General features: G+C 43.0%; 6 protein-coding genes across 8 annotated transcripts in view; 3 read left to right on the forward strand and 3 right to left on the reverse strand.

Annotated features, from left to right (window-relative positions):
- Positions 1–4243: 4243 nt before the first annotated feature.
- On the reverse strand, positions 4244–13961 carry prkg1l (protein kinase cGMP-dependent 1, like; the record flags this gene model as incomplete). The annotated part of the gene is made up of 19 exons (XM_080530507.1): positions 4244–4342; positions 4542–4608; positions 5820–5882; positions 5986–6108; positions 6225–6388; positions 6557–6698; positions 6898–6987; positions 7166–7302; positions 7505–7598; positions 7708–7782; positions 7989–8054; positions 8854–8948; positions 9167–9244; positions 9581–9644; positions 9794–9899; positions 11874–11987; positions 13035–13201; positions 13435–13558; positions 13772–13961. The coding sequence occupies 19 exons, from the start codon at positions 13959–13961 to the stop codon at positions 4244–4246; spliced, it is 2058 nt and encodes a 685-aa protein (XP_080386633.1).
- Positions 13962–17095: 3134 nt separating this feature from the next.
- Positions 17096–19036, forward strand: ubl4a (ubiquitin like 4A). The gene is made up of 4 exons (XM_080530938.1): positions 17096–17265; positions 17623–17728; positions 17925–18130; positions 18440–19036. Exons 1-4 carry the CDS (start codon positions 17218–17220, stop codon positions 18545–18547), a joined length of 468 nt encoding a protein of 155 aa, XP_080387064.1. The 5' UTR covers positions 17096–17217; the 3' UTR covers positions 18548–19036.
- A 94-nt stretch (positions 19037–19130) lies between these two features.
- rab7b (RAB7b, member RAS oncogene family) lies at positions 19131–22078 on the reverse strand. 3 transcript variants are annotated; one of them, XM_080531064.1, is made up of 6 exons: positions 22030–22078; positions 21465–21523; positions 21148–21274; positions 20745–20963; positions 20455–20583; positions 19131–20333 (listed from the first exon to the last, which is right to left on the reverse strand). In XM_080531064.1, the coding sequence occupies exons 2-6, from the start codon at positions 21515–21517 to the stop codon at positions 20244–20246; spliced, it is 618 nt and encodes a 205-aa protein (XP_080387190.1). In that variant the 5' UTR covers positions 21518–21523; positions 22030–22078; the 3' UTR covers positions 19131–20243. The 3 variants fall into 3 exon arrangements, with proteins under 3 accessions (XP_080387190.1, XP_080387191.1, XP_080387192.1); XM_080531065.1 differs by having other exon boundaries at positions 21877–22054; XM_080531066.1 differs by lacking the exon at positions 22030–22078 and adding an exon at positions 21662–21752.
- A 479-nt stretch (positions 22079–22557) lies between these two features.
- LOC308158814 (dynamin-1-like protein) lies at positions 22558–33069 on the forward strand. Its single transcript, XM_080532513.1, has 17 exons — positions 22558–22724; positions 23403–23517; positions 23672–23813; positions 24387–24433; positions 24562–24633; positions 24741–24827; positions 24988–25150; positions 25406–25526; positions 27592–27930; positions 28328–28448; positions 28603–28758; positions 30531–30620; positions 30891–30989; positions 31197–31316; positions 31446–31555; positions 31683–31842; positions 31998–33069. The coding sequence occupies exons 2-17, from the start codon at positions 23416–23418 to the stop codon at positions 32052–32054; spliced, it is 1986 nt and encodes a 661-aa protein (XP_080388639.1). The 5' UTR covers positions 22558–22724; positions 23403–23415; the 3' UTR covers positions 32055–33069.
- A 5787-nt stretch (positions 33070–38856) lies between these two features.
- Positions 38857–47966, forward strand: disp3 (dispatched RND transporter family member 3; the record flags this gene model as incomplete). Its single annotated transcript, XM_080531461.1, has 20 exons — positions 38857–39901; positions 40016–40235; positions 40416–40552; positions 41211–41345; positions 41436–41596; positions 41797–41936; positions 42076–42167; positions 42276–42440; positions 42635–42796; positions 44752–44892; positions 45002–45138; positions 45280–45449; positions 45565–45695; positions 45848–46017; positions 46126–46252; positions 46377–46522; positions 46625–46784; positions 46921–47034; positions 47227–47399; positions 47610–47966. 20 exons carry the CDS (start codon positions 38857–38859, stop codon positions 47964–47966), a joined length of 4083 nt encoding a protein of 1360 aa, XP_080387587.1.
- A 1990-nt stretch (positions 47967–49956) lies between these two features.
- The window catches only part of bmp1a (bone morphogenetic protein 1a), a 26000-nt gene continuing 5734 nt past the window's right edge, over positions 49957–70222 (reverse strand). The window contains exons 2-20 of the mRNA XM_080530976.1: positions 67148–67261; positions 66282–66425; positions 65855–65972; positions 64519–64697; positions 64192–64297; positions 58947–59071; positions 57159–57274; positions 56823–56925; positions 56465–56581; positions 55929–56074; positions 55570–55765; positions 55236–55361; positions 54025–54185; positions 53614–53794; positions 53376–53501; positions 52984–53111; positions 52409–52622; positions 52040–52290; positions 49957–51213 (exon numbers count right to left, since the gene is read on the reverse strand). Coding sequence (XP_080387102.1) covers positions 51079–51213; positions 52040–52290; positions 52409–52622; positions 52984–53111; positions 53376–53501; positions 53614–53794; positions 54025–54185; positions 55236–55361; positions 55570–55765; positions 55929–56074; positions 56465–56581; positions 56823–56925; positions 57159–57274; positions 58947–59071; positions 64192–64297; positions 64519–64697; positions 65855–65972; positions 66282–66425; positions 67148–67261 — 2786 coding nt within the window. The 3' untranslated portion in view covers positions 49957–51078. The remainder of the gene's footprint in view (positions 51214–52039; positions 52291–52408; positions 52623–52983; positions 53112–53375; positions 53502–53613; positions 53795–54024; positions 54186–55235; positions 55362–55569; positions 55766–55928; positions 56075–56464; positions 56582–56822; positions 56926–57158; positions 57275–58946; positions 59072–64191; positions 64298–64518; positions 64698–65854; positions 65973–66281; positions 66426–67147; positions 67262–70222) is intronic.

Here is a 70222-nt window from a genome sequence, read left to right on the forward strand (position 1 = left end):
TCTCACTATTGCCAGAATATAGGCATAATATTCTCCAACATAACATCCAATGGCAAAATGTAGATCACATTCTAGTTAGGGTACGGTTTATGGAACAAACAAACATGAAACTGACTGAAATCTTAACAGTGGAAAATTGATCAACAAAACTACACCACCAAACAGAGAGTCACCAAAATAAAAGTCTAAAAGTCCAGATGAGCCACACAAGCTGGGCAGAAAGAGAGAGAAGGAAGAGAGAAATGGAATGTCTGGGGTGTATAGAGAAGCTGGGAGAGAGACTCGGAAGTAATCATGATTGGCTAAACAGAAACAGGCGCTGAGGTTACTCTCAGTCATGCCAAAAGAGATGGAGCTTGAGAGGGGAGAGAGAAGAAAGAGAGGCTGAAAAAGAGTCTTGATGCGTACAGTAACAAGGTTTGGTGGCGAGATGGGGTGAGGGGGAGGGACAGTGTGATGGCCCATAGGTCCACCCTCATGTTCCCCTGCCAGAGAGTGGGTCTGTTCACAACCACACCAGAGTGTAAGAGGGAAAAAACATGGGAACTCAATTAGTTTAAACAGCCAAACAAACTCTTAAATCTCCTAAGCCTGTCATTCACACCCTCTCCTGTCTTCTGACGTCACCTCTGTCCTTCAAAACTATTAGTTTCCCTCTTAACTCTCACTCTTAATTCATTTGACCATATAAATCCCTCTCCCCCTCCCCCTCCCCCTCCTCCATACCCCTCAACCTCTCACCCACTTCTTTCCCCGCTTCTTCCAAAAGTAAAGGGGATAAAGAGTGATGTAACCCCCCTCTCCTGCAGTCTTTAAACCAAACCCACCATGCCTCCCCTGACCAAAGCACCATCATTCTTACCCTCTAAACCTTTTCCTAAACCTCTTCAAAACATTGACCAAATGTATTTCATTTACAGAATAATACTGTTAAAGCTAATATAATGTGTTTAGGTCTTTATTTCGTGGTCACATAATTCCAGTATATCTTTAATCACAATAAACACATGTGATTAGCACGCTGTCACTAGAAAGATAATAAATTAATAGCAAAACAATTGTGATAAATTACAAGTGATGCATTGCATTACAATAGAAGCTAACACCTGCTGAGCAGCAGAAGCAGTTTGAAAGGTCCCCATGGTTCCTTTGAGGTAAACAAAGAGGGGGAAAATGGGCTTTTGAGAGGTGGCATATTAAAAAATGATGGTTCACTGAGAAAAGAATATCCCCCTCTGTCTCCCCCTCTCTCTTTATCTAGACTGTAGTATTCTCCCTTCCTCCCTCACTCCCATTCATAATGGCTATTGTCGGAGCCAGACAGTGACTATTGTGCGTCCCTGGCACTCAGTCCCATGCACCGCTGAGACAAAGGGAATAATGGAGATGTGGAGAAAAAAACTAAACAGTTACTAAGCAAATCATCTACCTAAGACGGATTGCTTACACCTATATTGACAAATGTAACCTCTTTCAGACCATTTTGTTAAGGTAGTAAGGCGAATTTCAGTTTTGATTGTGTAAAATATTGTTGAAGAGCAGCTCTTTGAAGCAACAAAATTCACACAAATGCTAGCTTTATTGTTTCCCTTAGTTTAAAAATGTCAATCTGGAAATAATTTCCTACAAACTGCTTGGTAACGTATACCATAAAACACCAAAGGGAGGGAAGTGGCAGACACTTAACAGAAGCCCAGAGGCAGTTTGCATGTCTGTGCATATTCACTCCTGCTGACAAGCAAAGACACAGAGAGCTAAACACAAAATCAACACATAGGTCTACTCTAATAACAACCCAAGCACACTACATGTAACTCTCTTTGATGGGAAAACAACAACCTTTTGACTTGAATGTTGATGAGGATCTAAGCAATGTTGCATTGTACCCTTTTCACTATAATACCAGTAATATAAGGGCTTCTCTTCCTTCACATCTGTCCCATGGAGTACTTGTCCAAGAACAGAGGTAAATAGTGGAATATGATAGGTCTTCCTAATCAAGGATTCATTTCAGTCATTTCCTGTGATCAAAAGCAAACCACTACACTACACAAAGTTCTAAATTGTATTATGTGTGAGCAGCACATGGCATAGTGGCTTACAGGCCCTTATTGGTGAAAGAGAAATGGCAGGGGGAATGTTATTCTCTAACCCAGAAAACTACAGGAGGTGAGAGAGAGAGGGAGAGGTGGCTGCATTTCATAGCACCATACCAGCAAGTCCAGTAGCCTACATTTTGCACTGTTTCCATGTGGCCAGAGAAGTGAGGGGTCTGAAAAGAGATGGGAGAGCACAGGGGACACGTGAGGTTAGTGAGTGAGTGAGAGAGAAAGGGGGAGAGAATGAAATGCTCGGGTGTTTTCCGGCTGCAATTCCCAAATGAAGCGTGAAGAACACGAACACACAGAGCCACAATGAGGTATTGGGAAGGGGAAATGAGATGGAGAGGAAGAAAAGAGACAGGCTATGCGTCATGATGATGGGTTGAGAAGATTAACTGTCCAAGAGCAGAGCAGAGACCTTTCCTCACAGATTCAGAGAACATAGGATATCTTTCAGAGCCCCTCAGAAGAGAATCATTACTCTCATAGTATCAGTTAAAGATGGATTGGAATTTAACCAATCACCATCACTAATCACTCCTGTCAGCCCAATGTTTATCTTTTGACCCAACAAATTAACTATTTAACTATTTGAAATCCTCTCTATGTTCATCACAAAACTGTCTCCAAAACAACCTGCTCTCTATGAAATGAAACCTGCAGCTCTCTGGTGAATTGGCTAGTATATTTGTGTGCATGAATGGGCACACAAACGTTAGCTGTCTACACTACAGAATACCTTCAAAGTCTGACACTACTGAAATTGGGTAGCAATATGCCAACACAGTCCCTGCTCTGACTGAGACGGGTGCATTCCAGAAGCATGAACAACTTTAACATGTTGCCCATGATTTCTATAGACACACTCAGATATCAAGACACAATGCCCATGCAAAAACAAACTCAAAGCAGTAGGCTATATGAAATCATGCAGCCATAATACTGGTGACTACCAGTACAGCATGAACTGTAATTCAAAAGGAATTCCAAAGAAGCATAACTTCCTATACATTTTGTTTTTTTTCTCTCCAGATGGCCAACTGTTTCAAAGAATAGCAAAGAAGAAAGGAATAGAAAAAAGGAACCACCACATAATTGTGGTCAAGATTACTCCCAGTCACAAACTGGAATTTTAAACGCTCAAGTTACACTCAAGTTTCTTTTTCAAATATGCATGCCCTAAAAACAGTTAACAAGGCCTACTGTAAATGCAGGAGTCATACTATATAACCAAGAACAGTTTAAAATCCCCCGTCCCTACATTAGCTATGCAGTTATACTAGTTTGTCAAATGCTACAATGTTACAAAAAAAATATCGTGTGTTTAATATTAGTACTTTCATTGATCGATGCTAAATGATATGCGTCATATATTCATATCAAACTCACATCGCAATTGACAGATTAGTGCACAGAAACTTGTATATGTTCTCTATTGTACAGCAGCCTATATATAACTTTTGCAGTGTGCCGAAGTAGGCTGTAGTTTACTGCACTTATTGTATGCAAGATTGTAGCGGATAGAGCATTTTTTCAAGTGCAGTTTAGGAATTAGTTTAGTCAGCCAAAAAGCATCCGACTCTTACCTGTATAAAATATAGGTCATCCGATGTTCTTCAGATTGTGCTCCCGTACTTCACCAGGGAGAAGTCACTAGCAGCAAAGTCCCGACCTGCCACCACATGCCAAAAGCCACTCCATGCAATTCCGCCCAACCCATTTTCTTAGGCTGACGTCAGCTTGAATACACGATCATTAGAGAAAAAGCAATTGAGTAAGAAATGTGTCATATTTTTTGGAATGGTTGCGGTAATTGGTAATTAAAAACAAATGTAAAATCAAACACTATGTGCAATTAAACCACAATAGTTGTACACATATGATATGCCTGGCCTATAATGTTGAATTCACAATACAACGTCATGATAACACCATAACTTTTGTATACAATACATAATACACAGTAGAACAATTTGCCTATTCACATAAACAGCCACCAACATTCACTTCTTGAACACAGAATAAAAGAATCTCGAACACAATGTGGTTCTCGGTCTCAGTTTAATCAATTTCTTTGAAAATCAGAATATTCTGATCAATTCACTTGTGTTATTCTAACCAGATCAAATGGATCATTTCAATCAGAAGTCCTTGTCCCAGTCTGACTCCTCCACCGCAGATGATTTGTCAAGGTTGTCAGTGAAAGGGTCACATTTGCTGTCTTCCAAGTGACTGTTGAACTGTAAGATAATAGTGTTCAGGAAAATTGTAATGCCAAATTTACTCTGGCAAATGCAAATCTACATCAAACATATTATCCAACAACAACACACAGTCTGCAATGGCCTTATACCACAACTACAGCAGAGGACTATGCTGTCTTTTCAAGATTATTTCCCTGTCTCCCTCTCATATTGTAGGTACTAGCCTATATCTTACCTTGGGTATGATTGGTGGGGGCAAAGTGCCTTTGCAAAGTCCTTCCCAGTTGAATCCTTCAAACCATCTAAGAGAAATAGCAAAAGACCATACAATAACCATTAGTAGTGGCACAGTCTATAGACTGTAAAAAATGTTGTGCTTGCTCTGCAGAACTATTTGCATGAGCTTTTTAAGTATCACCAACAAGTCTGAGTTTTATGAATGATATACATACGTAGATGTTAGTGTAAAACCAACAGTTTCAAATAGTTGCCTCAATTTTCTTTTAGAAATATTGCTCTGTTACTCTGAGTTCTTCAAAGGGTGCCCCTCTTTAAATTAGAATATGACTTGATATACTTTGAATATGATTATTTAGATATTTAGCTTGAAAACGTTCTTAACTTTGGGGTGAAATGTCCACAGGGTGACTGTACTAACAGAAAGACAGGAGTTCAACATGTAATTAACAGTAAACATGTCTAGCCCCATCCCATGTGGACTGTTTCACCCCAAGATTAACAACGTTTTCAAGCTAAATACTTATAGTATTTTGTTTTGTCATTTAATAGTACTTGTATTTTGCTCAGTAGTTTGCCTGGTAAATATTACAGGTCATAATTATTGAACTCCATCATCGTTCCACCAGTCACTACTGCTTCACTCAGTATAACCTTTGCGGATTAACCTCTTAATTGTTTAGATCTTTCTATACCTCTCCTTTCTCATCTATCCATCCTCTCTTCCATTTATCCAGTCAACCAACATAACTCACTTTCTTTCAACTACCCAGAACCTCTTCATCTACCTTGATAAAAGCTTTCTTTTAAACTAGATATCTATCTGATATCTGTATCTAATAGATAATCTATCTAACATTCTATCTATGATCTTCTAACATACCATCTATCTAACATTCTCTCTTTCAAACCGTATATCTATCTATAGTATCTAACCTTTCAACTGCCTAGCTATCAGTCACTACTAGTCTCACAGTATAACCTATACAGATTAACCTCTTAATTGTTTTGACCTGTCCTCTCTTTCATCTATCCATTCATCCATGAAATCAACCAACCAAACCAACCTGTCACTTTTTTTCAACTACCCAGAACATATTCATCAACCTCAATAAATGCTTTCTGATACCTATTCAACCTTTTAAATTGTTCTAACAAAAGAAACTCATCCGGTTAATCAATCATCTATACCACTCTCATCCAACTCTCTACCCACTTCACTGAAGTATACATGGCTCATGTGTAGACATGTTTTCATCTCAGCCTTTCATCTTACTTGTGTTTCTGGATGTCCTTGGCCCCATTACTTTGATTACCCAGTCTCTCTGAGGGGTTGCTCCTGCGAGGCGAGGATAGAGAGATGAGTCTTCACACAACTGATAACTAAAGGAATGTGATTCTAAACATTAAATGTGAATTCAGTCTTGCGTACTATGTCCCACCTGCAGAGCTTCTTAATGAGGCTTGCAGCGCTCCTGCTGATGGTTTTAGGGAATTCAACATGGTCGATCCCACGGATGGTGTCAGTGAACGTCCTCATGGGGTCAGGGCCACAAAATGGGACACTGGAAAGATTGGGAGAAACATTAAAGAACATTGATCAAAATGATATGAAAACAACATGAAAAATGAAGCTCCGGAGAGAACATCTGTAATCAATCAATCAATGACATAATCTCACTTTCCGCTCAGCAGCTCAAACACAAAGACACCCAGAGACCAGAGATCTGCAGACACACTGTGGCCCTTGTTCAGGATAATCTCAGGGGCCATATATCCAGGTGTCCCACAAAACGTCCAGGTTTTCGTTCCCAAGCCTACCTTCTTAGCACAACCAAATCCCACCTACGAAGGGCAGAGGGCAGTAGAGTAATAAATAAGTACTAAACAGATGCCTTTGAGTAGGTAAATGAATCGACAGATCATGTTGTGTTGTGTATTCTATTCTCATCCATGAGAAACCATGCATCTTTGCTGTGCTGTTGAATGCAATGCATTCATTTGTAGTTGTACCACTTTGGCATAGCCACGCTTGTCCAGAACAACATTTTCAGGCTTGAGATCCCTGTAGGTGATACCGTGGCAGTGCAGGAAGATGAGAGCCTCAACAACACAAGCAGTGTAGAACCGTGTAGTGCTGTCATCAAACAAGCCTCTGAAACAGAGAAACAACAGTACACCAATGCAGTCAATAACCACTACATAATGAGGGACAGTGAGTTGCCAGTACTATTGTGCAAGCCATGCAGAAAGATGTTACATCATGAACAAAGACCATTAAAGAAGTATACAAGCATAATGCATAAACACATGAAATGTGTGCAGTAAAATATACAAACTTTTTTTATCAGTACCTGTCTGTTAGTAGAGTCCAGAGCTCACCCCCGAGACAGGCCTCAGTCAGCATGTACAGACACTTAGCGTCCCTGAAGGTATGATGTAGCCTGGGACAAAGGAGACACTATTTATCAGTTACACCACCTTTTCACTTTTAGAAGCATCAACATAATGAGAAACATGCCGTGCTGTCAAGCTGTTTTCATCCTTGAGCTAGAATGTGAAAGTCGGGTCATTGGCGCACCCGTCTGAGTTTGAGTTGATGATTGATTGGTGGGTGCACACCTGACAATAAATGGACAATGAATATCTGTGAGGATGTGTCTCTCCCTCAGGATGTGCTCCTGTTGACCAGAGCTCAGGATCTGACGCTTCCTTAGAACCCTCATGGCGAAGGGATACCTGATGTTCTTCAGCTGCACCTGGAGGAGGTGCACGTAGTTAACACATCTAGGTCAATCCAATTATTACAACATACAACTTAGAAAAGCACACTTCACTGGGAAGCTGTCCCCATTGATTGTGGTTAATTATAAGGGACACCAGGATGAGTAAACCATCACCCAGGGAGAGCATGGACACAGTACTATGTCTGACCTGCTGCTAGGTCCTACAGTAACTCACCAGCGCCACATGACCGATTTCCCCCACTCCTAGATGGCAGATGACTTGGAAATCACTAAGAGAAGTGTTGGAGAGGATAGCATCTTCCTCTGATCTGCTCATGTGTAAAAGGGGGGGTTAGTTCATGTTGCTTTATGTTCATGTACTGTGTGTATATTGCTCATAGTTATGATGCAAACAGTTAGAAATAAATGCCTACTTACTTGGCTTTGGGTTCGCTGCCCTGTTGCGCATCATGACTGTCATCCACCAAACCTCCAACTATATTTTTGAAAGACCTGAAAATGAGTGATATGGTCTTAGATGTCTGGAAAGATATTGTAACATTTGCGCCTCATGACCTTCTGACAATTAAATAATAAATACAAAATCAATATTATGTAAGCACATCTTTCTGCGGTGGGGCATTGTGTGCCTCAACTATTATAGGAGATGAGAGAACAACATTCTGAACAATAATTTGTAGTCCGAACAGATCACTTACTCTCTATCCATAGCCAAGCATGTGACACTACCAGCAGCAATCACATTTACTGTCCGCACATCTTCTCTGGAGACAGAAGAAAAAAAGGGCTGAAAGCTATAACAATAGCATGCAAAATTAAGCAACAAAATTGACACCACGCAGACACAAATTAGCTTCTCTCTTTTCCCTAAGGATTATTATTCTCAAACAAATGTGTAACTTGTGAAATGCTGTGTAGGATTGATTATTATAATTTTCTAAAAGCCATTGAGCTTGATATTTTCATTATGAATTTGCATAATGTATTGTATTTGTCACTAGCACCCACTGTCCAATTGATTGTGGTTGATTATGAGGCCATGATGAGTAAATACAATCACACAGTGAAAGCATATCTCACTCCCCTGAGGATGCTGTCAATCAAACATGGACAATGTTTGCACATCAACACACAAAATGTGTTGTTTCCCAGTTTCAGTAGTGTCAGACTTGAATAGACTGAAGGTATTCTGTAGTGTAGACAGCAAACGTTTGTGTGCCCATTCATGCACAAAAATATACTAGCCAATTCACCAGAGCGCTGCAGGTTTAATTTCATAGAGAGCAGGTTGTTTTGGAGAATATCCTTTGACAGTATTTATTAATATATACTGTATAATTTGTATAACCTCGGCCTGTTGCACCAACCAGGGCTACAACTTCTATAGTGGTTCAGGCAGATTTGTGATAACAGAATGAGTGGTTCTCCAATGTGGCATGTCTCAATAGATATTCTTCTAGTTATCAAACGATAAGTAGCCTCAATGACAAATGTGATGTTAATATGTGAATATATAAGTCTTGTATAACAGCATTTGAAAAGCAATTAATTTCACAGTCTCACCCCGTCAGTGCTTTCTCTCCAAACCAATGGCCCTCAGAGAGTGTAGACAGGAGTACAGCCTCTTCACTGGCTGACTTCTTTTCTGTCACCTTCACCTTGAGAGGTGCAGACGGGGTAAGTGTAAGAGTGTTTATCTTTCTTTCTCATGTCAGTCTCTTAGCAATGTAGCAGCGCTCTTAATAATTAGCACCATCTGTGCAGGTGCAATTGTAGCACTACCTAAATAACACATGCAGAAGCCTTTTTTTGTAAAATACTTTTTATAGCATGTTCATTGAGGTTTCACGTGAGACTCAGTTATCCTTATCCTCACCTGTCCCTTGCTGATGATGTAGAAGGTATCACCTGTGGCCCCTTGTCGGATGATGTAATCACCCTCAGTGTAGTGAGTCTGAAGGATAGACCAATAAGAGACAGTGGGGAGGGAGAGAATAATGTAAAATGGGGATGAGATGGGAGGGATATGGTCATTAAAGATAAGAGGGCAGGGGGAACAGGATGATTATAAAAAGGGATGCCGTCAGGTTTACACCATAAACTACTAAAAATAAGGATTCTGTCAGTGGGCCACCAATACAATGTAAATAGACCAGTAAACTGTATATAGATCATGTGTATTTGCTGATGTAAAATTGCCAGCTGGAATCTGTTTGGGGAATTATGCCTTGACTACACAATGTAACTGGAGTTAAAGAGAACATGTGTATAATAGACAAAAATTCTGTACCTCCTCCAGAACATCAGACACTTTCATGAGCACATCCTCTGGCAAAGACTGCAGGAAGGGTACCCTGCAGCCAGACAAACAGGACAGCATGATGGCAGGCACACGTGACACTTCATCCACTGTGGCTAAAAGAAAGTATCATTTTGTGCCAGTGCTACATGCATACAGTATGGCTGTTCCTTGTCAAGTCAATGCCATCAGGCTGGTGTTCACCTGCAGAAGAGCTCCATGGAACGGGAGAGGCTGCTAAAACCACTCTGCATCATGATAACCTGGAAGCTCTTACGGTCAATAACCCACAACTTGCTGTCTGCTAGTGCTGCCGAACGAGAGAGAGGGGGGGGGGATAGAGAGAGAGAGAGAGAGAGAGAGAGAGAGAGAGAGAGAGAGAGAGAGAGAGAGAGAGAGAGAGAGAGAGAGAGAGAGAGAGAGAAGAGAGAGAGAGAGCAAAGCAAAGGGAATGGTAAGGGAGGTTATGTAAATCCCGGGACAAAGAGAGATATACTGTACATTATAAATGTATTCTGCTCGGACATGTATGTGCTGAGTGTCAAACATAATAGTATATCCTATTTCCTTCTAGTCAATGTTGGCATAGGTTTTCTGTGTTGCGCTAAAGGAATTATGTGGCTCAGCAAAAGTATTTACATTTCAAAAGCTTTTCATTTCTGTGAGGAGATGGAACACCTGCCAAAGCAATCTTTGCAAACAAACATGCTCTCCATCCAATTTACGTCTACAAACAGTGTTAGATAACCTAGATGTTCTAGTCTTTTTTCTGAAAGTGTTCAAGATCACATTCCTCCATCTTAGCATGTCTTTGTCTGTTCTCCAGGAAGGATAATGGAACTCTGAGGGAGGCGTTGTAAATTAATAATGACCCAGATTAATGGATACAGTGGTGCTTCCTTCAAACCAATGTCTTGCATTGGCTGCACTACTCCACTAACCCGAGCCCACAACCCACCACCTGTTTCAATTCTGTACTGACTGTGCTGTATGACCAATCACTTGATTATAAGTTGTTGATTAACTCAAAATGTCAAATGAATGACCTCATATCATTGTTGCCAACATTTGTAACCAGGTTTGACACTAAATGTAAAAAACTGAAATGGAATGTATGATGTATTAGCATTGGTTGTCAAATGACAGCTCCAGCAAACATTGCTTAGATCTATGATATTAGCCTTGTATACCCTTTGCCATTCTCTTCTAAGAACATCCTGGGTGACCATGAATGTCGGCCTTGAGAGCCCTTATTTCACCTGAACCTTAGTCACAGTCTCCATGAGTCAGACCACATGAGAGAAAGCTTTATTGATGCTCTCTGACGGCAACAAAGAGAACGAATTGCAGGTCAGCAAGGAGACCAACCCAGAGAAAGGGTTGAGAGGGAGGGTATAGAAGTCAAGGAACCTAGGAACCTAAATTGAGAATTGTTGTTGAGCGAACTATCCATAGAGGAGGGAATTGGAGAGGGAGATAGACTGTGAGATACACACAAATTCTAAGAAACAGTAAACTTGCATTGCACTGAAAGAGAATAAGAAACGTAGTGAAATAGAGGACAGCAAGAGAACAAAGAAAACATTGTAAGAGGGACAGATTTTTCAATTTGCACTGAGGCAGTCCATTCCCTTAACCTATTTATTTGTGAATCCAGGTCAGATGTGAGTAGCAGTGGTTGGGATTCTCATTCAACAGCTGGGGTGGCAGACATTCTCCCAGTGGGCTTAGTCTAGACGCTGTAGGGGGGCGATAGCACACTTTCTATTTTCCATTGAGAATACCACTGAGAATGTCCTTTAGTCGGTCATGGAGTAATCATAAGAGGCATCTATGACCATGATGCACCACTTTACAAATGACATCTAACACAATCTTCGATATGGGAGTGGTAAAAAAAAAAAGGAGTGAGACAGAGGAGCTCAGAGCTGAGACAGGAGAGGAACGGCAGTGAAGCAATTCATGAGCCAAAAAAAGATGTGTTTTGTATTCCCCACATCTCAGAATGGAGTATTTGAAGCTGTGATGTTATGTAGGATTTGAAATTTTCCTTTGATTAAAAATTCTACTTAACTTCCCAATCTGACCAGATATATTGAGATGTGCATAGACTGGTCTGAGGAAATTTGCTGCTCTGTAGAGGAAGAATTATTTAGGTCAAGAACTTAAGAACTGCATCTGTATAGAATAGTATATGTGTTGCATCTTACATTGACTTCTGATGTTACCAGAATAGATCAACCACACAAGACAATGGCCCACACAGTCCACTATGCTCTGGTACCTGTTATGGTGTCAGGATGGATGCAGTTGAACAGGAGTGCCAATTCTCCAAACACTTTTCCTGGTTCAATTGTGTGTAGCTTCTTAGAATTCTTCGTCACTTCCATCTTCCCTTCTGTTAAAAACACATTAAAATACATTTACATCGAAGCAGCAAACACATCATGCAATATTGACAACTCATGTGTGTGTGTGTGTGTGTGTGTGTGTGTGTGTGTGTGTGTGTGTGTGTGTGTGTGTGTGTGTGTCTGCTACCCCGCTGTTGGATCTTCAGGAGAGCATGGAGGAGGAGGAGGAGGATGGTAGTCTAGAAGCCTCCTCCAAGACAACAGGGTAGCAGCTGAGGAGGTGTGACCACACATTAGCTCAGTACGGCCCAGCCCAGCCACACTCTACTCACAGCTGCAGGTGCTAACTGAGAGTGTGATTGACACACTATCAGATGAGCCCAGCTGCCTGCGATATCCCTATGACAGGTAGAGACACTCTCATCTCCAACTCCGCAGCAGAGACTGCCACATTCTGGTGCTCAGGTGACAAGAAAAGCTAAATTGGATAACCATACCCCAATGTCTGTCACATCAGATATGAGGGGAATAAGAGAGAAGCCTAACACCAACTAACACCAATGGCCATTATATATATTTCAAAACCAGGGACGAGTAGGCCTTGCTTGCCTTGTCCTTGACTGAAGTTTCACCACAAAACACTATGTTTGCCTCTTATCATGCGTACCACCGTCTCTCCCTCTCTCCTTCCAGAAACAGGTCATTCTAACATTTCCCCTCATTGCACCAGAAAGCACAGCCTGTGTTAGGCTTAGGAGCATACCAACCAGAGGGAGACGGAACAAAGGGAGATGCTGTGTTCTTGAGGAACATTTACTGGGCAGTGGACACATCTCTGGGCCAACTTAGAAGACCGATAAGCAGCAGCAGAACATACATTAAAGCTGATGAGCAGACTGCTCTTCAAGAATTAGTATCAAGTCAAGGGCCTCATGAACAATCAACAAAAAGCCAAGGCAATTACTATACATTCAGGGATTTGGGAATACCTATAGTATTTTTGAGAGTGGTACTATGCATGAAAACAACATTTCTGGAAGGGTCTGGAAGTGACTGAATACGATTTATAAAGCACTTAATGCATCTTGCCTTACCTTCTAAAACATAGGCAAGAGTTCCTTTGTCTCCCCCTTTAATGACGCAGCAGCCTTGATTAACTACAGTAGGCGACATACAGTCCATTACAGCCAGGAGTTGCATGCTTTCCATGTTCTTCAGGAAGTCATTTTCTGAAAAGGCTGTTTGAATCAGCTCCTGTGACCTGAGGGAGTGTGGAACAAGTGTGGAACAATCAATAACAAGTCTATGTCATAGTGCCTGGTATTTGACAACAACATGAGGTGTCATAAATGAATGAAACCCATTATTGACTTTCCAGTCTGTGCTGGAACCACTTGATCAGCCTTAAGGGCTTTAGAAGGTACATTTCTCAAGTGGAGCAGGTAAAAGGGAATGTTGCCAAGGCAAACAATTGTCCTTGGTGAATTCGCTCACTCCTGGCTTTTATTGCAGCCCTGCTGGTTGACGAGTGCAAGTTGCTGTGGGTCCAGAGTGATGGGCTCTGAAAATATGGTCTTTCTTTTGGCTCTCTGGGACTCCTCACACTGTGAAGCATGCCCTGAAATAGACAAAGAGGTCAATTGCACTCTGGTTACTTTATGAAGCAACATGCTGCAAAAGATTCACATTCATTTAATATTTAATACTTTTCTGACATTTGATACCTTCTCATCGTCACAGAAGCAAGTATAATCAATAGGATAGAGCAGAAAGGTAAAACCATTGCATGAGCTTTAGATGTATCTGTGTGTATATTTACAGGATGGCTTACCTGCATTAGCTGTAGATGATCCTGAGGGTGAGAAACTGGCCCGGTAGCGGTCCAGCTCTCCCTGCAGTCTCCGAATAAGGTCGTCCTTGGCATCCAACTCCAGCTCTAATTCATCAATGAGTGTGTCCCTCTGACGAAGCTCTTCAATCTTAAGCTGCAGGGCAAACTGGAGGTCTCGAAGTGTGCCCATTGCCTCTGGGGAGCAGAGGTGACAGGAGGGTGAATGGTATATCATGAAGTACAGCTTACAAATATTTGTTTTTAACAGCATCACTCTCTCTTTCAGTCTCACTCTCTCACTTTCTCTCACTCACACACTCTCTCTCTCTCTCTCTTTTATCTCGCCCTGTGTGTGTGTGTGTGTGTGTGTGTGTGTGTGTGTGTGTGTGTGTGTGTGTGTGTGTGTGTGTGTGTGTGTGTGTGTGTGTGTGTGCGTGCCTGCGTGCGTGCGTGCGTGCGTGCGTGCGTGTGTGTGTGTGTGTGTGTGTGTGTGTGTGTGCGCGCGCGCGTGTATTGCATGCACTTTAATTTGGATAATGAAACACTGTGTAAGATAATGAGATAAAAGGTATGTTAATAGGTTTTACTGAGGACCTAAAAAACATTTAATTCGGTTAATTTGTTGAATAACTAAATATCATAATTGGACTGTATTATTTATTTATTTTTATTCTAGGTAGCTAATTGAAAATTACGATAAGAAAAATAAATGTTAAAGTTGGGAGACAGCTTTTGGACGATCTACATCATGCAACATCATATCAAATAGCAGTGATGAGATCATGCATTTTGTACAATTCTGCATTACAGTTTTTATAAAAAAGAAAGAATAAAGTTAAATCACGCAGTACCTGTCTATTCCGAAGCGAAGCACAGAAAAACATGAGGCAGAAAAAAGTCCAGATGATCCAAATATGCCTAGTCTTCTCTGTCTCGGACTGAGATGTGCAAAACGGCTTCACTATGCCCTCGATATAAATACCTAGACAGGTGCTGGCATGGCACCTCCTCGCAATAACGTCTGGATTACTGAATGGTATGAATGCCGATTAGCAGCGATGACGACTGAGCGGTCCTCTGTGTCTTACCGTTTCAGGTTCTCTGTTCTCCCCGCTAGCTAAACGAATTCGCACTCTGTGTTGGCAATAGGCGCATACAGTAGGTACGTATGCAGGAAAATCGTTAAAAGTTTAATACAGACATGTGACCATGAATAGCATTGGATGGATGTCATCATCATTCATCAATTCATCAATTCATCATATTACTCCTCAATGCTCGAATGGATATGTGATCATTTTGATGAGCAATATTCAAAATGTGAAATCATGATGACTAAATAATGTAGCCTATCAGTACGAGTATGTTTTCATTGTTTGTGTATTATTGATTAATCTTCATTTATTTATGTGTATTTTCCAATAGGCTATAACAGTCAATGTCAATGATAACACCATTGCAGGTCGAATGTGACACACGCACACACACACACACACACACACACACACACACACACACACACACACACACACACACACACACACACACACACACACACACACACACACACACACACACAGTTTATCAGTGGGGTGCAAACATTTGGGCACATTTGAGTTTTTAAATGATAAAAAGGGAAAAGGGTCCTGTGCAAAAGTTTGGGAACCCTTTTGGATTATTCTTTGTTACCTTTTGAGAAGATGATTACTAAGGCCCAGAGTCAGGTGAATATAATTCCAGGGTTGAAATATATATTCTGAAGTAACTCCATGCCTTCTAAAGTATCCGACTGTGATGGCTGTTGTGTCTGGTGTTAAAAACCATGGGTTCCTCTAACAGTTGTCCAAAGATATCAGAATCAACTTACACCATCAAGGAGAAGGCTACAAAAAACTCTCGTAACGTTTCAAACTACCCATTTGCACTGTCAGAAACATCATCAGAAAATGGAAAATAAATGGAACAATTGAAGTCAAGGCAAGATCTGGAAGACCAAGAACATTTTCAGATAGAATGGCCCGAGATCTGGTGAGAAATACTCAGAAGAACCCACACATCACTGCAAAGGAGCTGCAAAAAAGAGTAGCAGACACCGGTATAGTTGTTCACAGGACAACAATACAGTGTACTTAAACAACAAAGACCACAGCAGAGTTTCCAGAAAGAAGCCTTTCCTACGACCTCAACACAAAATTAAGCGTCTGAAGTATGCAAAAGAAAACCTTGAGAAACATGAAGCCTATTGGAACAATGTGCTTTGGACTGACAAAACCAACATTTTACTTTTTGGCCACAACCAAAGAAGGTATGTTTGGAGAAAAAAGGGTGAAGCATTTGTAGAGAAGATCACCATGCCAACTGTTGAGCATGGAGGTGGATCCATTATGCTTTGGGGTTGTGTAGCAGCTGGGGGCACAGGAAATATTGTGCTGGTGGAAGGAAGAATGGATTCCACCAAATATCAAGACATTCTCAAGGCTAATGTTCGAAGGTCAGTCGAGAAATTGAAGTTGAAGAGAGGTTGGGTATTCCAGCAAGACAATGACCCGAAGCATACATGTACCTCAAAATCAACCAGGGAGTACCTCCAGGAAAGACGGATGAAGGTTTTGGAATGGCCATCACAGTCCACTTGATTATTAGTGAAAATCTGTGGAGAGATCTCAAACATGCCGTGCATGCAAGAAGGCCGATGAATATTTCTGAGCTAGAGGTGTTCTGCCAGGCAGAATGGTGAAAACTTCCAAAAACAAGAATCGAAAGAAGTGTTTGCAAGCTGTTATAGTTGCCTGAGGAGCAATAACAAAGTACAAGCTGACAGGGTTCCCAAACTTTTGCACAAGGCTTTTTTCCTTGTTTTATTATTTTGAAACTGTAAACAGTACAAAATAAATATATATATATATATATATATATATATATATATATATATCTTGCTTTAAAATGTGATGAAATATGTCATGTTTAACTCTGTACCATTTAGAGGTTGGGTTTGCTTCTTTTCACCTAGATATTAATTGTAAAAGGCATTTTGACTAGGAGTGCCCAAATGTTTGCACCCTACTGTATTATCTGTTCTTATAGTGATCAACTTCAGTTACGTAAAGACTCGAGTTACGAGAGTCAAATCTGCACTCTGCAGCACAGTGTCCCAAAGGTTCTTCCACCTACTAGTTAGGTGTATTATTGTGTAACTGGTCAGATTGACCTAATGAGATCAAGTTGTCAGACTCGGGAGGGTGCGCTTGACTATACATACTCCACACGGCAGGGGGCAGCCTGCGCGTGTTACACTAGGTAACCAACCAGTAGACAACCGAAGAAATAGGAAATGGATTGTTGATAAAGGCTCAGGCTGTTCGAATAAACCACAAACTCTTTGGTTTTTGGCCCGAAAAAGTCCTCCTCGCGTAATTGCGTCGTCAAGTAATTCGGTAGTCAGTAAAATGATTCTCACTGTAAAACCGCTTCAAGGAAAGGAGTGCAACGTACAGGTAAGCACCGACGGTTGGCCGGATAGCTAGTACCAGCTAGCGTGATGTAGCCTCATGCGCTGTCTCACTGTGCCAGCCCGATATGCGGTAGGTAGACAGCAGCTGTTAGTAGTTCTATTATAGAGCTAATTAACATAGCTACTTAGTTCTCACCTCAAGAGTCAAACATGTAAATTGGTCAAATGTTTAGCTAACTACAGAACAAAAAGCGGCCAAGATGAGACCTCGTCCCAGACATCTCGTAGCTAGATGCTGTAATAATATAATATAATAATATATTCTGGTGATCTGTCACTAACCAAGTGACACGACACGCCATGTCTTTAATCACATACAAATGTTTTCTTATCATTTCAGGTTACAGAAGATGAGAAGGTCTCCACAGTGAAAGAACTTGTGTCTGAATGTCTGAACATACCGGCAAATCAGCAGCGATTGCTTTATAAAGGCAAAGCACTGGCAGGTTAGCGCAGACCCAATCTCTGTCTTGCTACCCAACTAACCCAAGCTGCGTCATAAGATAACTTATCTTTTAAGAAATATGGACATATCAATGACGCGGCTTTTATCTTGTATAACTAAATAGTTCATGCGGTGTCCTACTTTTTTCTCACGACTGTACATTAGAATACATCTAACTCCCATCTATTTTCCTGCAGATGAACACAGACTGAGTGATTATTCCATTGGGCCAGAGGCCAAATTGAACTTGGTGGTTCGTCCAGCAGGGGAGAGGAGTGGAGCAGCTGGGATGGCCAGCAGCAGTAGTTGTCCTCTTGGTGGAGTGTGGCAAACTCTGTCCACTATCCTGGCCAAACATTTCAGCCCTGCCGATGCAGCCAAAGTGCAGGAACAGCTTATCAAGGTATTTAACTAACAATCGAGACACTTGATAGTCCTATCATAGTATCAAAAGCTCTGCTTTAAGTACACGTCATCCATGTCTGACCTCATGGTGAATGGGCTTCTCTCCACGTTTCTCACAATCAATTACTAGTACTGTACTCTTAGCTTTCACAAGACATTGTCAATTAGCAGTTTCCCATGATATTATTATTATTTTTTAGGAATATAGGCTGACATTTGTAATAGGTAATTAAATGCTCCTCTTGAGACTGAAGTTGGATTTCTTTTATCATTCTCAATCCATTAACATTGCATGCTCTTCCCCAAGGATTATGAACGATCACTTCGGCAACTCAGTCTCGATGACATTGAGCGCCTAGCCGGACGACTGCTTCACCCAGATAGTGAGGGCATGGACACTTCATACATGGACTAAGAACCTGCAAGGTCTGATGTTCTTTTGGTGATTCCCAGAAGAGTATTGGGTCCATTTTTTGAAGAGCATTCACTTGTTCATGCTGAGTCCTCAATACTAGCTTGACCATGGTTTTGGTGTATGTGGTTAAAAGTGAAGACTATAACCTAACAGCATAGCTTCCCGATTACAGCCTGGCCTTATGGTAATTTACCTTGTTTTCTTCTGGCATTCCAGAATTAATAGGATGTTTTACATTTAATCAAATCAGACTTAAACACAAGAAAATTAGCCAATCCCCTTTGACTGTTGGTCTTAAGTTATCTCAGGCTGCTATGTGTACGTTCCAAGTAGGACAGTGTCTAATGGAAGCTCTAATTTATAAGCGAGATGTTGATGATTGAGTGTTTTCTGTAAACCTTCTTTAAGATGAGTGATGCCTGTTTTATCTGGTTACTGTCGATCAAAGCAGTCATTGTATGATTTGTAAATATTGTGTTTATAAAGTATAAAAAAAATAAAACTCCAAACAACTTGAATGATGTTTTCTCCATAAAGGCAGATTTCAAACACAAATATAGAAAACAGAATTAATCTTTGTACCTTTTATTCAAAGTTGTCATGGACATTCAACTTCTACTTACATCTCATACAATATTTAGTATATATTGACATATAAAATGTATGAGTTTTTATAATAGGATATACATGTACATATATATATATAGAGAGGACAAAAAGAAACCAAAGAAAGTAGGTCAGGTTGTGTGTGACAGACATGCTGTCTATCTTACCACTGACAGCATTATGTGTTGATTAGGCTTGCAGTTTGTAATTGAATACCTCCCTTATAGCTACATGTATTCATGCCTAAATAATCCTTATCTCAAGAAAAAATGATATGCTGTGCAATGGGGAATATTATGTTCCAACATCCAACAACATTTCTACTCTGGCGTTAACCTCAATGACTTGAGTAGAGGTATTTGCCACATTGACTATCTTGAGGATCATTATATGTACTAGTAATGTCAGTGAGTGCCCCAGGTGTTCCCTCACCTCTGCAACGCCTACCACACACTCACATTTGTACAATTTACATCTTATGCCAATGATTTCTTGTCAATTGTTCATGCAAATATGTTGTGTTTGTCTTCACCTTCTTGAGGAAGAAATAATACAATAGCTGTGCTGATACATGAGTGGTGAAACTGTCAAATGTGACACCATGGTCATGACAAATAGCAAAAAGAGCACAGAGAACAATACACAGAGCAAGACAATGGAAGGCACATGACATGGGAGACATGAGGCACATGACATGGGAGACACGAGGGATCTGCATCAACATCCCCCAACAGAACACCACACATTATGGCATGATAGTATAAAAACAAGAAGTTTGACAAATACAAAGCTAATTGTCATGGTGAAAAGGTCAAGTACACTGACATTGACATTAACTGACTGACATTGTGACCAGCTAGTGACAGTTCTGTCATTTGAGAGACACACATTTTGTTTTAGTTCCTGACATATGGACAAGAGGAAAACATACATGGTTCTGCTGTTGCACTATTTACCTGGGATCTCACAAATGTAGGAGACAAGACAAGAAATAATAAGAATGTCGCTACATTCTTGTAATCCTGTCACCAATCAAATATCTGTGTATTGTTATCATATCTTTCCACTGTCAAGGTGTCATATCCGTTCCTCAGCAGCTGCAGCCATCACTGGAGGAGGCTGGTTTATCATCCCTCAATTTGATCTGATCTGGGAAATCGTAACTCTCCACTTCTGACTCCTAAAAAATGAGGACAATACCAAATGAGAACAAAGTTAACCCCTTCAAAGACACTTATGTAGAAACGTGTATCTACTACACTCTGCTATTCATCAAGTGATGAAGATCAGCATTTAAATACCTGTTTCAGAGCATTTCGGGCTATAGTCTGGAAGGCTTGATCGACATTGACAGCCTCCTTGGCACTGGTCTCAAAATATGGGACACTGTTCTTACTCTGGCACCACGCCTGGGCTCGCTTGGTTGTCACCTGGTCGGTTACATTCATATTAACAAATGACACTACCATTTCACACAGACAAACAGTGGTTCATTCTTTCTGAGCTAACTGCAGTCATGCCATCATGTGGACGTAAAGAAATTTGGATTTCACTCCAAACATTCAAAATGACCATATGTACATATACAGACCTGCCTATTCTCCAAATCTATCTTGTTGCCAAGCACAACAAAGGGGAAGTTCTCTGGGTCACGTGGGCTGGCTTGAATAAGGAACTCATCTCGCCAGCTGTCAAGAGTCTTGAAAGTGTTCGGAGCAGTAACATCGTACACAAGAACACAACAGTCTGCCCCACGATAGAAAGCAACACCCAGGGACTGGAATCTCTCCTGTCCAGCAGTGTCCCAGATCTGGTAGACAGCATGCAACAACATCATATAGTGAATCCAATCACTCCTGCTGTATTATAGATTGTATAAAGTCACTGCTGCCGTTGTAATATTGTGTATGGAGTCATTGCTGCTACTGTATTCATGTGTATTGCAGTGTTACTGTAGTAGAGCAAGCATTAAGGGAAGTAGATCACAAACAGACCTGCATTGTCACCATCCTGTCATCCACCATCACTTCTTTGGTAAGGAAGTCAGCACCAATTGTGGCTTTATACTGATTGCTGAACTTCTTATTCACATATTGGTTCATGAGAGAGGTCTTCCCAACACTGCCAGTGCCAGAGTGAAAAGAGGTGATACATTAAAAGAATATAAAGGAATATACAAACATAACTTCTTTTTTCTTTTTTACATTGCTTAGGGCTAGTTCTCTTCAAAAGGTTTCAAGCTTTGGACAACCTAGGCAAATGAAATAGAGCGAACCTATCCATCTAACTGAACTAGGAAAGCCCGACTCACCCTGAATCTCCCAGGATAATCACCTTGAGTAGCACCTTTTTCCGAGAGGCCATGCTGAGCTGTGGATGACAGGTTAAAGGTTGATGACAGGTTTAAAGCAGGCAGGGGAAGTTAGGAATGATGAGCAACAGTGCTTCCAAGAGAGACAATTAAGCGCAGGATCTGTAACTTGCTAAAGACGTGAGAAGATCAAATACCTATGTATAAGTATCTCTGCCCTGATGCGATATAGCCAACAATATAGCAGCATTAATAGTATCGGAATACATTGAAGAAAATACGCTGTTATGTGTTTTGACTGTCAAATCTAACAAACTAGCTTAGACAGTCAGTAGTAGCTATGCTATCCAGCAAGTCATGATCAGCTAGCGGGAAAGATGATGAGCATTTAGGATGAGATCAAACCGGTTACCGTTTACTACCGGCAGACACCGACGGAGGCGCAAAGTGAATAATGAAGAAAACAACTATCTCGAATAATTCTCATGAATGTATCTATTGTAAATAGTTTAAAGTATCTCAATTGTCGATCACAGTTGTTGTTATTCTCTGCGCGGTTGCGTACCGCTGTTTCAGCCTGGACCAGGTGCAGCTGATCTACGCACCGTCTGAGCTTCCTGAAGACGCCGGAGACACATTGGCCAAATGTGCGCAGCGTTTAGCTCCAGATGACTCTTGTGAACAAACACATTAGGTCCAATCACAAGGGGTTCACGTTTTTTGTTATGGTTTTTTCGTTTAATGTTTCTGTTGCGTTTGCAAGTAATCGTTATCCTAAGTAAGTAATCGCAAGTAATCGTTATCCTCCCAAATCTGTCCGAATCTGAAATTATTATTATTTTACATTGCCCCCCCCCCCCCTCATGATAATCCATCACCAAAGAATGTTTTAGAATTAGGAAATGATATTTAGCTCTGCAGCAAGTCATATTGACCATCAATCAGCAAAATTGTTTAGTTTTTTTGTTGACTATTTCATAAAAAGGGAAGAACCAAGGAGAACGAGAGAGGGGTGTAGGTAGGGGGTGACGTCACTGCATCTACACCAATCAGCTTCGTCAGACATTGATGCCAGACCCATCCCATCTTCATTGACAGCCTGGGACCAAACCGGTTGATGTTTCTCGCCTAAATCACAGATGGATTAAGGAGTACCGCATTTTAGCTATTGATAAACTTGCATATTTTTCTACAAAAGTATGAAGTAAAGAAGGTCTTGTTGGATTTGTACGGCAATCTTCACTAGTCTGTAGTTACCTGGTAAGGAAACAGCTGGTGTGTGTCCCTCTCCTCCTCGCTTCCTCATCAGACATCTTATCTTGGCCTGAGAGTGAAAGCTGTCATTTGATCTCAGCGGCATAACCTTTCTTCTGCTTGTCGCACGAAGAAAGCCTGATACCAAAGATGTGTATGTAGCGCGATGTTAATATCGTTAGCTTTCGTTATTGACGGCGAGTCGGATGGAGTGGCACCATTATGCTAGCTTGCTAGCTGGCTAACGTGTGTCCAGGCCCAGGCTCTATCTATCTATGTAATTATTTGGCAGAACATAATATTCTCTTGTGAGTTATTTTGACCTGTTGTCTGATAACACATTTTCCAGCTCCCTTTTTGTCTTACATTTTAGACGAGCTAGCTACCCCCTATCTTGATCTACCAATTGGACTCTCAACCCTAGATTATTCCAGTTTTGGTCACACACTGACTCATGACCACCCATTGACTCTTTTGATGTCATGTTATCACACGGGACAGGAGCTCAGCTAGTTGTACACAGAATCACAGTAACATCACAAACAGGCTGCTGTGTAGTCTGTATTGTTGCTTTCCCCTGTTTTTCTCCTGTAAACTGGTCTCATTGGTTGTTTGTGCATTTATGATGTTGGAGGTTCTACAATGTACCATTCATAATCTCTCTTTATTATTGTACTCATCCAGTGTCCAGTGAAGGATGGAGACTCTAATTCCCATCATAAACCGTCTCCAGGAGGTGTTCCTGACTGTGGGGGCAGAGGTCATACAGCTCCCTCAGATAGTGGTAGTTGGATCGCAGGTCAGTGTGGAGTAAAATAAATCAAGAGTTAGGCTAATCGTTACATTGATCCTAAACAGTTTGCCCATGGAGAGGGACGTTGCAGAAATATCATTGATGTGCAGCCTAAATGTCAATGCCTTTCTAGAATTGGTCTCATCTTTTCCAATCACAGAGCAGCGGGAAGAGTTCTGTGTTGGAGAGTCTGGTTGGACGGGATTTTCTGCCTCGGGGATCAGGAATAGTCACACGCAGACCCCTGGTGTTACAGCTGGTTAATGTACCCTCATTGGAAGAGAGAACGCAGCAAGAAAATGGTGCTTGACTCTGAAACCAGAAATATCATAGTAAAATCCCTCTAGCATGTGGCCTCTCATGCTGTTATACATTGACACTGAATGGACACACTGTCACAAATTGCTGTCGACATACACTCAATAAATGTTTTGCAGGGGGCATTTTCTCGCATGCATGTATTTTCAAATGCAAGTCAGTCTTTTGAGCCTTTGTCTCTCTTTCCTAACATGGGATTTACCTTCTTCTTCTTCATTGCTTTTCTCAGGGAATAGGGAAAAACAAAGCACCCAAAACAGCTACCCAGGTCTCTATTTCCATAGTTCATCTGCATGGACCTGCTGTCTTATCTTCTCTCATTTAGTCTGTCTATATGCACCCTCTCTCTCTCTCTCTCTCTCTCTCTCTCTCTCTCTCTCTCTCTCTCTCTCTCTCTCTCTCTCTCTCTCTCTCTCTCTCTCTATCTATCTCTCCCCCTCCTCCATATGTTGTCGTTCATACTAACTAGCTCCATCCAAGTCTGCCTTTCATTTGTGCTATGAATTTGTCCTGTTCTGTCTGAATTCACTTAATTCATTATTTTCTCTTTTGCCCAGGAATCAAGGCTGAGGAATGGGGCACGTTCCTTCACTGCAAAAACCAGGTATGCCCAAAGCTTTTTTGCTGTTTTGCTTTTCACTGCACACTGTCTGTGACTATTGAGTGATGTAACTCATGATACTATGTCATGGAAGCTGATGTTTTGGTCTCATCTGTGTGTTTGTTAAATAGATTTTCACAGATTTTCAGGAAATTCGCAAAGAGATTGAAGAGGAGACAGAACGCAGTTCAGGGAATAACAAGGTATGAAAATAGTGAGTTGTCTCCTATTTGTAACTTTGCCATTTCAGTTATTGAGGCTACTGAGTTATGATTCCCTCCATTCCTCTTTGTTCTCTCACGTTCCATAGGGAATCAGTCCTGAGTCCATCTATTTGAAGATATTTTCCCCTCATGTCCTCAATCTCACACTGGTTGACCTGCCAGGAATCACAAAGGTAAGCGCAACCACTTGACAGTTTTCATCACTCCTCCACATTTTCTAAATTCAGACCCTATGTTCAATTAATACAACTTCTCATTGTGAAAAGGTGTGTTGTTCAGTAATGTCACAGTTTTTGATTGTTGTTGTTGTTGTTGTTATTATTATTGTAATAGGTTCCAGTTGGGGATCAGCCAGAAGATATTGAAGCCCAAGTACAAGAGATGATCCTGTCTTTCATCTCCAACCCCAACTCCCTAATCCTCTCAGTGTCTCCTGCCAACTCTGACTTGGCGACCTCTGACGCGCTCAAACTGGCTCGCGATGTTGACCCAGATGGTGAGGCATACTGGACCCACAAAGGGTCCTTCCTTTTTTAATGTATTTGTCTCTACTTTACTTAGGTCAAAATGTCATTAAACCATAACTTTAAATGTTGACCTCAATAAGCTCTCAGATCACCAACAGCTGTATGTATTGTACACATTTCAGATGACTGTGCTATACAAGCACTGTTATAGAGACCCATGGACAAGAGGGCTGTCTGTTCCTCTGTTTTATTACCAAGCTTTTCTGCGTGTGTGTCTCTCCCAGGTCGCAGAACACTGCTGGTGGTCAGTAAGCTGGACTTGATGGATGCAGGTACGGATGCTCTGGAGGTCTTATTGGGTCGGGTCATCCCAGTGCGGCTTGGTATTGTGGGAGTGGTCAACAGGTTGGTCCATATAAAATAATTAATAATTAGATGATGATTTATATTGGATCATATGTGACTCTGGTGAAAAGTGCCACATGTCGGCAATTCTCAAATCGCGCAAATGCTTCTTTAAAAAATAAATAAATAATGTTTTCAGTTTTTTTGCATCTTATAAAAGTTGAAGTGCTGAAGAGCCCACTCGATATAACAAACAACAGTCTTAAGATCACTAAATACTAAATATCCAATTTGTGAGTTGTCTGCCGTAGGCTACTGGCAAGTGATACATGGCTTGTAAACAAACTTCAAAAGGACTGTGTGATTATCTAATTATGTGTAGTAGTTATGTGTTTTTAGCATGGTGATGTTCGATCAGCATCAGTGTTTCCTCCAGGATTTTTCACATTAGTGGCGGAGAGCTCAATTTTCGCGCGCAGAGCGCCCGCGCATTTTTTTCCGCGTGCACGCGCATGAAACGCGCACTGGCACTCAAAACAAAGACGTAATTTCACCGAAAACTAGAGGGTGGCAACATAAAAAACAAAAACAATAGTGGTTAAGCCATTAAAGCCGAACAGGTGATTTTATATAGAAGGTGATCAAATACGAAGATATCCTACAGCTGCAGCAGAACATGCGGAACGCGCATACAGCACAATTCAGTTCCCTGAAGTTTAGCTGCATGTTTTTCCAGCATGTAAATCCGTTGTCAATAAAAATTCGACTCCCCTTCTTTTCCGCTGCCAATACTGTGTCGTTTGTGACATTTACCAACGTTTATGCTATTAATAGTTGGAAGCTAGCGTTAGGTGCGAAGCTGCTCTGGAACATTATTTGTTTCACAAAATAGCCTGATTTAGTTGACCATGAACATCAGACTACATTACGAATGTTAATTTAAAATACTCTATAGTGAGCACTGGTATACGAACATGAACCAGAGAACAGCAGTAAATGCAATAACCCACAGTCGTCCCTGATGATGTTGCATTTTCGATTAGGATAGCCTACGCATACGGGATTAAAGGGACGGGCGACGGGCGAAGAGAGAGAAATCCAAATGTCCCGCTAAATTCGGACCAATCACAAAACTGTTTTGCAAGCTCGTCGCCGACGAGGTTAATTGCAACATTGTAACATATTGTAACTTACTACACCCAAATCGGAACGAAATGTAGGTCTGAAAGCGGCCTAAACTAGCTTCAATCTGCTTTTTTTCTGTTCTCCGATCATAAAGTGGACTGAATCAATTAGTGGCGGAGAAAATGTATTCGTGGCGGCCCGCCACGAATAAATGCATATAGAGGAAACACTGAGCATGTTGTGATGTGCTAAACATGCAGATGTTCATGGCGATGTTTCTTTTTAGCACTAGCTATTAGCAGCTGTTTTGATTCAGAGCACGTTTCTCCGCTATTTGGTTTGAGATGGACCAACATTCAAATAAGCATATCTGCTTCAACTATTTTCATGTATGATGTATGACACATCATTTGTAAGCTTACAATCTGCACTTTCATAATCAGAAAAATGACCATGCCCTACTTGAGGACTTTTTAACCAGTCCCTGTCACATAGTATATCTATATCTATAAGACTGTCATTATATTTACTCTAGTACACCAACATCAGATTTATGTGCTATTCAATAGCTCCTGAGCAAGTAGAGATTTATATCTCTCCACTTTGAAATTGATTTTGGGAACCCCTCCTGGAAACAAATGTGCATGTATAATCCTTTGACGGAATTGTAAAAATGCTAAATAACCGCCCCCCCTCAGATGCCAAAGTAAGTCATTTCCAGTAGTAATTTCACTAAGAGGCCATCAGAACAACCCCTAGGCCAAGCTGGCACAAGGCAATTGGAGCTCATTTCCACTCTCCTTCAGAGAGATGAAGACTGTACATGAATTGTAAAGCCCAACTGTATCGTTTCAAAAGTGCTCCTTCACTGAAGAGATCAAATTATCATCAGTCTTTTCAGTGCTGGAGCTGACTAGTTAACTGGTGACTCGTCTAATAAAGCAGAGCGACTGGGAATGTTGCGTAAAACTCTTCTGCTCTACTGTCCCCCCCCTTCCAGGAGCCAGCATGACATCAACACACAGAAGAGCATGGAGGACACAGCCAGGGACGAGCAGGCCTTCCTGCAGCGCCACTACCCCTCGCTGGCCTCCCGCTGCGGCTCTCGCTACCTGGCCCGCACCTTGAGCCGACTGCTCATGCACCACATCCGGGACTGCCTGCCAAACCTGAAGACCCGCGTGACGGTGCTGAGTTCCCAGTACCAGGCCCGTCTCAGCAGCTATGGCCAGCCTGTAGAGGACCACAGCGCCACCCTGCTGCAGATCGTCACCAAGTTTGCCAGCGATTACTGCAACACCATCGAGGGCACCGCCAGGCACATCCAGACCACGGAACTGTGAGTTACGAGGGGAAATGCTCTAAAGCTGAAGTCAGAGGCTGTTTAAGATGATGCCCTGCATTATTTATCTGGGCATCTGTCATATTTCAGTAGTTATTGTTTTTTGGTCAACCGTTTCAACTCTACACATTATAGAAGAGTAGTTAAAGAACATTTCAGTTGGCAGATTATGTCCTCATGATCATTTTCCAGGGATTCCTATATGTATTACCATTTTGTGTATTTTTGCAGCTTCATTGCTCTTAAATCAAGCACTAATTTATTGATTAATTCAAGCATATGTGGGTACTAACCCTTAATGGCTGACTGCATTTAATATTGACATCATTGGCATCATTTGATAAGCATAATCGGCAACACTAATGCACTCACACACAGTCTGTCCTCTCCTCAGCTGTGGAGGGGCTAGAATCTGCTACATATTCCATGAGACCTTTGGCCGCACTCTGCAGTCTATTGACCCCCTGGCGGGCTTGAGTGAGCTCGACATTCTCACTGCCATCCGCAATGCCACGGTAATAACCCCCTGCTGCACCATCTCGCTCCTCTGTGTGTCTGTGTGTGTGTGTGTGTGTGTGTGTGCTTGCGTGCACGCGCGCAACGTCTATAAGCTTCTCTGTAGAGAAGCAGGGGAGGTAATAGTGAGCTGTGTGTTGTGTCGTCTTGTAGGGTCCGCGGCCAGCCCTCTTTGTGCCTGAGGTGTCGTTTGAGCTGCTGGTGAAGAGGCAGATCAAGCGTCTGGAGGAGCCCAGCCTGCGCTGTGTGGAGCTGGTCCACGAGGAGCTGCAGAGGATCATCCAGCACTGCTCCTCTTACAGCACACCGGTACAACATACTGCATGGCCTGTACTACAGCATACAGCCCGTTCCAAATTATTATGCAAATGATATTTTTCTCAGATTTTTCTAAATAGTCGATGCAAATGACAATCAGTATAAGTCATCAACCGTTAGAGTATAATTCAAATGTTATTGAACAAACCTCCCAATGATAACAGTATTTTTATTTATTTTTAAAAACTCAAAATCCACTGTTCCAAATTATTATGCACAACAGAGTTTCAAAACATTTTATAGGTTGTAAAGAACTAAAAATGGTAATTTGATGAATTTAGGGTTAGGGGGTCATATTAGGAGGTCATATTTACTGAAATCAAAAGCTATTTCAAACAAAAACAGTTAACAGTTACATGTTAACATAGGACCCCTTCTTTGATATCACCTTCACAATTCTTGCATCCATTGAACTTGTGAGTTTTTGGACAGTTTCTGCTTGAATTTCTTTGCAGGATGCCAGAATAGCCTCCCAGAGCTGCTGTTTTGATGTGAACTGCCTCCCACCCTCATATATATTTTGCTTGAGGATGCTCCAAAGGTTCTCAATAGGGTTGAGGTCAGGGGAAGATGGGGGCCACACCATGAGTTTCTCTCCTTTTATGCCTATAGCAGCCAATGACACAGAGGTATTCTTTGCAGCATGACATCGTGCATTGTCATGCATGAAGATGATTTTGCTACGGAACTTCCGAAGGCACGGTTCTACTTTTTGTACCACGGAAGAAAGTGGTCAGTCAGAAACTCTACATACTTTGCCGAGGTCATTTTCCGACTTCAGGGACCTTAAAAGGGCCTACCAGCTCTCTCCCCATGATTCCGGCCCAAAACATGACTCCGCCACCTCCTTGCTGACGTCGCAGCCTTGTTGGGACATGGTGGCCATCCACCAACCATCCACTACTCCATCCATCTGGACCATCCAGGGTTGCACGGCACTCATCAGTAAACAAGACTGTTTGGAAATTAGTCTTCATGTATTTCTGAGCCCACTGTCATGCTGCAAAGAATACCTTTGTGTCATTGGCTGCTATAGGCATAAAAGGAGAGAAACTCATGGTGTGGCCCCCATCTTCCCTTGACCTCAACCCTATTGAGAACCTTTGGAGCATCCTCAAGCAAAATATATATGAGGGTGGGAGGCAGTTCACATCAAAACAGCAGCTCTGGGAGGCTATTCTGGCATCCTGCAAAGAAATTCAAGCAGAAACTGTCCAAAAACTCACAAGTTCAATGGATGCAAGAATTGTGAAGGTGATATCAAAGAAGGGGTCCTATGTTAACATGTAACTTGACCTGTTAAGATGTTTTTGTTTGAAATAGCTTTTGATTTCAGTAAATATGACCTCCTAATATGACCTCCTAACCCTAAATTCATCAAATTACAATTTTTAGTTCTTTACAACCTATAAAATGTTTTGAAACTCTGTTGTGCATAATAATTTGGAACAGTGGATTTTGAGTTTTTTATTTAAAAAAAAAATACTGTTATCATTGGGAGGTTTGTTCAATAAAATTTGAATTATACTCTAACGGTTGATGACTTGAAAATTATACTGATTGTAATTTGCATCGACTATTTAGGAAAATCTGAGAAAAATATCATTTGCATAATAATTTGGAACGGGCTGTATACATGCTCCTATACCCCTGTAGCATGAGAACTACACTGTTCCAGTCAAGGGGATTACATTATCAACATTATCATCAGTATGTACTGTTCATGCTGTTCAGTTACATACTGTTGTTTGTGTGTTTATCAGGAGCTCCTGCGATTTCCAAAGCTGCATGATTCCATCGTGGAGGTGGTGACTAGTTTATTGAGGAAGCGCTTGCCAGTTACTAATGAAATGGTAAGACAATTAAATTGAGACCAGTCCCTAGCTTACACACACACACACACACACACACACACACACACACACACACACACACACACACAGCATCACCCTATGATTTAATCGAATTGTCACTTTTATTTGATCTCTCTGCAATGGTCAATGGACTTCAGAATAAATACATATGTACGATTGAGAATGTCCTTTCATTTCATTTTTGTGCCGTGACCTCATCAGCCTCACGTCACATGTTTGTAACTGATTCTGTGCGTTCCTTTGTTTCAGGTCCATAACCTTGTTGCTATTGAGCTGGCTTACATAAACACAAAGCACCCCGACTTTGCTGATGCAGCTCAGGTCTCAGCATATGTAAACAGTCAACAGGTACTGTCATCTCACCTCAAAACCCATGCTCAGGCGTTTCGTAAGTGTCAGATGAAATGCTATTACAGAGTCTAGAGACTCAGTCTATCCTTGCCAATATGGAAATTACATTTTTGAAGGCCTTTCAAAGCCAATTGTGAAGTCACAATGACCTGAGTGATGAAATTGAATTGACCTCTTATTTCTTCTCTGCCTCCTCCCTTTCAGGCGGAGGGTGTGCAGGATGGAGGGAAACACTGGAAGAACGAAATGGTGGCTGAGGAGAAAACCTCCACAGGAGGGTTTGGCAGCCCTAGGAAAGGCCAGGCCATTAACCTCTTAGACACAGTGAGTAGTGGACTGTAAGACTAAACACTTAGCACTGACCCAGTTATACCCTAGAGAGCAGTACTAATTAGTGAGTGATTTGGCATTTTGCCGTTTGATCCCCATCCTGTTTCCCACCCTGTTTTCCAGGCGGTGCCAGCATCTCGTAAGCTGAGTTCCCGGGAGCAAAGAGACTGCGAGGTCATCCAACGTCTCATCAAGTGCTATTTCCTCATTGTCCGTAAAAGCATCCAAGACAGGTCAGACACCACAGATCATGGCCCTTTCCCGGAGGTGTTGTTTTTGTTTCCAATTAGTGGTGAGTTTAGCTAAGCCTGTATAGTCTCGATGTGCTAACTGTGTGTCTGTGGCTTTGTGTGGCTCCAGTGTGCCCAAGACGGTGATGCACTTCCTGGTGAACTTTGTGAAGGAGCGAATGCAGAGTGAGCTGGTGGGCCAGCTGTACAAACAGCAACTGCTGCAGGGTCTGCTCATCGAGTCCCAGGACACAGCACAGCAGAGGACAGAAGTCGCTCAGATGCTTGAGGTACAGTACATATGGAATGTGCGGTACTCCTATTGTCTCTGATTTGTGACCATCAGTAGCAATACCAGATGCTCTTTTTTTTCCTTCTTTCTTTTAATACCTGTCCTCTCTTTCCCTCCCTCTCTTTTTTCTTCCCTTCTCTCCCTCATGCCCAGGCCCTCCAAAAAGCCAGCAACATCATCTCTGAGATCCGGGAGACCCATCTGTGGTAGCCAACAGCAGCTGACAGTTGTCCACTCATAGCATGTCTTTGAGAGTATGTGAGCGTGTACTGTATGTGTGTCTATAGGTGAGAATGTGTGTATGGTAATACCACTGATTTCACACTGACCATAACACATCCAGCCATCTTCTGTCTATCCACTGGCTTTCTGGCTGGGGGATCAGGACCATTGTGTCTCACTGTGAATATAGTGATGGAGACCAACACACTCAGGCAGGGCTGGTCCATAGTGAGTCAGCCATCATATCTAAAGAGACACCTATGATCAAAAAGTGAATGCATCAAAGTTCGTCTTCAATGTCGGTTGTTAGATTGTGGTTGTGAATTGTGTTTTGTAAATTGTGTTTTATAATGTGAGTGTCAAGTTGTTTTTGAGGTCTTTATCTGCATCTGGTGTCATGGCACAGATGGTGCACGTCCAGCTGCGTTTGTTTCCATTGATTAGAAACTATTTATGGAAGAGTGATCACAGAATGCTGTCCCTTTGTCTCTATGCAGCAGTTTCTGAAATGAAAGGAATTTCGGTACTATGGATGTCATCAGTCTTCATTAGACCTTCCCTTGTTTACCCCTCATGTTTCATTTACATTTCATAAACGATGATCAAAAAGGATGGGGAATATCCATCTCATACAGTGGGTATGGTCTGTAATATAAGAGTGAAATATGATCATGGTCTTCAGGGATGCTTTGTATAAGCCCACAGAGAAGTATGACCATGGTACCTTCCACGGGTACAGCAGGCTTGTGTTCTAGAAGAGTGTCTCGTTTACATATCATACCATGTGTACTGTTGCACTGTGTTTTTTAGGCATATTTTAGTGTCAATCGTTAAACGAGGTTAACTGTTATAAATGTCCACTATACTGTATATAATTAGATTTCTAATTAGACTCTTCTGTCGATGGACAACTAGGTATTTGTTGACAAAGGAGTTGAATATGCGTACTGTAAATCAGTTAGCTTGTATGGAGATTTAGGCTTTGCACACGGAGTGAATCACACATTAAGGGCCGGTTTCACAGACAAGGCTTAAGCCTAGTCCTGGACTAAATCACACTTTCAATGTAAAATCTCCATTGAAGATGCTTTTTAGTCCAGGATTAGGCTTAAGCCTTGTCTGTGAAACTGGCCATATGAAGCACTGGTTTTAGTATAGGACTATAGAGAGTAAGTGTATAGCCAGTTTGTGAATTTATCTTGCACTGCTTCTATGACGTTACCCTGTAGGTAGGTGCTGTGCCTCAGGCAGAGACAAGAGGTTGCTCTCCATCATTGACCCACTCTATCCAGACAGGGATGTTAGAGAAAGAGAAACATGTTGTTCCTGTTTGCATCCACCTTGTGGCATTTCATTTCTGTGCAGATCCCAGAGTGGAGATATATTCTCAGTACAACTACTGCCCTTCATTTGTTATCCAGCACTCTCTTAGCATTTAGTTATATAAGAGTGGATGTGTCAGACACACTACAGTACTATATACCCCCCTTTTCCCTCCATTTAATCATTAGGAATGCATTACTGCATTAATCATTAGGAATGCTTACCTTATCCATGTTAGCCTGTCTTGTGCATCTGTTCTGAAAGCCAAAAGTGATGGAAAATATTCCCAAAGGATAATGTTCGTTAAGAAAGACCAGCCTTAAAGGGACAGACCCCCAGGACCATACACCAGAAACACTGACTTCTGTGATCAGGGAATGCAGTGTCAGTCTGTCTTTCTGAACATAATATGGTATGTGAATGTGTGTATGTTTGCATCAGAATGAAAGATGGAGCGTGTGTGTATTTGATATTATAGAATTGTATGTAAATTATTATATTACAAATTGACCAACTGCCTGGAAGTGCTTGCTTGCCAATATTTGTGATATGTGTTGATGGAATGATGTTTGTTCAGATGGCAGGGACTCATTAAACCCTAACAAGAACACTGTTTCTGTGAGATTGTTTTTTAGGGAAATCCTCAACCATCGATACATATGATAAGATAATATCTGTAGTATCTTCCAGAAATCCTGATTGAGTCATGCAGCTGACTATGACTCACAGCAGGCTGGTATATATCTCTGTTTGCAATCTTTTCTTTAGGGAGGGGTTTGAGCTCAAATCATTAGTAAGAGTAAGATGGTGTGTATCTGCTTCAGCAGTGTCCTGAATGTTGCAGAGACAGACTGACCTAACCCTCCACTCCGCCCCGGTCTGCCACCCCACTCTCTCCTCTTGCCTCGCTCACAGCACCCAATTGTAAGCCAGGAGGAATCCGAAAGCCAGACTTATCTGAAAAGCTGCCATTTAACATGATGATGATGATGATGATAGAGAGTATAGGTAAATATCTCAGTTTTAAGTTGGAGACATGAAGTGATGAATAAACAGAATATGTAGGGGTATGATTCATCCATAAAGCGATACAACATTCTAAAACCACTTATCCATGGCAGATCTATGGCAAATGAGATTGAGCAGATATATTGTGTAAATCTATGCCCAATGTACTGTACCCTATTGGTGTGTGGCAAATAGGCTCAGTCAGAGGGCTAAACAGGAGACATGTAAAGCCATCAGTCTCATAATAAAACAAACTGATACAACAGGAGGAAGCCATATCCAACAATCATCATTCAATCACACCAGCCCACTCACACATTACATTTAGAAGAATATCAGTTCAGAGAGTGCCAGATACACGAGTTCATTAGATTTGACTATCAAATCTAGAAAATCTTAGAAAGTGAAAGGGGTTTGGAATCCTAGCATATTAGACCTGGACTCCTGGGATTGAAATTATAAGGCAGACACCTTGTCTTTCACTGTATCCAGTTACTCTGATCACCCTCCTGTAACAACCCCCCCCCCCCCCTTCCATTTCTTCTCACAGAGCGACTAGACTGTACCAACCAAATCCTCTGTCAAGGAGGAGGGGGACCTTGCTGCAGTCTCATGAAAACAGCTTCATTGCTGTCACATGTTAGCAGCTAGATAGAGCTGAATTAAAGTCAGCCATCACTCTTACCAGTAAGGTTGTGAGAGGATCCACCCCACTCTATCCCTAGTCTGATTGACACTCAGGGCTCTGCTCCCCTCCCCTCCGTCCTCCCTTTGGTGAGCCAGTCAGGAGAGGAGCCTGAACAAAGCCATGAGAGAGAGGAGCTGCTGTGGGAGTGAAAGAACTGACACTCACTGGCTCTGTCGCCTGGACAACCACACACAGAGGAGGGAGGGGACAGAAAGAGGGAGAAGAGAAATAAAGAGAGTGAAAAACAAATCATTATTAATTGTGAAGGTATAAAGACTCCTTAACAGAGAGAGAGAGGATAAGTGATAAGTGCTGTATTGGAAAAGCAATGCGACTGACTCCCTCGTGGAAACAGAGTGGTAGTAAAATAAAACAGAAAAACAAGTGCACACCAGGAGAACAAGTTTAAAATGAAATTACAGAGCACAGGTTTGCATCCTCAGGAGAGGATCCCATAGGGTGGAACATTCCATCAGTTGATACCTCTACTCACCAAGCACAGGTAAGAGCCTCTGTTTCTCTGTCATAAATGTCTATAGTGAGTGGGGAAACGATTAGATACACTATATGATATAGGATATGAAATACTTGACAACTTCTACATTACACAGTCAATAATCGAACATGCCAATTGAATAATGTATAGCAAAAAAGATGAGTGGCAGTGGATCGCAGTGCAAGGGAATCTTGTGTGCGTGCATCCTCTAAGGACCACAACTGCATTAAATGGAGCTCTCAGGTGGAAAGACAAGTTTCTAAGAGCTTTCTGTAATTTGCCTGTTAATAAGAAAAGGCAGACTCATTTCAGCTATTGCATTTCATATTGCATTTCAATTTGTGAGTGAAATTGCCAATGTAGATCTTTAGACAATCTGTCTTTTACAATCACTCAAGCGTGTAGTTAGCTTTGTCCTTATGTGTTGAGGGAGCCATACTATAATATCAAATGAACAACAATGATTTGTTGTAAATGGAGGATATGATGCGTCTCTACTTGAACCATGGACCTCTGAATCAGGTGAGTCTGTGTGAAGAGCAGAGACACCCCCCCACCCCCATAGTGATGCTGCTCAGTGCTCATACATAAGCAATGTCTTCCAGGAGCGCTTGGTTGAAATGAATGTCCTCCTTAAATGATATGCTCTGTGAATTCACACCAAACTGAATGTGAGGCAGAAAAAATATCAAATCCATATTGGATGAGATGGAGAGAAGATGAAACAGAGTGAAGGACAGAAGGGAACACACTATTTTTAGTACTGTCAGTAAGGAAGGATACGAATCCCTCACCCTTATAAAACACACACACACACACACACACACACACACACACCTCAAGAGAAACTAAGTTGAAAGTCTCATCTCTGCCTGTTTGTTGGAGTTCAGGTGGTGATAATGGCTTAGTGCATACAGGCTTAAGGCGTGCTGGGAGTGTTAAGAGAGTCCACTCCACATTAACTCCACAGGAGAATGACACACCTAGCACAAAGGAAAACAGCAGATAGAGTGACAGAGAGACTGGCATTGAACCCTGGACTGCAAAAAGTTTTTCTGGTGATTCTGGTCTAGGAAGACAGTTGAATCTGTAGTTACAAGACAAGGTTACTCACCACTCAAGGGTATATCTTTACACACTTTGTTATATAATACACAGTACACATGGCACTCTCTTGTCAATACATCTGACCCTACAGTGAGGGAAATGTTCTGCAAGAGTGTATATTATATTAACTGAATATGGACAATCATTACTACATTGCCTGTCATAGAATTGTAAATCAGGTATAAATTCTGAATCAATTATCCAATCAATTTATATTTGCTGCAGAGAACCTATAAATTCAGCTGGACTGCAGCTGCTTTTTGTTTTCTCCAATCTAATATGAGTCTGAAACTACATCATGAAACAGTGAGTAACACAGGTGTACCATAAGGTTCTCTGGGTATACTAAAGACATCCAAAATGATGCTGACTGAACCAGATGGGAGAATGCTTTTGATATCTTTACAGCCTTTCCCCTATTCAGCATTGCTTGCAATACTCTGCAGTTGTTATAATGCACATTATTGTATAGCTGACAGAGCGAGGCGCTTCTTCATCAACAACAGAAAAAGGATGTTTCCCAAGAGCCTGTCAGAGAGAGATTACAGATCACAGTGATCTGTCAGATAGTGAAGGCACTACTGTAACTCCCTGGTCTAACCAGGTACTATAAACCCTACCCACGTCAACATCATTGCCGTAGCACATGTAAATTGATAGCAGAACGATTCACCTGGGCGTACCACATGTTGCTACCTGCTACTTTGTCCTGAATTAGGAGAGATGGACTGTCAAACCCAAATGGAGTCCATTGTTTTTGATGTGTAGTCATGTGTGCTGGTGTCTCCTCTAGTAGAGGACCTCTGCTGATAGGAGTGTGGCGAGTCCTCCAATGATTTGCCTTCCACAGTAACTGTGCACTCAGCAGACAAACGACCATTAACATGAAATACACAATGCTGTTTTAATAGCGTTCAGTCTGCATAACAGATCTTTGAGGCGTGTGTGGGGCTAGAAAATCTCCCCACAACTAATGAGCAATTCAGAGGATGTTGAAGCAAACATGGCAGTTATGTAAAATGTACACAGCTACCTGATTTAGAATTCCATGAATATTAAACAGCAGAGTATGTCCTCTTTTTATCACAGATGTTCAGAGATGATCATTTGTATCATTGACTGTTGGAGTGTAGGATTCTCCAGTCCATCTCCCCCTCTCTCCCCTTTCCCCCCCTCTCTTTCTCCCTCTGTTCTTTCTCCTTCTCCCTCCTTGCCCCTCTCCCTCTCTCCTCTTTCTTTCCCTCCCTCCCCTCTCCCAATGGAACACTAGAGCCTAATGAATTTGTCCTCTAAAGGGACTGAGAGACACAGATGTTCCCACAGAGCAGGCAGATGTGGGGCTGCTCCCTTGGTGAGAGGCATCACTGGTGTCCTTCTCTGTCCTGAGGAATGGTACAGCTTTGATGAGCTGATCATCAGCCATCTTATCAGGAACATCATTATTTAAGAGCCAAGCTGAAATGAGATATGGAAATTCAGCTCCCACTCCTTTTTTCTCCCCGCCTCACCCAGACGACCCCAGAGTACTACTCTAAAGATAGTAGATGACACGCCAATTTGAGTTAGCAGGACTATTGCCACTTGAATACAAAGTGTCTATAGTGTTCTGTTTAGAGTGAAAAGAGAAAGCAACTATAGCTTGACACTATCAGCCAGAGGTTGTCCATCACAAGGGATGAAACACCTCTCTTATTCCACACTTCTCCCCTCTTGTCAGTAGTTAGACAAGTGAGATGATTTAATTTGCTGCAGCTCAGGCAAGTCGACCATTGAGATGAAAAAGCCAACACAGTCTTACACTCTTGGGGAGATATTGGATTGCACACACTGACTGAGTGAGTGAGAGGAATGAAATTGCAGCCTCATACCCAATCTAAGCCCCAAACCATAGTGACCAGCATCTTAAACTGGGAGGTTTGCGGATTGTACCCACTGTTTTGGGCCCTTTAGGCAAGGTCCTAAATTCTACCTTGTGCTGAATAGGAATAGGAGTCTCCTGCTGTTGAGAGACAGATTTAATGGCCATGCCCTTGCTGGCTGTGTTTTCTGAATAAACCTTTGGTTTTAAATCACCTGTAGTTTGTGTTCTCCTGTCCAAGGGCAGAAAAAGATCCACATAAGACTAGTGAGCCACGATTAAGTACTGTGTTTTTGCGACAGGTGCTGCCATGGACCTGGAAGACGAGCCGTTGTTATTCCAGACCAGCTGGGATGGTGGTGAGGGGGAAGAGGAGCTAGAGGATGAGGAGGCGGATACACAGACGGAGAGGGGGAGCAGTGCCACTGGTGACAGTGGGTTATGGGGAGTGTGGAGGGCTGTGGGCTGGGTGTACACACAGCCCTGGACGAGTGGAGTGGTCCTGGGAATGGGGGTCTTACTACCCTGTGCCCTGTCTGCCTACATGTTCTTATACTGTCCCCCACTGGACATAGACCTTTCCTACAGTGCCTTTGAGGTCCACAGCCACTTTTCTGCAGAGAGGTTTGATGCGCTCACCATCGCTATAAAGAGTCAGTTGGGGTCCTGGGACCGACACAGGCGTGACGTGGACGACTATGACACCATTGCTCTCCGGGAACTTCTATTGGAGAGGCTGAAAATACAGGGGGACGGAGTATCCAAAAGAACAGATAATGAGTGGCTACCTCCTAAATCTCTGAGAAACAACACAACGTTCAGACGAGTGGCTATACAAAAGAGTGGAGCCGCAGTGAGCAGCACTGGACAGACAGAGGTCTATCAGAGTCACCCAGAGATAAAGAGGGACGGAGAGATTACTGATAGTATGGCAGAGGGGAGAGGGAAGGAGAGAGAGAAGCATGGAAACACAACAACACCTGTGAGTGGTGAGTCCTTAGCGGGAGGCAGTGACAGTGCGATTAGAAACCGTCGATTTGCTCCTAGCTTCCCCTACCTGCAGAGCCAGGCCTTGTGGAGAATTGAGCTGGTGTTTGTTGCACAAGGTGGGGGGGACAACAACAACATATTCACCCCGGAGCGCCTCCACACCATTCACCACATAGAGCGCCTTCTCATGCAACAGCCCCAGTTCCAGCAGTTCTGCTGGAAGCCACTAGAGGTGTTGAGAGACCTGCCTCTGGGGCCCTCGTACTGCTCTCCACCCAGCTCCCTCCTCTCCTACCTCTTCCCCAGCGAAAGCGATGGCAAAATCTACTACGACGGCATGGGCCCTGACCTGGCAGACATCCACGGTGAGTCTCAGGTGCCCAGAGCTGGACCTAATCACATTGTGTGTCTATCTTGTGGTCTGTTAAGCAGAGCAGCGAGCGTGTAACTTTGGTCATGGCTGGTTTCTCGGTCCTCAGGTGCCCTGAGTCTAGCCATCACCCACCCACAGTTCTACTGGTACGTGGATGAGAGTCTGGCCCCCGACCGGCTGTCCTCCTCTCTCCTGCGCAGTGAGATCCACTTCGGAGCTCCTCTGCCCTCCTACTACTCTGTGCAAGACCGGCCTGAGGAGCAGAGGCGCCGCTTCAAGAACTTTGTGGTTCAGTATGCTGACCTCCTGGCTCAGCAGTCCACCAGGTGGGTTCTAAAGGCACACCCCAACGGAACACGAGGCTACATTCATCCACATAATGATAAGAAGTGTTCTTACTACATTATGGTTTACAGACATATAAAGTATAGTACACGAATAGCGTCATTGTTTCTTTAATAACAACCACACAACATTCTCCCACTCTCCCCATGGGGTTGTCCCAGTCAGGTGAAGGTGTTGTATGGGGGCACGGAACTGTTTGATAACGAGGTGAGACACATCTTCTACAGTGACATGTTGCTGGCTTTGATCAGTGGAGGATGCATCACTGTGCTGGTCTATATCCTGACCTCCTTCTCAGGTGAGGTCCCATGCATACTCTCTCACCTGCAATACATTTTCATTACATTTTAGGCCTTTAGCAGATGCCTTATTCCAAAGACTTATTCCAAAGACTTACAATCAATACATTTGATTGTAAGTGAAGTAAGTTTGACAATCAATACATTTGAAGTAAGTGAATCATCTATCCACTAGTCATAGAAGGAAAAGTACTATTATGCTCAGGCCAGGGGCCATTAGCAGTCGTCGAACTAGAAGATGGATATATATAGATTTTATTTTATTTTATTATTATTTTGTTTTATATTGACACAGGGGAAACAATACAGAGGGTATCTCAAGAAAAACAGTTTAGGGGGAAGTAGGTGTCTCTGTAGACACAGTGCAGGGGGCTAGTAGATGTCTTGGGAGGGACAGTTAAGGTGTAGCTTGAAGAGATGGGTCTTCAGTCTCCGACTGAAGATGGGGGGTGATTCTGCAGTTCTGACAGTCGTGGGAAGCTCGTTCCACCAGTGGGGAGCCAGTGTAGTGAAGAGATGTGATCGGGCAGCATTACTCCATGTGAACTTGGGATGTATTCTATGATGGCGCATATTGCGTTCTGGGCATTGTTTCTACTGTAAACAGTGCAGTATGAGGTCTGATCCTTTGGTGTGTGTCTCTTTGTGTCTCCACAGTGTTCCTAACATTCTTTGGGCTGGCTAGTATTGCTCTGAGTTGCCTGGTGGCTCTCTTCCTCTATCATGTGATCTTTGGGGTGAGATACCTGGGCATCCTCAATGGAGTAGCAGCCTTTGTGATCATTGGCATTGGTGAGTGACAATATACTCTCATCTAGCTGACTGACTGAGATAACCATTCTGTGGTGATGACTCCTCCTTCTGTCTGATCTCTATCCCCAGGCGTGGACGATGTGTTTGTGTTCATCAGCACCTTCAGACAGGCTTCTCACCTGGTTCATCCAGTGCAGCGGATGGTCTACACAGTCAAAACCGCTGGACGGGCCACCTTCCTCACCTCTTTCACCACCGCAGCTGCCTACGCTGCCAACACCTTCTCTCAGGTATTGAGAGGAGAAAAAAATTCAGCTATCATGTTCAACTAAGCGGATTGCTCCACTCTTCATCCATATTGTAATGAACTCTCCAAAGGGAATGAACAGAAATTACTGGCTGGGAGGTGACCCATTCTAGAATATCATGTGACAAGCATAATAAATGTACTGCGACTGCTCTCTCTTTTCTCTTACGTCCTTTCAATTAGATTCCAGCCGTGCATGACTTTGGTTTATTCATGGCCCTGATTGTCAGCTGCTGCTGGCTTTGGGTGTCCATCCTCATGCCTGCTGCCCTTTGTATCTGGAACCAGTGGATTGAGCCCCGGGAAGGTGCCTGTCTGAAATGGTGTGCCCCTGCCTTTTCTTCTTTTTGTACTAGATGTGTAATGTCAGAGCTTCAATTGTGGTACCAGCTTTTTCAGCCTGTTTTCCTGGGTGACTTCATGAACACAGGGTGCATCTCTCTGACACATTTCCTCCTCCAGGTGGAAGGCACGTACAGGCCTATCAGTGAGCCACAGCCCTTTGTCAGATGAAGATGAGGATGTGGCCCTCTTATCTGTGGAGATGGAGCCATGTGAGATGCTTATCCTATTGCTGCTGAATGAATGGAGCACAGAAGAATGAAAGGTAATAATGTCCAGACCATTCACTCCCTCTCTGTGTCTCACCATGTCTCACCCAGGCTCCTGTGACACAGACGCTGACGCAGCCATATTGTCTCTGTCAGTGGAGACGTCTCTCTGGCCCCTGGGGCAGGGGAGTGCAGGAGTGGTAAGCACTAACCTTCAGTGGGCATTGAGGCACTGGGTTGCAGAGCCAGTCGTGGAGAAACGCAAAGCCATTCTAGGTAAGGGCTCAGTCTTCTAAGCCTTGTAAAACCAGGCCGATCTCACAAGCAGCTACAGTCTTCTGGGGCTGGTCTGATTTATTTGTATTATGTATGTATGCATTTTGATAAGATACTCATACTATCTATCTCTCCCCTCACTATCCCAACTGACTGCTTATCTTACTCCACATTCTTTATCTTGCTGCCAATAGGTATCTATTTCCTGGTTCTGGTGGTGTCTGCTGGGTGCTGCTGTCTCCTGCAGCCTGCCACTCATGCCCCACTACTGTTCCGCCCAGACACCAACCTCCAGGCCCTGCTAGGGCTGCGCAACAACCTCAGTGCCCAGGGCATCCCCTGCCAGATGTGCTCAGGTGATTTGATTTGATTTATTAGGATCCCCATTACTACTACTACTACTCTTCCTGGGGTCCACACAAAACATATACAAGAAATCATCACAAAACATATAACGATGAAGAAGAACATCAACATACACAACATCAAATAACTAAAATAAAAACAAAATAAAAGTCAGCAATGCTCATCATGACCTTAGTTTTAGTGAGCATCATAAAACACATAACAAAGAAGAACCATCATCCACAAGCAACAATAAATAACAGAAATAGAATTCAAATACTCAGCTAGGATCCAATGTGTATGATGTGTTGCTTCACTTGTTTTTTGCAACTGATTTTATTCTGGGTTTTAGAGATATTGACTGATTGACCCTATGATTGAACCTATAGGGCGTTCCATTCAACCATAACTCTATACAGCACTGCATGTTGTTTTGTAATTGTCGTGGCATATCTGGTGGGGTATGTGTGAGCATCAGAGCTGAGTGTAAGCTGCCTATACAAAGGGGTTTTCAGAACATTCATACTTTTTTTTTTTTACAAATGAAAGAAGCGATGCTTTTAACCTCTCATCAACAGAAGAGTCGGTCATGCATGTCGTTTCTATTAGATATTCACTTTCAATTCAATGTACAATTCACATTTCTCAAAAACAACAAACTGTCAACTAAAGCCCAATGCACACGGCGTGCGATTTTGTCGCACAACAACATTCGATTCTCAATTCACACCACCGAAGTGAGTGGGTGTGAATGGAGAATTGAATGTTGTCGTGCGACAAAATCGCATCGCACGCCGTGTGCATTGTCTCATTCAAAACAATGGAATCGAATTCGGCGGTGCGACAATTGTGCACGATTGTGACACGTGTGCATTGGCCTTTATATGACGTCTTTCTACAAGACATTCTGGAACCTGCAGTTCTTCTTCTTCTTAGCTAATACAACAGAAATGTACTTCTGTCAATCAATCATGTAACATATTAATCAATCTATTTTAACTGTGAATCAATCATGTAACACATTAATCAATCTATTTTAACTGTGAATCAATCATGTAACATATTAATCAATCTATCTATCAAAAATGTTAACTGTCTAACTAACTATAAAGTTACAACACGCAGAGCTAAGCATCTGAGTAGAAAAAGCAACAAGTGCTTTTGATATTTTTCAGTTCTTTTTTGTGTTCAGTGAGAGAAAAGTCCAGTCTGCCTTGGGCTTGAACAAGTGCACTGAAGTCTGGTTGAATGTCTGAGGTGGATGGACAGCTGACAGGTGATCATCAGTGAGAGAGGATCTGTATCTGGATTTGTCACTGAGAATGTTTGTTCACATGTGTAGGTAGATGCAAAGAGAACTAGCATCCTCCTTTATTCTTAAACTTGTTTTTTTCAGACTTTTATTCAGAATTAGTTTTTTTCAGACTTTTATTCATAAACTTTTTTTTCTGACTTTTATTCTGAAATCTACCAAATTATCTTTGGTGAAAGTGGGAACAAGTTGGCAACAATCAAATGTTGATATTTACATCTATGTAAAGACTATACATAGAGACTATGCAATCGTCACATTTATTATTATTATTTTTTAATATATTTTTAATTTAACCTTTATTTAACCAGATAAGTCAATCGAGAACCAATTCTCATTTACAATGACGATCTGGCCAATTGGCAGAACAGAGGCAAGTCTATACACAAAACACAACACAGTATATACGATATAGAACACAACCCAATATATACAATATAAAACATATCCCCTTCAAGTCGCTGTCCTCTCAACGATCAATAAGAAAACATGAATAGCCACATGTGGCAGAGATGGCAGTCTGCATTCCTGCAGGGAATCGTGAAAAACATTGAGGTATTTTTCAGTACCTTTCCTTGCTAATCCTAAGGATAGGTATAAACCCATTCTACCACTCAACTCAAACATCATGCTATTGTGTCTTTTTTCCTCCAGGTTTATTTATGGAGAGGCCTCACCTTCTGCACAGTACTGCCCACACCATCCAATCAGTGCCTGGATTTCACCCCCAGAAACATGGTTCAAATTCAACTCCTCAGAGCCAAATCAAACTACGCTCTGCCTCCAACGGCACAGGTTCTACATGTGAATTAGATGAGGCTGTTACCTTGCTTGGGGCATTCATAGCTGCGTACTTACATACACATTTTCAACACTTCTTTTGAACAACAACCTTTCATTACAGGCCCTCTGCTGACGGTGCATGTCTCAAAGCTGGACACGGGTGCTTCCATCACTCTGTACCGCTTCTCTCTGAATGCCAGCGTGCCATCGCCCTGGAAAAACCTCAGTCCTGGACATGGAGAGGTGCCATTCTTTCAGGTTGGGAAACCCTCATAGAAACACAAAGCAATATGAAACAGAAACAGATTTCCCCACAGAGATGTTAGCTCTTAAGTGATTTATCCAAAAATGAAAAATCATTAACGGAGGCTGACTGATTGATCTGGTGTCTCTAAACAGGCATACAGTGGACCACACAGGAACTTCAGCAGCCGCATGACAGTGTGTGTGTCCCACGTGTACCACCCCCACCTCCGCTGGATGATCACCTCCCAATCCTGTGACCCACACCATGGCTGGAGAGCAGAGTTCACCTTCTATGTGGCTGTGGCTGAGCAGCAGCACAGCAGGTGAGAGGGAATGATGATTGATAGAGATAGAGGACTGAAAAATTGAAAATCAGTCGTCAGTCAAGCAAGCTGTTTTTAAGGGCAAGTTGTCAACAGATTTCTTTGTGTCTCCCAGGAGGCTGTTCTTTGCCCAGCACAAGCTGAGTCCTCACGCCAGCCGAGTATGTGCAGAGCCTCCTGGGTGTGTGATCAGCAGCGGGCCTGATGGGCCCACACAAGGCACCTTCTACACACCAGTGCCCCCTGGTAAGTCAGACAAAATGCCTGGAGCCAAAAGGTGTCATTACTATACAGTTACTAGAACTGCTTGAATCAGTTCTAGTTTTAATTGAAAGTATGTGTCATAGATGTGAATGCAAAAGAGTGATTATTTTCTCCCTCTCTATTCTATCTTGAAGATTCCACCCAAAAATCCAAAACATCAGGCTTTAACCCTTGCAGCGGTGGTAGATGTGGCCAGCCGGCGGTACGTCCACTGGTCGATACTGGAGCCATGGTATTTGTGGTGTTTGGAATACTGGGAGTCAACCGTACCCACAGCACAGACAACCATGTCATTGGGGACATGGTGAGAGCAATGAGCTGAATAATGATTCAATGATGATGATATCAAGGTGTAATTTAACAATGGTCACTGTGTTAGCGGCATTGACTTGCTCTGATATTCTCTCCAAAGGGCAGTGTTATATTGGATCCAAACTTTGACATCTTCCAAGAGATTGGGCATCTCTGTCAGATCTGTAAAGCCATTAGTGCAAATAAACAGCTTGTGAAGCCAGGAGGAGCCCAATGTCTACCCTCAGGTAAGCACCACACAAAGACACACACCAATAATGGTTGATCGGAATCAAACAGCACAGACTTTTGATGTCAATACGTCTCAAAACCCCGTGTTTTTCTCTATCTGACTGTCTCTCTCCCCCTCAGGAAACAAACTGTCATCCATCCTGTCTCTACTGCACCCAGAATGCCACTCACTCCCTGAGCCCAACCTACTACCAGGCCAGCTGTCACATGGGGCAGTGGGTATGCATGGTGGCAATGTGCGGTGGCTGTCCATGGCTTTTGAGTCTGTGAGTGCCACTCTTGATTATGGTGCACAACGTTATTAATTACAGCCCATGTCTGTGCCAGTAACAGTGTTCATTTCATACTATCTGTCTGTTCCCTGTCAGACAACCTACAAGGGGAAATCTTCATTCCAAACTCACTCTGACTTCCTCCAATGGGAGACCTTCCTACAGGAGCAGCTGTCTGCTCTCCCACAATCCTCGGCTCTAAAGCGAGGTTTCCAGACCTGTGAGCACTGGAAACAGATCTTTATGGAAATCATAGGCAAGTAAAAGAGAACTTTGTGATGCCTACAGCACAATTTTGTCAATAGCTTATAAATATGGTAATGTAATCTGTGTATATATGAGTGTGTTACTGCAGTTCTGGGTTGACTCCCTTCTCTATGGGTTGTCTGTAGGTGTGGAGAGCGCCCTCTGCAGTCTGCTGCTGTCCCTGGCCATCTGTGTAGCAGCTGTGTCCGTTTTCACTGCCCATCCGCTCCTGCTGCTGCCAATACTCCTCACCATCCTGGGTAAACACACTGTTGCTCAACCTCAACAGTATGTACAGGACTGTAGAGTACCTGTAGGGAAGCGTTTAAAAAAAAATGCAACAAAGTACAACCGTTTTCAAGATAAGAATCAGTTATTATCATTGCGTTTAGACAGGTATGATAGGGTTAAGGAATGAATGCGACTGAGCTCCTGTGTGTGTCTGTGTGCAGGTGTCATCTGTCTGGTGATGGCAATCATGTACTGGTTGGGCTGGGAGATGGGGGCGGTGGAGGCCATCTCTCTGTCCATCCTGGTGGGCTCCTCAGTGGACTACTGCCTGCATCTGGTGGAGGGATTCCTCCTGGCAGGGGAGACCTCCCCCTCCACACCCAGTCTCAGCACGGTACAACACATTTCATTCATTTCATATGCATCTAGTTTGCACAAAACATTACAAAATGAACATATTCTACCAAAGGAAACAGTTGTTTATTTAATCCAGTGATCCACCTACTTTGATGATACAGTTCCTGAATGGAATTGGAACTGAATCCACCTGGGGCAATGAATAAGGAAGAGAGACTCATTATATAAATGTTTGGGTTTTTCTCAGGATCTTTCAGCCAAGAGGCAAAGGCGGACCCTGGATGCTATGAACCACGTAGGTGTTGCTATAGTGTCCAGTGCTGTCACCACGGTGATCTCCACAGTCCCTCTCTTCTTCTGTGTCATCGTGCCTTTCGCCAAGTTCGGCCAGATAGTGGCCATCAACACAGCCGTGTCCATCTTGTTCACCCTGACTGTAACTGCAGCCATGTTGGCCACCATGGGCCCTGCCAACTTCACCAGGCCCCCCAGGGCAGTCCTGAAGGCCAGCCTGGCTGTGCTGGTCACCACAACCATTGGTGCTGCCCTATGCTGGGCAGGAGGGCAACTAGGACCAGTCACCTGGCACACAGTCACCATGTGAACACACAGTTGCCACTTAACCACTACTATCAAGAGGATCTAACCTCCATTTATATGAGCCTTACAGCATATTCAGGAGGAAGGTTTCAGATACAGGAAGTCGAACCTTGTTCATCTGCAGTGGAGGAGTATTATCTGTTGTTCTAACTGATATGGCTAGTACTGTACAGTTGGATACTGCACCTAGAGAGGTATAAAGTCATCATTCAAAAACACTTGCCAAAAAAGATCGCACTCCCTCATGATTCATGCGATATCCCAACTCATAAGGTTCTAAATGATATCTGATTGCTCAGATGTGAATGTCACTGCTTTTATAATGAGATGACTCATGTGACAAAGTTATAGGGACATGGGATGAGTGTATAAAACACTGAAAACTGGTGTATCACTCTAGCTTAGTCTAAATGTGTGCATCTTGGTTAGATGTTGTGTGAAATGTAATGTATAAGTATCAATGCTGCTAACAAACACACACATACACATTTGAATGTACTATGTACATTCTTTGCGATCCTCTCAGATGGAGGCATTCAATGCCCTCCACAAAGCACTTGATGGCACTTACTGTAACTCACTCTGCTCCCTCCACTGCTCCAGGCCACCGTGAGCACCATCATATACCCTATCATACAAGCTCTCTCCTGCCCTGACGGTAAGTCAATCCCATCGGTCAATTTATGTCACACACTAATGGTTTTAAAGGGAGTTACTCGAATTCTGTTACTAGAGTAAGTCTGGTTGTTTGAGTGTTGTATCACTGTAAGAAAAATAAAATAAAGCAGGTTTATTGAGAGTTGTAGAAAATACCTTTGTTCTATTCAATAAACACTTGTAAAGCTCTTGTTGTCTGGTTTTGCTTTGTTAAACAGTGTCTCAGTGGAACAGGACTATTAAGAGAGCGGTCACAATTGGCTTAGTGTTACACTCAGTCAATGTGAGAGTGAGGTTGACATGTCCTCTGGTGATGGCAGTTAATAATTCATGACAAATAGCTCAAAATAAATGAATAGCGCGGTATGAATTTTTCATTTCAGTCATTAGGCAGAAACAGAACCGTTACTGACATAGATATCCACCTCCTGTCTGAAGATTGTATCACACAGGCTTTCATGCTAATGTTCAAGTAAGTGATATTGTATCGATTTATGTCTGAAGATCCATCTAAAAAAAACATACAATTATAGATACAGATGACTAAGTCCATAATGTGCAATTACTGCAACTCAGCCATGACAGATCTATTGCACTTAATCTGCAAAATAATAGCTATTTGGAGAGGTCACCATCTCCTTTGTGGATAATGTTTCTTAATAAATGTATTACCTGAAACTACAAAGCTAAGCAAAAAGTAAGTTGTTAAATATAAACTGGGTCCAAGAAGATGGATATTTCCAGTAGCTTTTTTCTGGGCTGGTGTGTATGGTGGAATAGCAGAAAAAGCTTGGTCTTCACAGCTATGCGTAGCACGGTTGTCTCAGACCAATGTGCCTCAGGATATTTGTAAATAATCAGTCCTGTAGGAGCATTCTCCATACAGTGCCCAGGGCTATCACCTAGCCTGTACACGGCACACTACAGTCACCTGCAACTGGAGCAACACATTGAGGCATATGGCAGCATACTAACCCATAGAAAACACTTACTGAACAATGATTAGCAAATCCCTGCTTCTTATAAACCCGGAATGAAAAACATCCATAGAAAAACAGATAAAACAGCAACAGACATGAGTTTTAGATGATAAAACCTGAAATAAGAGAGAGAAGTAAGGGTAAACACCATATATTTCACATAAATCTCCCTATCCAATACCAACACATTTAAAATCAATTATAGATAATACAATTCTGCAGTGCCTCACGGATGAATTATGATGTGTTGCTATGACAATGAATACCCTTACTCTCCTGTGCTTTGAGAATTACCTTATTGTATACATAAGGAGTCTTTCTGTGGAGAGAAAATGTTGCACATTTAAACTGCCCATCAACACTGAAACATACCCCATATCTTTATTACCCATATTACAGGGCACACACAGCTCTCAAGTATGCTTGAGAAACTAAATGGAGCAATTAAAAAAACATGGAATAAAAGTGATAAAATGCATAAAAAATAAGTGAACTTGCATTGCATTTTACAAAAATTCAATAGCTCATGATTTTGGAACAATTCACTATAAAGTGCTAACTGGTTTGAGTTGAGGAAAGCACATCAGGTCTCTTTGAATGATCATCATACACATTACAGTACATTACACATAGGTACAGTAACAGCCAGTCAATAGGTAAGCAATTACCAACCAGAAGACATGGGCCACATTTCATTTATTAGTCCTTTAATAAGATAACTGCTTCCTTACTTTCCTTGTTAATGGTAATAATGAGAATCCTGCACTGGTTGCCAGGACAATGCCAATTACAAATGCTGGTGTTGTCACTGTACAGTTTCCTTCTCTCCTTGTAATTACATGCAATTCTCTGACATACAGTATCAAACTCTCAAGTCAAGGGTATCCTTCTAATCCTCTTATGGACAGGAATCCTTGAACAAAAGGGATGAGAATGTGAGGAGAGGAGCAATATTCCGGAGGAGTGCGGAGGTTGGGGCTGGCGAATCCCTCTAGAACTTCCTCCGGTTACCCCCTGCCCCCCCTCCTCCCCTCCCCCTGGAGTGGTGGGTTGGCCCGACAAAAGCAGGGATCTGTCCAGCTGATGCCTGCCTTCCTACAGGTCCTGAGAATCCACTGTTGTTCATTTCCCTCTCATTGGGAGGCATTTGTTTAAAAAAAGAAAAAAAGAAAATAAATTCTGGGGGCCAATAAACCCTCCCCCAGAATCCACCTAAACCTGATATCCACCCCACCCACCCCAATCCTAACCATAAAAAAGGTAAAAACAAGGTGTACTGCAGAATGGCTTTACTCCTCACAGTCTGTGGGGGGAGCTGGAGCCCCTGGGAGCTGAGGTGCGGTTGGTGGTCTTACGGCTGTTCTGTCGTGTCTGAGTCATCTTGGTGGCCGAAGGTCTCCGAGCATCAGGCTGGCGCCTCCCCTGGGGGCCCCTCCGCTTGCCCCTCTGCCCCGCACGGCCCCTTCTGGCCCCCGCTGGTCACTTGCGCGAGTGCAATGTGTCCTGGAACTTGGTGCTAGTGTAGCGCACGTGGAAGCCCTTCTTGTTGATGGTGTCGTCAGAGCGGAACTTGATCACAATGGAGTCTCCGGCAGAGTAGATCTCCTCTGGAGGCTGGGGGAATGGAGAATAACACAGTTATTCACCGCTGTCACCTTCCGTCACTCTCTGACTCAGTGTTTTTCAATTAAAAACAATGGTTATCTCCAAAAAAAGTTATAGATCCAGACTGAGGTGAATAGGGCAATGGAGGGGGTGGGCTGTTGGGAGTGAAGGATGACCACTTATTCTTATACAAATTCTATTACAAGCTTTCCACCTAACACTATAGTCTTAGTTTCCAGTTCACTCCAGCATTTATTTATTTTTTAGATAACTTTAAACAAAAATACTGAGAGAGTATTATGTACCCTCCAGTGCCTGCTAACATTTATTTATAGGAAAAGGCATTAGTATAGAAGCAGGGCTTATTATTGAAGTGTGTTAAATGAAATCAAGCTCTTCTCTGAAACATAGAGCTAACATTTAAATTCCCCTGTGCCCTCATTGTTCCAGCTCCCGCTGCAGCATCAGCACTGGCTGATTAGCTCTGTTACAGCTCAGTGCTGAAGACCCTGATAGCCTATCAGCAGCCAGCGAGGGCCTGCTCTTATCGAGTTCGCTGCTACAGAAGCAATACCCTCAGAACTCAGAGGAACACATCGACAAGAAAATGTAAAACTCTCAAGAACCCCGAAGCCAGTGTGAAAGGTTATCCAACTGCCAAAGCAAATTCTCGATTGGTTCTCAAAGTGTAGTTTTAATAGTGGTGCAGTGGTTCAATAAAAATAGACCCTAGAGAGAGAACTGCCAATATAGCTACATTGTTGGTGTACAGTAAGTTGTGTTTGGCAGAATAAGGCTCTTCAGTGGTCACAGCAGATGTTATGAGTGTGTTTACCCCTGAGCCACAGTAGCGCCCCAGGCGTGGGGACTTGGTGTCAGCTCCATCGAAGAGCTCCATGTAGTCATAGCCACAATCAGCCTCCTCCTCGATCTCAAAGGTCTGGAAGATGAGCTCCACCCCGTAGCCTTTCTCAGCCGAGATCACCCACTGGCAGTCAGACGCACCTGGGTAGTTATTGTCTCCAAACTGGGCATGGGAGTACAGGTCTTTGGTCTTGACCTCAGCCTTCATACGACCTCCACATTCTGGAGATAAAAGCATATCGACACATTTTTTGAGGGGACTCATCATTGACGAGGAGAAAATGCACACTTACGAGGTGGACAAGAGTGTGTATTGTTGTGACGGCAGGTACATATATACCTGCTGTGTGGGAGGCTTCAAAGCCTTTCTTCTGTACAGAGTTATCAGAGAAGAACCGGATGAACATCTTGTTGGCGGTGGACATGATTGGAGGGGGCTTCTTGGTGCCACAGTGGCGACCCAGGCTGGGGGCTTTGCCATCACGCCCGTCGTAGACCTCAATGTGGTCATAGGCACACTCCAGGTGGGCCTCCATGTCGATCTCATTGAAAGCCTGGGACATGACGGGAGAGAATGTGTTAAAATTCTCTCCATTTGAAGCACTACAGTATGAGACACAATGATAACCCATTTGGGGAAGTGTGTGTGTGAACAAATTTGAATGAAGAGCATAGGCTATAACTATAATATGTAAAAATAAGCAGTAAGTATGTGTTGTATAGACCAAGGCAAGCATTATGAACAGAAGAGGGAGCCATAAAATAGTTTCATGGCATTGAAGATGGCACAGCCAACAAAGAGGATGTGGTGCTCGGTACAGTGCAGTCCTCTTTGAGCTCTCCTTCAAAAAAACACAAACATACACACACACACACACACAAGCTGTATGTTGAGAGTGGGATGGGGACACATACGATTTTGATGCGATGGCCTGGGGTGGTGGAGAGTGCCCAGGTGCAGGCCTTCTTGCTGGGGTATTTATCTGGCCAATTGGGGCTTGTGATGGTGCCAGTCACGCTGTTGACAATGTGATCACAGCCGGCTGCAAAAACACATCCACAAAGTCAACATAGCTCGTCTGTATCATCACATCACCACACAGCTCAATGTTCAAACTCCAGTCAGGGACTGGCTCCACTGTTGTTCTTGGCACACAGGAGTGTGTACTTGTGCATCCTCACTCACTGGAAGAGGAAGACATTCCCCTAAAAATAACCTCCACAGTTCCAACCAGCTAGAATAAACCAGAACCAGAATCAATGTTTCTGTGGGTCTCAGTTTCAGTGTACAGGTGGCCACTCAGTACCTTCTTTGCAGTCATGTTTGTTCTCATGAAGCACAAAGCCACTTCTGCACTGACAACTGTAGCTCCCAAAGGTGTTGACGCACTCATGCTGGCAGCCTCCATTCTCCTTTGAGCACTCATCTTTGTCTGGGGACAAGAGGACTGTCACTTTCACATACACACCTGACCAAACAACTAATGATAATATAAAGACACACTAAGAGAAAGATACAGTATACACATTGTGGCAGGGGCTTACCTGAGAAGAACTGAGCTTTGAAGCCTTTTTTAGAGACTGTATTGTCTGACTTGAACTCGATGCGCATGTTGTTGTATTGAGAGGTGATGGCCTCTGGTTTTTCTGCACCACAGAATTTCCCATGTAGCCTTGAGTCTGCTGAGAGGCCACTGCGCACCTCAACATAGTCATACTTACACACCTGGCCAGACGGAAAATCAGGTGTTAAGGTAGCTACTTTAAAACATCACATCATTAAAGATTGATAAGTGCAACCATCACTTGCATTCATTTACGAGTCTTGGATTCAGGCAGTCACAAAACACAATAGAAGGAACACTCCTAATTATACACAGGATCGTGGCACCACTGAAGCCCATGAAGTCAGAACAAACCCACCCCGCGCTGAGTCATAATAACCCCGGTGCTCACGTCATTGCCCTCTGTCTCAAAGACGTCAAAGAGCAGGGTGATGCGGTATTGTGTGGGGGCCACCAGCTGCCAGATGCAGTTCTTGTTGGGGGGGTACTCCCTGGGCCAGCCTGGGCTGGTGATGGAGCCGTTCAACTTGGTGATGAAGCCTCCACATGCAGCTGCAGACAGGATATCCACAGCAGAGAAGACGAGGAGAATAATGAACAAGATGTGAATAAACTTCAATTATTGAATGATGCATGTATGAAATAAAACAAACTTCAAAATACCTTGTTGCCAATTATTATTTCTGGTAACTTCTGTACATAAAATGTCTTTGAGTACACCAGCAAATATCAGGATACACACACATGTTTCTTTGCCTACATTTTGAGAATGGGAGGTATCATATATATATATATATATATATATATATATATATATATATATATATATATATATACGTATATATATATATATATATATATGTATATATATATATTTCATGATTTAAGATTACTGCGTAGCAGAATGCTTCAGGAAAGAGCAAGTGTCACATAGGAAATAATCTCACAACTGTCTGACCAGCTGTCATCACAACGATATTCCCTGACCTTCTAATTCTGTGACATTATACACCAACTGTTGTGGGGTTTTACTCTCTCCCCGAAAGCTTAAACACGCAGTGATGTGTGTCATCCAAAAGGTTAAACAGGGTATTATTGAACCTACAGAATGAGGATCATGTTATAACAGACAGCCTCCATTTTTCACCAATAAGTGAAACAGAAATCTGTCAACCACAAGGTTTAAGATGGATATCATTATTTAACATCAGGAACATGTAGTACAGCTATCCTCCTCTAGAGGCAGACAGTGGTCAGGTTTTGAAAAGGACCATTGAACAGGTGAAATAATGAACCACTGCAACAGTGGTTGTTCTGTCCAGGAGGTAATGTGTGCCTCATTGCACACTTGCTTTGGGCTTTGGATAAAATGCGTGCTGTTGTGGATTAATTTTGATTTGGGTGAATCAAGTGTAACCTTGGTGGCATAAATCCAAATGTTACAAACTGTGAAGAACGCAAATCTCTGAAGGTTAATCTCCAACCCTTGTGGATTATTTTGTGTATTTCGGTGGCAGTGACGAAACAAAAACAGTGTTAACTGTATACATTACTTTTATAAGGGAATTGAGCAGGAAGTGGTCCGTATTCTCCTGTACTCACCCTCACAGCTGCGCTTGTCTGCAGCCAGCTCGTAGCCTGGGTCACAGGCACACTTGTAGCTGCCCAGTGTGTTGACACAGCGTTGCTCACAACGACCATTGTCTGGCTTGGAGCACTCATCCATCTCTGCAATGACAAAGAGATGTTAGCACCCCTTTAGCTGGCCTCTCAGCTCAATAGCCTACAAGTGCACCTCTCCAAAACAGGAGGTCACATAGAATGATGCGTCATAACACAACTAAATCACTCAAACTTCCTCAGTAATGGTTACGATACCCAGAACTTTGTCACTAGTTAAATAAGTCCAAAAGGTCCACAACCCTTGAGGTCTGACCTTTGAAAAAGTTGGCAGCGAAGCCGGCCTTGTTGACGGAGCCATCAGACACAAACTTCATCCATAGCTGGTTGGAGCTGGTCTTGATGTCATCTGGCTTGTCGTAACCACAGAAGCGGCCCAGCAGAGGGCTGTTCTCTGAGTGTCCATCTCTGACCTCCAGGTAGTCATAGGCACAACTGTCATGCCTCTCGATCTGAAGAAGGGACAGCATCAAGGAACCACAGTTTAGAGCTTCAAACCAAGAGCAATTCTATGCCATCTGCATTGTTCATACAAAAGACTATTGGAAGTTAGTATGTTTATTGCCACTGGACATTGAGGATGGGAAGAGGATAGTAGAGGCCTGCATCTCTTACCTCAAAGGACTGGAAGGTGAGGCCAACGTGGTAGCCCTGGGCCACAGAGATCTTCCATATGCACACCTTGTTGGGCCGATAGTCATCTGGGTAGTTGGGAGACTGGATCTGCCCATTGTCCTTCTTCACCTCCCCACCACAGATGGCTGAATGGGATAGATAATACAGATGTTGTCATAGATATCATCAGCATTGCCACATTTCTCTTGAGTAGTACAGTGTGTGGTGTCCATCAAGGTTTTCATCATTTCGATTAAATCACATAGTTCCCACACTCAAAACTGTCTGAACAGTCAGAACACCATCGTTTGAACAGTCTGAAATAATGTTGGTGAATATGAACTCCAGCCAGGATCAAATTATTACAGTGTTAAGTGGCTGACACATCAGTGGAGGGGCAGCCAAACGTGGGGATTTGAAACCTTGAGCTGCTTTGAGGCATATAGAGGAGGCTGTGGTCGCGGCTGACAGTCAGCTGAGCTGTGTTGTGTGCAGTGGAGCTGCTGTAAGCGCAGGGGATTGGGGTCTGACCGTACCTTCATAGATGGCGGAGAAGCCTTTTCCCACCCAGTTACTACTACTGCGGAACTCGATCCACAGGCGGCTGTCAGTGGAGATGATTGGCTCAGGCAACTTATCGCCACAGAAACGACCTGGATCACACACATCAGACCTCATCACACTCCATGCTTTAAGTCTGAACTACACTTTTCTCCTACTACTGCGTAAAAATTAGATGCACACAAGAATTAGCGTTTAGTCACAAAAATGTCAAGACATACTTTTGACTAATTTATACAGTTACATACCGGTAAGTTTAAGCTAAGATGCAGTTTTTCTTTTACCATTTTATACTGTATGTATGGGACTTTGTTTTTTCTATCCAATCCAGACCTTTCAAAGGGGCTTTCCTCGAGTATCCATCTCTGATCTCCACATGGTCATACCAACACAGGTGACTCCTGTACAGATCCATGGAGGTGAAGTTCAGGATGATCTTGAAAAAAACGAAGAGATCAGGGTTATGAATGAGGTAGGCTTTTTTTTTCAAAGCAGACAACATAAATCCAGTGCTGACACGATGGTGAACCCCATACAAGATCGCATTATCACTATCAAAACAGAGTTATCACCACTAAGCCACAATAAAAACAGAAAATACTTCTCCTCTAAGACTCATCCAAGTTTATACAATATCTCAGTCAGTTTCCATGGCCTCACGCCTCCCACCTTTTCTCCTGGCGTGACTGATATTCTCCAGATGCAGTGCATGTATGCTGAGTATCCGTTGGGGAAGCCAGGGGAGGAGAAGTTCCCACTGCTGTCCTGCAGACTATCCCCACATCCTATCCACAGAGACAGAGACACACATCAGCCAGTGGAGGGAACTGGCAATTAGTTATTGACTTGATAAGAGTCTAAGTAATCGATTCCAGCGGTAACATCAGAGAAGTGAGTCCCACAAAGGCTAGCTGCAGAGGACAGCTGCTTGATGCCACAATTATAATCCTGAATGTGAAGAGGAGGGCAACTCTTTCGTGTTCAAAGGCACATCTCTGGATGATATTCAACCTCATTCAGATGATAAGAGCAGAGAGGAAAAAACAGTACGAAACACATTGTCAGCGCATCCTCTTAAAATACACCCAACCCACTATAAACCCAGCCTTCGGGAAGACATAATGTGTTATGTACATTCTGCCAGTTAAAACCTCCCGCAGGCCAACGGGTTAAATCAACAATGCTACAGGGGATAATTCCTAATAGTATATATGGCTTGGGGCACAATGCTCTAAGATTATGGTGAACAGCCTAACAGCTTTTTACCCCATGGAGGAGAGCATTATAACAGAGGAGAGAAAAAGATCAAGAGAATGGTTCATGGTTGTCTACCTCGGAGACAATCCTCAGGTTATTACCTTCCTGCTTACTTCACCTTCCTCTGCTTCAATGGGAGTAAGAAAAACATCTCCCTCAACTGTTTACGTTCATTGCCTCCCCAAAGGCCGGTGTCCAAGGCTGAGCATATTAAAAAATAGGAGGCGTGACCTCTGTCTAATAACACTTTGGCACTTTGGCTGGTGGTAAACCATTAACAAGCATTCTGCACTCTGTAGGGATGACAAATGCTCCCAGGAATGTTGTGTGAGTGGGGATTCACTGCGCTTTAAGGAGCATTTTCCAGAAAAGGAACACGTAGGGAGACTCCCTCCTGCATCCCAGTGCTGTGCGCCACATCATCCACCCGCTTGTAATCCACTGAGAGAATTCGTCACAGGGCAAACTCACTCACTCACACACACGCCTACTCACCCGGCTCTGCCAATGAGAACCGTGCACTTAAAACCACATCCACCAGTCCAGCATGGCGTTTATTCACCATGTCTTAATGTGGTTCTGACAACCCAGTTCTCCATGTCTGACCTACAATTAACTCTCTGACATCAGTTTGATTTTATGAGTGACTATTCCAAACATGTATTCCAAACACTATTCCAATCTGTTTATTCAATACATGGAACTTATCTGTAGGTGTTCTTGCTGCCTCAGCTATAAAAAACATTTCTAAAGCAAATAAACTATTGGAAAAACATCAGGGTTGAATGTTTCCCTTTAGAGCACTTCTACAGTTTACATTGTAAATGTCATGATCTCTGGACCCAACAACAGTGTTGTTGATTCCCAGCCATCCTTCTAGTCATTGTCCTCTTGAGAACAGCTGTTCCTTTGCATCTATCTGGGAAAGAGTGATGACAAACTTCCTGTCCTGGGGCACTGTTTACACTTCTTCCCCTGGCCTGGGAGTCACGGCAACCGTAACCAAGGAACTAGGCCACATCAATGGTAGATGCTCAGCTATTTCTATACAGCGTGTACTGGCTACATCTGATAAAGGAAAGGAGAGTTCCTTCACAGTGATATGTGACACATAAGCAAAAAAACAGATAAACAAGACGAGAGCAACAAACTAGCAGTGGCTATCTTACAAAATGTTTACAGTAATTGTGTTGCTCTTACTGGAACATTTGTAGAGTTTGCGGGCCTGTGTGATATCCCCTTTGCTTAGCCTCGTCCTCTGGCCAATGGGAGGTCTCACTCCATTGACATCATAGCGTGGCAGGATAGTGTCCAGGAAGATCCCTCTGCAATTAAGGAGAAGAGACCACTGTTGGATGAAAACATAAAAAAAACAAGAAGGCACATATACACAAACACACACAGTCTCAGGGAGACATGTTAATTGAAAGATGTGGTGGGAGCTAATCAGATTCACAAACACCTGTCCACTGACCGTATGCATTATTCAGTAATCTACTATAGGCACTGACATCATGGATGCATCAGGCCACTGCACTGCTCAAGCTCTGCTTGTATGAGTCTGGCAGTCTGCCACTGGAGACAGAGCCATGATGAAACTATGGAGACAGTCAGGACACTGGGGTACACACACTTAGTATTGGATCCGCTTTTAGGATAAAATTACGGTAAAAATGGCAAGACGACAGCTCAGATAAGCAGTGACAATGATCTGTCTTAACAAATAATTTAAAAAAAAGAAAAGAAAAAAGAAAAAATGTAAACAAGGCTCTAGTTAAGTAGAATCTTACAAAATTGTTGTTGATATGGTGCCGAGACACCAGACACGTGCTGGAGCATTCTGTTAGTTAAGAGTGTGGACAGTGTGTGATGCCAAGCCTGGCTGCCCACTCACTGGTTCTCATCAGTGACCTCAGTCTGGACGAGTGGACGGAGTGGATCCACACTCATTAGTGGATCTGTGACCCCTGACCTATAGCAACAATGTCAAAAACAATGACATAACTGCCCATATTGTTACATAGTCAACCAACAGACTGTTCCTGGTCACCTCCTTGGTTCTCAGAATGTCCTCCTCAGGGAGCAGAGGTCATACATATGACCTTTGGGGTTAACACTGACCTCACTCTGACCTCACCCATGTGTGCCGTTCACAACGAAAAACACTAACAACACTAAGAAGACCGACTCTAAACTCTACACCCTTCTATTGCAGGGTATTGTAATGGGGAAATCCAAAACGGGTATCGGTATTGAAGTTGCTGACGTGAACAAAAACAACAGCATAAGAAATATCGGCCCAAAGACTTAGAAGAATAATGATTAGAAAGTACAAAATCACACCATTGTGGCTTGAATTTAGCTTGAAAAGGAGTTCAGAAGGGTTGATGCTGAAAACCACCCAGCCCCTTTCACACCACTTTCTCACTTGACACTTTGCTAGTTTATCATGTCGTTTTCTCTCTGCAATGGCGAGCAAAGGCCTGCTCCCTCGTCGTTCCCATGGTGATGTGCCCATCAACGGCAGACATCTGCAAACAGAGCAGCCTGAGCTAACAGTTTACGCGCTGCCTGCCTGCCTGCCTTCCTGCCTGCCTGCTTGGCTGTCTTCTTCCAGGAGCCCGTAGGCTGGCTGCCGGTGAACAACGACACTCCAGCCGGTGTCAGAGCAGACAAAGGACACACTGGCAGGTCTTTATTTGAGTTGGCTCTGCTCCATGCACCAGGCCTGAAAAATGTCCCCAGATCAGGGGGGGGCGGGTAAAGCCTAGGGTCGGGGTAACAAGGCCCAGACAAAAAGCATGTGGAGCTGCCTTGCTTGTCCCCAGGAGACACTTCAAAACATGAGGGCTGGCCATGAAATCTTCCCAACAACATCCTCAGCAAAGGGCCTGGATTCCCACGGTGATTTACAGTAAAAAACGCTGTGCAAACACACAAGCTTATAATGGGCAAACAAATGACAACATTGGAACAGGTAAATCAGCCAATCTGCATTCAAGGAAAGTGTAAAGAGGATCACAAACTTAAGTGACTTAAGAAAAGCTTACAGGAGCCCCTTGTCTCCAAATAAGGTGCTCTGAAAATACTGGCCATGCTCTTTCTCAATACCAGCTGTTACATTCTCATCCCTAAATTGTGAAATATAGCCACACCCCAGGCTATATATGACAGGATGTAATGAAAGTGGAAGGAAACAGAATGAATGAAGGTGGGATGAAAAGTGTCAACCATAAACCATCTTCACTGCCATCCCGTGTCAAGCACATTCTCAGTACAGTTTAAAACGTCAGTGGGCCAGACAGATCATTCTGTTCAGTGGCCTGGCAGAGGGTTTGCGCGACCCCCCCCCACCCCCTCCTAGTAGAGAAAGAATCTCTCTCTCTGCTTCCCAGAATCCGGTTGCCACGAGCGCATGGCAGTTTATTTGGGAAGAGGTCCAGATAGTGAAGCTGCAATAGAAGGCATGGAGGAGAGGGCCAGGCATGGTGAAAAAGGAAAGGGCTGAAAAATAAGAACAAAAGAAGAGCTAACAGCTGGTTCTCATATCAGAGCTGTGTAGTAATGATCAGGGTTTGGCGTCGCTCTTCTCCAGAGCTCTAACTTGCGTGTGCCCATGCTCACATTTCAGTCGCGCAGGAGAGCTGGAGGCTGTCAAAACCATTCCTGCTATAAGAAAAGGGGCATTGAGTTGGAACAACAAACACTAAGTCGTCTCTACTGATAGAAAATGTCTCATTTTGTTTATCCAGAACATCTTGCCATGGGAGTGAGGATCGAATTGCACCTTCAATGTAAACCAAAAATATAAACCCATCATACACACATGCCTTACACATGCCTTAGAAAGATGTCATCGAGCCAATTTGATTTACGTAATTACGATGATGAGATCACAGTTCAGTGCACTCCTTTGGTTTTCCTGGTATCCAACTGTAAACAGACACTTTTGCTGAACTGCCGTGCATGTTGACATGCATGTTTTTATAGAGGCTGGTCCAAGCCTCAGACAGCCCCCAATGACACCACCGTTTCAGTCTCAGTCTCTGGGACAGTGAAGACAGCATTTGGAGAGACCTACAGATACATTAAACAGGGAGTCTGGGACAGAAATGAGGTCGGCTGGCACACAGGGACACTCTGGCACAGTGGAGTATCATTAAGATTATGACACATTCGTTGCTCTTTCTAAAGGCCAGAAGGACATTTGTCAGTTACGTGAATCATGAATAGCGGTACGTAACAGTGCTAAGAGAGTTTGTGTGGAGAACTAGGATGACTGGTGCTCAAATGTTATAGTGCTTCAAAGACTAATAATGCTAAAGAGAAAATCTGAGACAATAAGCTTCATCCACATGTGCATTGGAATATTTTGAACTAGCTGAACTACCCTATCCAAAAATGCATGCATCTGACTTGTATTGCCTAGACAAAACATAAAGGACCTCTCGAAATCAAATACTTGCACAATCTAAAGCACATGGACAGAATGCACCTGAAAATAGGATCCATTATTATTGATTCAATACTCTCAGTATAAGACACTTGCAAACATGTTAAGCCAAAGTGAGAAAACGTACAGATGTTTCTCTACATCTCTGCACCTAAACTCTTTAAAGTGATCATTAGTGGTTGACCTATTTAGTGCTAGCACATGGGGTAGACCTGACATTTTTTATAACACCTGGGGGCTATGAAGCTAAACAGCACACACCTTAGGATTAAGTTATAAGCGCCTGTGGAAGCGTGGTATGTCAGATCATGTTGCGTACGATCAAAGCGTTCTCCTCAAAGAGCCTTCTGTGGCATAATGAGGCGGTCGGCGGTATGAGAGGAGAGCTTTTACAAGGAGCTTCGCAGACAGATGTATGAAAGTGCTGTGCAGTCTGATACCATGCAGCAAGACCACTGGATCTGGGGATCAATGTGGAGATTTACTGGGCTGCCGCCATGGCAGCAGGAGCCAACCAGAGGTGGCTTAATTGGAAAAGGCTGTGGGTAAGAGCTGGCTCACCAAAGTTTAGACACAATCAAACTGTCTCCACCAAATGAAACATCCACCATTATTGAAACAGCATGTCCACCGAGTTAAGAAAGGCGACATACCTAGAGAGGCTCCCCATGCACTGGAACACAAGATGATGACTTTTTTTCTAATTCAATGTCGCCTACAGTATACTGAAAATCTCTGTACATTTTGAAGACTGTCATTATTTCTATATTCAATTTGCTGGTGACTTTTAAATGTTCAGTTCTCTGTACTACAATGCTCTAAGTGGAGGCGGGTGGGGTTATATGGGGGGTGGGCTGGGAGGGTTTTTTTGTTTAAAGAAATAGAAAAATGGAAGGAAGATATTGTTTTATTGTCCATTGTAAGATTTCCATTTTTTCCTTCAATAAAAACATTAATGTGTAAAAAAGAAAGGCGACATGCTAGGCGAGTCTATTCTTATATACTATCTGTATGACAGATTAAGGGCCTTGGTAACCCAGGCTCAAGTTTGTGTGAATTGATTTTTGTTGGTGCCTCTCTACAAGAACAGAGCATGGAGAAACTAGACAAGGCAGGCATGTGACTATTACAAGAACAATGTGTCTCTGGATGTATTTCTTAGCAAAACCTGGAAAGCGGAAACATGGCTAGAATTGAAACATACAGAACTGTCGTCCTGCTCTTATGGCCCCACAAAAAGCTAAATGGACCGGATATGTCAAATCTAATGACTTAAGTACAATATTTTGTCACTAACTGAAATCCAATTACAAGGACAAATCATATAATCCTGTCTGCGTCTCATTTACCATCATGTCTGAGCACTCCCAGAGCCTCTCCACTGCATCTTAAAATGCAAGCGGCGACTGTTAGAAGAGTTAAAACATCTGAGCCAAAATAAACTTCAGCAGAAGAGAGAAGACACTCCCAAGCCAAGGAGCCATATTTTTCGGCAGCTGTTTTTTTCTTAAAGGCAAGGCACCAACACTTCCATGAGGTCCATCAATGACTTTTGTCCTGACTTTTGTCCTGTATCCCTGTACTTCTAAACCACATCCAGCAAGGAGCAGGCATAACAGTTAAAGTGACAGTCATACAGGCAGAACAGTTAAAGTGAGCCATGGCAGACATGACTGGATTCTGTCCCCCTAGGCTATGACTGGTTAGTTTTCATTAATCATCACTTCTACACTTCTACTTATGTTTCTTCGCACAAGCCCGAGGAAAAAGTCACCCCTCTCTAAAATGAAACAAAATAATGGAATAAACAGCATGTCGAAACAGAATGACGAATAGATTTGACCAACAGTAAAAGCAATGAAACACCAACATGGAAAACAGATCTAAAAAGAGAGAATAAGTCAGGCTGTGAGTCTGCTCTTTCTGACCTAGACTGCAACTGGTTTCCATGATGTCTGTTCTGTATGAACAGGAACTTGGCACAGTTCCTACCTTGAGAATGTATTCCTGGCATAATGCATGATGCTGTCAAAGTCATACACTTCACCCAGAGAGTCCACCTCCCCTGGCTCCATCTTCAAAAAGTTATACTCTTGACCTGTGGAAAGAAGCATAACATGATCAGAAATACAAGCCCCTCCTATATATATATATATATATATATATATATATGGCAAAGGTGAGCCACTTCCCTCTAAGAGAGAACTATGTTAATGACAGAATCAGAGGATGAACTTGGAGTCTCATGTCAATCAAATGAAATCAGCTCATCTAACACTGCATCCCTCCATTCCTCCCTTTGGTATGGGCTTGTCTTACCTGGCTGAATGTTGTCTCTGATGATGCTGACGTGTTCATCTCGATCGGGCCGTGTGTGCTCGTGCCAGAAGCCAATCACATGGCCCAACTCATGAACCACTATACCAAACTTGTCACAGTTCTTCCCAATGGAGATGGCCTGGGGACCGCCTCCCCTGCGGCCCACATAGGAGCAGCAACTGTAGTCAGACACACACAGATCAGGACCAGGTCAACAGGCTATGCCCAAGACGGTGGTAACTAGCAACACATGAATGCAGACAAGTCACATTCATCTTAATGCATCTGAAAATGTTAAGCAAGACATTTGTTGAACTGACATATGTTATAAAAAGGGTAATCTTCCCTACCGTAAGTGACACATGAACAAACAGCATTATTGCAACAGCTTTGCTAACACGTTACAGACAAAATGACATGAGGTGACCATACAACCTAGTACAGGCATGACATTCATGGAGGTTTGCAGCACTGTAAACGGGTGTTCCAGCGAGTGACGGCGGAGGCTGACTGAGTGACTGCAGGACTCTCTCTCTCGCTCTCTGACATGAAAGGCTCAGTGTGGGAGCCTGGTCCACTGGCACACACCGCGCCCCTGTGGGCCAACCAGTTGCTCTCTAATTACTGTGAGCCCAGACAGGCTCTCCTGAGACATGCCTTGAACTTTGCACAGGACAGATGGGGCCTGCTGAATATGCAACAGGGCAAGGCATTCCCACTGCTAACCACCACCGCCTGCGTGGATAATGTCATCCCTGTTACTCTGGAGGGCAGTTACCAGGCTAAAAATGGCTATCAACAGCTGGGTGGAAAAAGGGCAGTTTATGCTCAACATCCGCTCTTTAGTATGCTCTTCATGTTACGGGACACATATGCAGCCACTAGATTAATAATGCTATGAACTTTGCTACACTTTGGGTCTGAGTTCATTGAGGTAAAACATGCAAGGCTGGTCACAGATAGAATATGTCGAATGGAATGTGAACGGAAGGCGTATGGTGCAGCTAAGGAGGTCTCCCCTGGATGCCATTCAAAAGACCACATGTGTGACACAAGTGCTCAGTGACAGATGTAGCAGGACTATGAGGCACAGGATGCATTCCTCAGAACTGAATGGACGTCTTTCGCAGGACTGGCAGGGGGCTGCAATTACCACAACTCATGCAGACAGACTGTGGACAGAGAGGATGAGCAAGTACTAAAGGCTGCTGACGAGGACGTAAGGAAAAGTACTTAAGCGATAAATCATTAGAGCTGTGGAGAAAGGAGGGTCATCGGTGAGCAGGCTGACCAACTTCACTTCCTTTCAGGGAACAGGGGCTCCCTGTGGACTTACCCGCACGGCCGGTAGGTGAAGACAATGTAGCTCTCCTCTTGAGTCCTCTCTATAAAGGTCACACAGGTGTGCTTCTCCCAGTGACGCATCGCCTGGCGGAATATGGCCCGCTGGCTGCCTGAATGTGGTGACAGGAAGGGGGAAGATCACTGAAGCTGACTAAAAGCCTTGCACACAGGGGGACAATTAGCCATGTTGACAGTGTGCTAGTGACATGTGATTACGAGAAAAGTACTACTTCCTTGATTATTGATTCCGATATAGCTGCAAAGAAAGACACTATGTTTATAGGTAATGAAATACTGGGGGGCTCAAGTAAAGTGAGTGGCTTTCAACTGCCAACTTTAAGAAGGGAATCTACCACACAGGAGAGCAGAAAAAAAAGTAGCTTCATGACATCCAATATTACTGTTAATCTGAGACATACCACTGAAATTCCCACTGATGACATATGGAATGACCCCTTCAGGCCACACCCTCTCAGGTCTGGAGGTCGCCGCCCTTTTCCTGCGGTGCGCTCCTTGCCGGTTTGGCACCGCTCCGTTTCGACTGGTGCCATTGGCAGGAGACCCTGTCATTCACAACCAGCCAATAGTGAGGTTTGTATAAAGTGTAATCACACACCATCAAATTAAGTTAATGTGAAAGTGCAACTCTAAAAGGGAAAGTGCAACCCCAACTGCCTTTTTGTGGAATCTAAGGCTAAACAATTTATGGCTACATAATTTATATGATTGTGTCAGATTTAACTGTTATGAGACTAGAGAGGCCAGTTTTCATAGTAAATGATAAAAAACAATAAACTGGAGGGCATTTGAGACTACAAATATTCATCGTTCCTAAATGGTTTGGAAATGATGGTGCACGTGTGGAGCATGCTGTAACGGCTGTTGAGTGTTGTTACGACATAAATACTGCTGATAAATATGTGCCTGTTTATAACAGGTGCTGCGGCCAACCAGCTGCTGGAGTGAAGCCATCACCTGGTGCTGAGCATTTCATGCAACATGTACATCTCATTGGCAGATGATCTGTGAGAGTCAAAGCTTTCTTGCATAATTGGCCCTTTGAAAACTATTTGTATAAACCAGATGTGCCATTTTCCCTGGACATATTTCTTTTAGCAGTTGGGACTCAGCTATCTCCAACAGCACAACATTCCAACAAAATCTAACTTCTATACAAATGAGTCTACAAGAGAATGCAGTAAGGCATATCATGGGAGAAGCATTGCTGTGTTAATACTACAGTCTCAGTGACATGACTAGCTCATCCCCAGAGCCCTTTATTCACCTGTGTCTGTGTGATTAAAGATCTGGACGGTCCTTTGGGCCAAGTTTATTATTCGGTCCACCTTAAACATGCGTAAGTCCTCTTCATCCAGAGCAATGTCTCCCCAAAAGGCAGCTGAAACACAGAGACAGAGAGAGAGAGAGCGAGAGAGAGAGAGAGAAAGATAGCTTGTCAGACAGATTTAAGCCGTCTCTATAGAATTGTGCATCATTTGGTACCACCCATTAGCCTCAAGCTTTTCTTGCTCTGTAGTCAGAAAACTATGTATAAGACATTGGCGGCAATTCATCGGGTGAAAACACTCAGTCCATGTCTTGGCCCCTCTTTCCCTCTTCCTCTCTCTCTAACAGAGACACACAGAGTTGTGAAACAGCAGTTATGTGACCTGTTGTTTGAGTAGCAGGAGTGCTGTCTGTCTGCATCTTAGAGTTCTATAGGGAAGGGAATATTCATGCAGGACATTCAATATAGGTCATATGAAATCAATTAATGAGATGTTAGATCCACATGCCCCAGATGGGCTAGATCAAACCAGTTTCAGTTGAGAATAGTGTAGGCACTGAGTGAGATGTACACTTAGGGTCCTAATAACCTCGAGCAGATCTGATATAGTGTCTCTATACTGTATATAGGGCACCTTGAACAAGTAATAGCTTTTTAATGAGGCCAAGGAGAAGGAAAAATAACCAAACACTTTATGAGGAATGTGCTTTATGAGATTTCTTGCTAAATGCCCTATTTCTGTGGCAGTGAGGGTAGGAGTCCTTTCCATAGAGACAGGCCGCTCTGTTTTACAAGCTTTTAACACCAGCACGTTTGCAGAATTTACGGCCTGTCTTGTGTGCAGGAGTGTGTGGGGGGGGGGGTGTGGGGTGGCAGTGTTAACCATGTCTGAGCAGAAGATGAGAGCAGGCATACTGTGTGTGTGTGTGTGTGTGTGTGTGTGTGTGTGTGTGTGTGTGTGTGTGTGTGTGTGTGTGTATGGTGGGAATGCATTCTGCTTGTGGTGCCACATAGTGCTTTGCTGTGGCTTGAGTAGTCAAGTAGTACCCATGAGTACAGTATTGCTTAATGAGAAAACAAATCCAGTCCAATAAATAGTGAGAGATAATTACCAGCATGTCAGAGTTTTGTCAGAGCTTTCAAGTGTTTTCGGGGATTGTGGTTGTTTTTAGAACATTCAAAACCAAGGAAAAGCTGTCCTATAACTGAGCGATCATTGGTCTGTGCAAAACTGTCAGATGGTGGTGTGTGTGTTTGTGTGTGTGTGTGTGAGAGAGAGAGAGAAAAAAAAAAAGGAGAGAAATTACAATAGAGAAAGAGAGGAAAAAAAACTTGGCTTGTGTCCCCCCCATTATTGAAACAATATGTAGCTCTCCGGGATGCAGCCCCAGTATCCCACTAGCAACAGTCAGGGTCGGGATGGGCATGCTGGAGAGCGGCTGGGTTAGGAGGGATAGAAGCTAATGACAGGCAGCTATAAGAAAGGTGTAGATCTCTGCCTGCAAGATAGGGCATGCATCCACGCACACAGGACAGGTTTTAAATACCAGAGGTCAAAGGGATCCTCTCATTTGCTCTCACAAAAACTCTAAATCTCTGTGACCAAATCCTGCTGACACATAACAGGCTATTCATAATAAGCCCTGAAACTGAAACTCTGTGCCAAGAACTGATCAGTGCAAGCTACCAGATGTCCATAGAGTATGCAATGGCTACACAACTGTCTCCTTTCTCTTTTATCCTTTTATTCGTTTATTTTATTGTTACTTCTTTGATTCCAAGTACTGACTGTTTTTAAAGATGGACAACACTCTAGAACTCTATAAATTTAGATCTGAAGTCACAGAGAGACAGTAAGTGCTATGATAAATATTTCCAAAATAATCTGCTTTCCACATTGGCAGATGAAAATGGGGGGAAATATAGAGGACCAATGCACTTTTACACAATAATACACTCAGTGACAAGCACAACAATACACTCGGTTATAAGCAGTGATTTATTGGCCCAATGCTGGCTGTCACTAACCCCACAACAAGGTGCAGGCCTGTCCCTCCCCCTGCCCCCACCCCAGAGCCTCCACAGTGGGCTAATGTACTCTCTGTCCATGGCTGAGCACCAATCAGCCACAACCATGCTGGAGACAAGCTGTTAATCCAGCGTGTCATTGTTCTCTGACAACAGCCAAGATTGAAGTGAGCAAATGCATAGGCCCTCGGCATTAGGACACATTTCCCTCAGGCTTCCCAGTCGTCGTGGAGACGCTGCAGGTTTATGGAAAGTCTTGAAGGGATTGTGAATTAATCCCCATGTCTCCTGGCTTTAATTATCCACAGACACAGAATCTCTGGAATCCTCAATATGGAGCGCTGGGGTTGAGTGAAGGACAGAAGGACATGACAATGTCAGTGGTACAAGCCTAGTGAAGAACAGAACACGAGCAAAGAAAGACCACCGTTTCATATTAAAGTCCTTGTGAAGGAAGGAGAGAGAGAGAGGGAGAGAGAGAGAGAGAGAGAGAGGCAGACAGACAGATGGACGGACAGACAGATAGACAGATAGACAGATGGGAGCAGATCATCATTGAGCACAGTTCTGCCAATCTCTTACTAGCAACATTCATTACCTAATGACAACAGCTGCAGCTATGGTATTAATATCTACAGGAATCCAAAGGATGAGCTATTTGGTAATATCCACTGTTATCATTCCAGTCTGAGCATGACCTGGGACTGATGTTCATCAGTTAATAAACACACATATCTATTGTAGGACTGAACCCACAAACAGGGGATTTCCATCCACATGCCATTCTCAATAATATGGAGGTGCAAAACTCATTTCTCATCAGACTGTTTTGACAAACTGGACAGATAAAAGGGACTGTTGGTGAGATGTTTGATGGATTGTACCTTGTGCATGAGACAGTGCCCCCCCATCCCCCATGGCTAGAAAGAATGTCTTTAGATAATCTTAAAACCATCATAATCCCTCTCATCTCAGATTACCCCCAATTAATCAGCCTGTCCCGTCAAGATTACACACAAGATCTCTATATCAAATTAAACCACA

Source organism: Nansenia antarctica (genome assembly GCF_963989245.1).
Source record: "Nansenia antarctica genome assembly, chromosome: 5".
Taxonomy (NCBI): domain Eukaryota; kingdom Metazoa; phylum Chordata; class Actinopteri; order Argentiniformes; family Microstomatidae; genus Nansenia; species Nansenia antarctica.

Bases quoted from the DNA above. Each gene is read 5' to 3' on its own strand.
- LOC308158814 (XM_080532513.1), top strand. From the start codon at position 23,416: ATGGAGACTCTAATTCCCATCATAAACCGTCTCCAGGAGGTGTTCCTG. The intron at 25,527-27,591 runs GTTGGTCCATAT...CCCCCCTTCCAG, and splicing joins ATTGTGGGAGTGGTCAACAG to GAGCCAGCATGACATCAACA. The intron at 31,317-31,445 runs GTGAGTAGTGGA...CCTGTTTTCCAG, and splicing joins CCATTAACCTCTTAGACACA to GCGGTGCCAGCATCTCGTAA.
- rab7b (XM_080531064.1), bottom strand. From the start codon at position 21,517: ATGGCCTCTCGGAAAAAGGTGCTACTCAAGGTGATTATCCTGGGAGAT. The intron at 20,964-21,147 runs GTCTGTTTGTGA...GCTGTCTACCAG, and splicing joins ACAGGATGGTGACAATGCAG to ATCTGGGACACTGCTGGACA. The intron at 20,584-20,744 runs GTCTGTATATGT...GTAACCGACCAG, and splicing joins TAGATTTGGAGAATAGGCAG to GTGACAACCAAGCGAGCCCA.
- ubl4a (XM_080530938.1), top strand. From the start codon at position 17,218: ATGATTCTCACTGTAAAACCGCTTCAAGGAAAGGAGTGCAACGTACAG. The intron at 17,266-17,622 runs GTAAGCACCGAC...TTATCATTTCAG, and splicing joins GAAAGGAGTGCAACGTACAG to GTTACAGAAGATGAGAAGGT. The intron at 18,131-18,439 runs GTATTTAACTAA...CTCTTCCCCAAG, and splicing joins TGCAGGAACAGCTTATCAAG to GATTATGAACGATCACTTCG.